At 45.1% G+C, this 72,089-nt stretch overlaps 3 protein-coding genes across 3 annotated transcripts in view; 2 read left to right on the forward strand and 1 right to left on the reverse strand.

Annotated features, from left to right (window-relative positions):
• Nucleotides 1-8,800, forward strand: part of LOC128727435 (germinal center kinase 1) — a 13,774-nt gene extending 4,974 nt beyond the window's left edge. Inside the window, exons 2-9 of the mRNA XM_053821350.1 lie at nucleotides 899-994; nucleotides 1,416-1,544; nucleotides 4,459-4,968; nucleotides 5,042-5,187; nucleotides 5,272-5,470; nucleotides 5,550-6,185; nucleotides 6,267-6,439; nucleotides 8,758-8,800. Coding sequence (XP_053677325.1) covers nucleotides 899-994; nucleotides 1,416-1,544; nucleotides 4,459-4,968; nucleotides 5,042-5,187; nucleotides 5,272-5,470; nucleotides 5,550-6,185; nucleotides 6,267-6,439; nucleotides 8,758-8,800 — 1,932 coding nt within the window. The remainder of the gene's footprint in view (nucleotides 1-898; nucleotides 995-1,415; nucleotides 1,545-4,458; nucleotides 4,969-5,041; nucleotides 5,188-5,271; nucleotides 5,471-5,549; nucleotides 6,186-6,266; nucleotides 6,440-8,757) is intronic.
• A 4,300-nt stretch (nucleotides 8,801-13,100) lies between these two features.
• LOC128727444 (uncharacterized) lies at nucleotides 13,101-15,040 on the reverse strand. Its single transcript, XM_053821360.1, has 6 exons — nucleotides 14,985-15,040; nucleotides 14,816-14,852; nucleotides 14,662-14,742; nucleotides 14,447-14,598; nucleotides 14,214-14,387; nucleotides 13,101-13,647 (listed from the first exon to the last, which is right to left on the reverse strand). Exons 1-6 carry the CDS (start codon nucleotides 15,038-15,040, stop codon nucleotides 13,104-13,106), a joined length of 1,044 nt encoding a protein of 347 aa, XP_053677335.1. The 3' UTR covers nucleotides 13,101-13,103.
• Nucleotides 15,041-20,256: 5,216 nt separating this feature from the next.
• On the forward strand, nucleotides 20,257-55,021 carry LOC128727442 (lachesin-like). The gene is made up of 10 exons (XM_053821357.1): nucleotides 20,257-20,395; nucleotides 44,339-44,445; nucleotides 48,307-48,523; nucleotides 51,645-51,803; nucleotides 51,945-52,076; nucleotides 52,237-52,387; nucleotides 52,729-52,871; nucleotides 54,495-54,620; nucleotides 54,695-54,802; nucleotides 54,945-55,021. The coding sequence occupies exons 1-10, from the start codon at nucleotides 20,257-20,259 to the stop codon at nucleotides 55,019-55,021; spliced, it is 1,359 nt and encodes a 452-aa protein (XP_053677332.1).
• Nucleotides 55,022-72,089: the final 17,068 nt, after the last annotated feature.

Below are 72,089 nucleotides of genomic sequence, written 5' to 3' on the forward strand. Positions count from 1 at the left end.
CTAACGTATCAGAAAGCGTAAGGTCGAACAAATGATAGCTCTTCGTTTTTTTTTAATCATTGACGCTGGTATAACAGTTGGAAGCATTTGCATTCTAAAACCTTTCTATCGGTTGAACGTTTAAGGATGGCACGAGTGTCAACGTCTATTATTCATATTTTAAACCTTTTGTTTCCAAGGGTTATGAATTTTTCTTAGTCTTAGTCTGATTGTCCAGTTGGTTGTTTTTGTTTATTTTCTATGAGTGAATCTTTTCTTTTTTACTGACACTATTTAGACAGTTCTGTTAATAAAATTTTACAAAAACCTTGTTTTGCGACATTGTATAGATATTAAAATAAAAGTAAAATCGCTTTGATATAACTTAAAGTATATGTGGTTTGTGACTATCGTTGGAATAATACAAGAAAATGCATGCTGCTGGATCTGTTCTACGTAAAGGTTATTTAATCAAATGCAGTGGAAAGCTAACACTACAGAAAAAGTTAACACTACAGCAAAGTTTTGTTTCCTTTTCCTTCCAATTGTTATACTTTTGTAACTATTGCAATAATAAAAGTGGCGCTAGGATTTCATGTATCGCTCTATATCGTGTTTCCTTCGTAACTCCTCTCGGTTAAACGAATCAATTTTAAATTGAAAAGTTTTTAATTAAATCACACACTACGGCTGGCACGCGACAAAGAATTTAATTTGTGCACCACTGCTAGTCCTTTCGCTGTTGTTTGCCCAAAGAGTTTAGCATTGATTCATGTAGTTACGTACGACAACGGTTCCACGCCCCAAACAGACGAGAGCCGTGTGGCTTTCCAAGTGGGTCAGTGACTAGTGAGGGAGCCTGAATCTGTTGACAGCGGGTCCTAATATCCTATTTCCGTTTTGCTCTTCTCACCCGCAGAAAGTCGACCCGGAGCTTATCTTCACAAAGCAGGAACGAATCGGTAAAGGATCCTTTGGTGAAGTATTTAAAGGTGTTGACAACCGAACACAGCAGGTAAGTGAAGAGGACACGTGAACTCTGTAAAACGGGATGAAGATTGGGGGTATCATCCTGTCGCTTTTCCGACACGTGGGCTGGCTTTCCATTTGTCTGGCGGAAGTTAGTTGGTGATAAATACCTTACCACCATTTATTTGCCTTTGTTTGCTGCACTCGGTGGAACTCGAATGCGACTCATTCGAAGCTCCCGGAGTCGTCGGATAAGGTGGGAAACAGTAAATTTATTTCAACTATCGCTCAGCGCGAAGAGTCTGACATTGTGCGCTTAGTTGGTGGGGTCAACTATAGCTCCAGGCTGATATTTTAACGACGTTGAAATCTTTGTTAGCTTTGGAAACGAAGCACAGTCTTGTCCCGACTGACATTTGCTAAATCGTCTCCGTTTTTGTATATGTTCTATTTTGTCCACTCAATAGGTGGTTGCAATTAAGATCATCGATCTCGAAGAAGCGGAAGATGAAATCGAGGATATTCAGCAGGAAATCATGGTGCTATCACAGTGTGATTCACCGTTTGTCACCAAGTACTTCGGTTCATACTTGAAGGTAAGTGTTATAAGTCTATTAAGCGTTTGTGCAAATGAGCATAAATTTTATAGTTAGTACTAAATTGTTTAAGTATCATGATTGCAAACAATTTCTTTCATCTTCTTACGGTTACACGGTGACTTATGTCAACATACGAATAACATATGTGTCATTCTACTCTCTGCCTGTCGTGGTTTTCGATCGCGCATTTGAATGACGTCAACGATGGGGTGATAGCGATCTAATCAGTTTCAAGATGTCATATATGAGCAAACCATCGCTTCGTCTTTCAAAACGAAGAAGCAACTTTAGCCTACCGGATCTCGTTGAAGACGACCGTACAAAATACTACGTTCCACGCTATTCCTGGTTAACCCGAGTGGTTGCTGTCCATCGGTAGACAAACAAATACCTCCGCATCTGGACATGGGAATTAGCATAGCAAACCCTCCGATAAGCACCCTCGTTATGGCTTGCATTCGCGGTTGTATTTGAAATTGCTAATTTGAAATGCTTTTCCGGCGTTGGGATGGTGCGATTGATTTGACATGTTGATTTTATTTGCTTTGCTCGCCTCTCCTTAGGGCCGTTTGACGGACTTCCTACACATGAGAGGAATTATACTTAGTTACTTAGATACTTGCTTATACGGCGTCATTGCGAATTGAGATTTGAATCGAACTGGAATTCGCATATTTGTTTATTTTAACTTCAACGTAACAATTGTTTATTGATATCATAGGCGGCTTAATCTATTTCTTGATATTTATTTGTGAATGGTAGGAAGTATGATAAACATAATTAATTAGGGATTATTAGCAGCAATTTATGCCTTTTTTATCTCACTATGAGAATAGTTGCCATAATTGTATGGGAATGGTATAGGAGTATAAAAAACCATTGGAAAATGTTTAGTATTTCTGGTGAAATTGACTGCCTTCTGTGGTTACATTTACGCATAATACCATGTTGTGTTGGGAGAGTGCATACAAACAGAGTTCAGAAATAGCAAAATAATTTGTATACCCTACTCACGTTTCTGTTAGAGTGCAGCTGATGGGAAATTTTAAAGCAACGCAAGACTTCGCTACTTTACCTCGTCCGATTTGTTTGATGTCCATTCAACCAGCGTAGCTGATTGTCGATGCAAACGGAGCAGAAAGCGTAGAACGTGAACTTGAAGTCCCAAACAACCCGTTTCTTTGGTCTTTTTTTTTTGTGCCCCAGAATGTGCTCTCTCTAATCCATCATCTCGACCCGACGGCGCCGCGAGATGAATGTCAATTAAAAATGTGCCCTCCTCTTGACACCGATGAGCTTTAGCAGCGATTCTGTATTCTCTCCATTCTAAGCGTTCTTCTCGTTGACTCAGCTTCAATTGCACATGGTAACGCTGGTGGATAATTAGTAGGAGGGCACACACAGAGAACGACTGTTGGGGGTTGATGTTGCCGATTTGAAAGGGGGCAATATTGCGTGTTTTGTGGTGTCAGCTTTAAGTGTCTTCATCCGCGTACTGAATCCCTCCCCATCGCGGAGTGAAATCGGCTTTTATCTAAATCAGTACTACCGGACAACGGGGAACCCTTAGTAGCGCGTCAGCGTGCAGTGCGTGTTTGTTTTAATAACGACCGCAAATCCGTACTTGTGGCCCATAAACAGGGTAGGGTGCTGTTGCTGCCAAACCATTCTGTGTCACCAATTCTCCACGATCACCCCGAGGGAAACGTTAGGAACGCTATGACTCATACATCGGCTTCAATATGCTACGCCTGTTGATTGCCTACGCCGCGTCCCAGTATGGCACCAATGGGGTCGACGCTAAACAACCGTCACGAGTGGTGCAGATTTTTCTTTTTTGATTAAATTTATTCACTTTGAGCCTTTTGCATGTGAGCTTCTATATGGGGAGGGCAGCGTGAAATCGCTTTGCGCGTACCACGCTGGTGTACACCATTGCGGTATTTTTTTTTTACTTTTGTGACACAAATTATTGTGGCATGGTGGTTTGAAAATTCGCATCGATATTCTGTCCGTTGGAAATGAAACATCTGGTTCTGGTAAGGAATGCAGTTTTTTTTTGTACTTAAATTTTTCCCATTTTCAATCAGAAGCCATGTCAAATTGATGTTTGAAATTAGTAATCGAGTATATTGCAATTTATCGTAAAATTGATACAGTTCTTTTGTACGGTCACCCAACAACACCCCACTCTTTGTATTAATTATGTTCCTTTGTGCTGGACTGGACCCGCTACGAGTATGCCCCCGAGATCCGCTTCGATGTACATCTTTTTGCTCATTCAAAACTCATTTTCTTCAATTGGTTTCTGCGATACGATAGCATTTGTTGCTTGTATCGATTGTATCGCTTTTTTTGATGTGTTTTTTTTTGCCACTTTCCCCTTTCATGGCAGATAGTGGAAGTTTCCGTTTCATTGCCAGCGAAAAGCGAAAGATATTTCTCTGCCTGCCTGGCTGTCTGTCTGTCTGTTGCCGACATACCGGCCTCCTCAATTGCATGCATATGCATATGGCTGGCGATCGGGGAACAATGAACTAAATTTTCCGCCTCACTGTGCAATATAGGATGCGAATAAGAAAGGGGGTTGCATCCGGTTGGAAGATACGGGCCACGGGCACGTATGCTCTATACGCAGGGAGAAAGGGTTTTTGATGCTGTTGCAAGTAGAATGCATTATGCATTGTGTACCGTCTATCGAACGGTTCCATTTGACTGGATCAGACGGATACTTTGCTCAAGAAATTCCTTCACAACGTGGCAGCTGAACATTTGGATGGAAAAAACCATTCAACACATTTTTTTAAATGAATTTTCGTTTTTTCTGATCACCCTAATCACTATGCTCTTATTATGTTTTTTTTTGAGAAACTACAGTTCAGCTAAAATGATTGCTTTTTATTTGTTGCAGGGCACTAAGCTATGGATCATCATGGAGTACCTCGGAGGCGGGTCCGCCCTAGACCTCATGAAAGCGGGCCTCTTCGAGGAGATGCACATCGCCATCATTTTGCGCGAGGTGCTCAAGGGTCTGGACTACCTGCACTCCGAGCGCAAGCTGCACCGAGACATCAAGGCGGCGAACGTGTTGCTGAGCGAGCTAGGTGACGTCAAGCTGGCCGATTTCGGTGTCGCAGGCCAGCTCACGAATACCACGAGCAAGCGGAACACATTCGTCGGAACACCGTTCTGGATGGCACCGGAAGTAATCAAGCAGTCCATGTACGACTCCAAAGCCGACATTTGGTCGTTAGGTATTACCGCAATCGAGCTGGCAAAGGGTGAACCGCCCAATTCCGAGCTGCACCCGATGCGGGTGCTGTTTCTCATTCCGAAGAACAATCCACCTCAGCTGACCGGTAGCTACACGAAGCCATTTAAAGATTTTGTCGAAGCGTGCCTAAACAAAGATCCTGAAAATGTAAGACCGCGTGGGCATGTCTGCCTGCAGCCAACACTGGCGTGTTATTCTAACGAGTTTCCTTATTCCACAGAGACCAACCGCGAAGGAGCTGCTTAAATTCCCGTTCATTAAGAAGGCGAAGAAAAATTCATACCTGATCGATTTGATCGATCGATACAAGAAATGGAAGTCTCAGAAGGGCGAAGAGAGCGAAACGGAGTCGGAAAATTCAGACTCGTAAGTTGAATCGAATCGATCGTCGGCATCAATCATGTATGGGAGCATTTCATAATTGAGCTCGTTTTGTCGTTTCCATTGCAGTGAGGATTCGAAGCAGGATAGTGATCTAGATGAACCGTGGATTATGACGGTGAAGGGAATGAATTTTAACAACTTTAATAAAAATGTGATGGAAGACCCGCTAGGATCGCCGGTGAAACACAACGGCACCAGCAACGTCGGTGGAGTCAGCTCGAACCGGGATAGGGATTACAATTTGAACCAACACAAAACGAGTCAGGTAAACATGGGTGCCCATGGCAAACCAGCAAGCGCGAGAGGCTGGATGATAGCAGCTAACCTGCTGTGTTTCGTTACAGCCACGAACGTCCTCATCGCCATCGCATCAGTCCTCGTCGACGCTGATTGCAGCCAACAATGCCACCAACAACAGCAACACCAGCCCAATGATAGTGGATTCGCGGAAGGAGCGCGACCTGCAAAATCAAATCTCCGCCATGCAGCTGCAAAAGGAAAAGGAAGCGAGCTTAGAACGGCAGCAGCGCGAGCACCGGCTGGAGCGTGAAGCGGAATGGGAAAAGGATCGCGAAAAGGAGCGAGAACGCGAGCGCGATCGCGAACGGGAACGAGACCGGGAGCGGGAACGCGATCGCGAACGAGAACGGGAACGGGAGCGGGATCGCGAAAGGGATCGAGATCACCGCGAACGGATAGAGCGTGACCACCGGGAAAAGGATCGTGATAACAAGGAGCGCAAAATTATCGCCTCCGACAGTTTGGGCGGATCGGGCAGCGAACACGAGAAACGCAGCAGCAGTTTGCGACGCGAACGGGACTCTCCGAGCCACAACAACACCAACGGCAACCCGCGTACCAACAGTATTACGAGTGTAAATAATAACTCCAGTAAAAGCTCGAGTCGATCCTCGTCGACGGTGGCAAGTACGGCGAGCAGCGGTTGTCTTAAGGCGATCATCTTCCCCCTGCTATCTGAGGTGAGAGATTGGTGCTGCAACTCAGCAGCGTGCTTTTACCGGTGGCAAATTCTAATGATTGTCCTTTTGTTTTTTTTTTAGATGCAGAGAAATTACAACAGCGGCTCAGACATGGGAGACCTGCGGCTAGCCTTCGAAAGCGCCGAACGGAGTAGTCCGGGTGTGAGTGATCTGTTCGTGAAGGAAATCATCCACAAGCTCGTCCCCGGTTTCTCCGAGACGCGAATCAATACGCTTATAGATAAAGTGACACGGTAGGTTCTGTTCCACTGCGCTCGCGGAGCACCACTATCCCTATCCGGACGTGCGCGATTGGTGTGGATACAATGGTGATGGAATAGTTTTCTAGTGCGAAATCGTTCGTTTGTTACTAGTATTTAAAATATTTTATTCTTATATATACACTGTACACAAACTCTAATCCGTACTTGTTTGTTCATAGATCGATTTCGCTCGATAAATTACTTTGTCAAACCACCCCCCCCCCCTATCTCCTCTTCTCTCTCACTCTCTCTCTCTATTTTGCCGACAACTTTTGGTTTCCGGTTCCGGTTTTATTTACCTGCACATCAACTCATAGTATTCTCCATAGTACAATACACTGATGGGATGATTAAAAGAGCTGTGCGATCCTTTTGAGTGTGGAGAGGGTTAACTGATACATTTACCACCGGCCACAGTTTGTTAGGCGAAAAGGTCACTAATTTAATGTTAATTTTGTTTTTGTCATCCCTAACCCCATCAAGTGGAATATGGTAAACAATTGAATGTGGAAAATGCATCAACCCATTCGGATTGCTCTAAACTACGGCAAAAGGATATGGCAGTGCATGTGTATAGTTCCAATTCCAATGAGTTTTCCCACTTTTTCGTCTCCTTTCAGTGAATCCCGAATTAAGCGATAGAGCAGTAAAAAGTGTTATCTTTTGTTTGTAGCAGATATAAAAAAAATGCCGCAAAGCCATGTTGCTCACAATCAGAATAGATCCGCCGTCAGTGTGGCTACAACACACAGTCATAGTTCTCGGTTTCAGCTCCCCTTTTTTTTTGGTTTTGAACGCCGAAACGCTAGACTCATACCAATCTGTCGATCAAGTTAATACATTTTGAATTAAGACGTCCCTAAGTATAACTAAATCTAGCCTCTCTGAAAAGGTGTTTATGTTCTTCACATGTTTTGTTGTTGAGTTATTTTTTTTTTCTTCGTTTTTGTTTGTTTCACGCAAAAGTAACAGCCACAACATTTCTACAGCAATGGGAGGTAAACATCAGTTGAACACGTATTGATAGATGCAATTTAGAATGTTGTTTTGAATTTCATTTGATGCAGATTTGGTGCGCTTCCTATTGATAGGGCAGCGGTAATTAAAATACCGAACACACTATACAATGATTGCAAAAAAGTACCATATACTGCAGTGGTGAAACGTTTAGCCTATTTAAGTGACAATTCTAAAACTATGTTATGGTATGCAAATAAAAACAAAACATAAATATATATACATATATACACACACACAATATGAAATATGTCAGTGCGCGGTTCACATTTCGTAGCTCGTTAATTTTCAGGACATTAACACGGTCGGTTCCAGGGGTGAACCGGAAGGATTGCAGAAGAGTAATCGTACCACGTAAAGCGAATGTTTGCTAACTCGTTGAACTGTACTGCTTCAACAACTGTGTGAAGTTTTATGACAATATTTACCACATATTTGCTAATTCAAACGAGAGACAGACAGAAAGACAGAGAGAGAGAGGGAGAAAAAAGCAAAAATAGATAGATGGAAGAATAAGAATTCCTACTAAGCAACTCTGTATTATGGAAAGAAATCCGTAGGAATGACTAACGCGAGCGATGTGTACTAAATTCTCACGATAAGGTGTAAGCAAATAACACACGCCAATAGTTTACGCATCCTCGTCTTAGTTCGGAGTCTGGATTTGTTGCGTTGTGTTTTCTAGTTACTGCGCCACTGAAACTGTAGTTTGGAAGATGTGAAATGAAACCTGTACATATATGTAAATGTTTTTTTTTGTTTTTGTAATTGAACTGTTATATTTTAAACAATTCCACCAACCCAAGTACGTGTACCTATCAGCGGTTTTGTGTATATTAATCCCTTTAGCTGGTGCTCCCATTTCCCATTGTTGCCCGTGTGCAGGTGACGTTCAGCAGCCTCTGATACAAATGAGATGAATACTAATACCTTTTGCAAGTTGTGTACATTTTTAGTTTGTGCATCTAACGAACATCTTGTTCCCGTGGCGGTGCATCTTGCTCAAAGGACACCTTTAAATTATTGGGTTTAAGTGACTTTTACCTTTATTCAAACGGAATTTTCTTTCTCTCTGTGGGTAGTATACTTGATCTGCAAAATCCTTACACCACATTACACCTTCCTTTAACTACACTCTAACGATCCGCACTGAACTATCGTAAGCAAAAGTGAACGAGATTTACAATTTCATTAGCATTAGCTGCTCCAATGAAGGTTGTTCAGATTTGTTATAAATCCCTATTTTTCGCCTCTTTACTCTTTTTCTCTCTCTCTCTCTCTCTCTTCCATAGCCGAGCTTCCGGTAACTCCTCCAAGATGACTGTCCTATACTAGTGCGCGTTTTGTTGGCTTTTCTGTGCCCCGGTGTTCTATGGTCGCTCTAATTTCTATGAAATCAAAATTCGATACACACAACATCCTCCCCATATTTCTCGCTCTTCTCGTTTGTTGCCCATATATTTTGTTTCGTTTTGTTCGCTAAAGTTCGGCATCTTCTTTGCCCGGAGAGGAAGAAAAAAAAGGATAATAATTAACTGCCTCCAATTGATGATTGATTTGCGGCGGCCTATGTTGACCCCGGTCTTTTCGCTGTCGTTTGTGTTGCCCCAAACTAGTCATCGACTGCGGTTGATGCAACCGGTGGGAGTTTTGTGTACTGTTTCCCCGTTAGTTCCTGTGTTTTTTTTTTGTTTTGCTTTCTTTATCAGCTGACGATCAGCCATACGGAATGGAAGGGTGCGCGTGAGCGAAGAGTTTCGCAGGAATGCAAAAAAAGCTGACGGAGCAGCAGCTAGATAGTAGCTAGGTAGAATGTAAGAATGAACACAAGTTCCACAACAGCGTTTTGTGTACTACGCATGCATGTAGGCAGTGTTTCCACGGGCAAAAGGATTCTTCCTCTGAATGAAGTCATTACGTAGTTGCGATCACTGAGAATAGCCTAACGGAAACAAAGCAAAAACAAAAGGGCTACTGTACGCCACATGCGAGACGTAGCTGCTAGTAAGCGCACGTTAGGAGGTAAATCATGAAAAGAAATGTGTTTGTATGTGCTCCAACCGAGGGTGGCATGCTAAAATTATTTTAAAACAATTAATCCCCCTCCAACCGCTCGCAACGTTCTCCATCGATCAGGCACTTCGATGATGGGGGCGTGTGTTTGTGTGTAATGGACTTAAAAAAAAAATAAACGAATAAATTCACGTATAAAATTACTGTGGCGCGTTGTGGTGGTTCCGTTTTGGGCCACCGGGATATGGGGCCTGTATACCAAAACAAGACAAAAAATTCTGATTCGACTGAAAGTGTTACACAAAACTCGCTCCAGCACACACTATAAACCCCAACAAGACACACTGAAAAAAAAACCACACACACGTAAATGGAGCCAATGTTGCCGCACTGAAGGACACCCGGGGGCGGTACACGTGCGTGGGGTGTGATAGCTTTATCAATTAAAACATCCGACTCCTTACAAATCACCTGCGCTTGCGAAGGAACCGGAAACGGAACACATAAAAGTTGTATAGATTGCAGGCCAGCAGTAGGTTTTTGGCGATCAGGAAGGAAAAATGCCGCTCCCCGGGGGCGGTTTGTTTAGACGACGGAGGAGAATGCTTGTGTTTGCACTCTGGTACTATCCTACTCCTTCAAATACCTACACCGAACTCATGTGCATGTTCTGTAGCGAGAGGAAGTGAGAGAGAGAGAGAGTAATTAAAAATTAGAAGGACATCAAAAATTTGGTTTAGGATTATGGAGCAAAAAGCCAGGCATTATTGTATGCTGCGTAAGCAAAACGTAAACGTAAACAAACAAAAAAAGAAACAACCAACCAACCAACAACAAATGAAAACAATAAATTCACATATTAAAAACAAATTCGAAATAAACAAAAAAAACCTTCCAGTGCGTTTCGTTGTTGTATTTTACCGGTGGGGTTTGATGTTTCATTTATTTGAATTCGCCATGATTTTTTTTTGGTAATATTTCCAGATCACACAGTTGTTGTAAGCATATGATTTAAAATATATTCACCAAATATTTTGTGTGCGTTGTTTGTTATTTGTTGAATATCAGTCCTTAAAAGCATTTACCATGGGTTTTTTGAAGTTATTTTATCTATTTATAGCTTCCATTGGTTAGATTATCCGAGCTATACGCTGTTTTACTGATCTTATCCTTGCCCATTTTTTCCCCTTTTTAGGAGGTCTTCTTTCACCACTTTAAAACGTTAATAAATACAACCTGCTCTTCTTCCTGTGCTGTGTTCTGTCCACCCATCAAAACCACCGTTTAATTCTTATTCCAACCCTTCGCAATAACCCTCATAATCATCCAGCACAAATCAATTCATAATCATTCCTTCCCTTCATAATAGATAAGCGTAAAATGCTGCACCTGGCATCCCACCAACATACTATTTTTTCACCTCTTTTCCGTTAACCTAATCTCATTAACATCAATTTCTTCCCACGATTACTTCACGCTATTTTACTCTCCTTCTTTCACTCTCGGTACCTACTAAACGTCTCATCAACGTAACGAGAACGAAAACAAATGTTCAAAACAGCACACCTGAGATGAGAAACAAATTGAAGAAGAGCAAGCAGGATAGCCCCATAGCCTTTTAACACCGAACGCGCATGCGTTCACTTTACAGCATGATCGCCTGGTAGTGTCATTGCCCGCGCGCGATCACAAAACCTTCACAAGTGCCCGCTAGCATATTTGTTGAGCGTGTTTCTTTAGTTTGTTTACACCAAAACACATCCCCGCTCGCGCTAGCACGTGGTCATCGTGGGTGACCTTGCGATGGAAGCAAGAGAGAAAGAAAGGAAGTGCTGTTTTTTCACACATTCTCGGACGAGCCACGCGATTGGTCCAATCGTTCAGCGGTCCGCACTATGGAGCTGTGTGTGGTTCAGCCGGACAATGGGGATTTTTTTTATTCATAGCCTTAGTTTCATCGCGTTTCGTGGAATAAACATACTCTATGGCATGGAGAATGGCTAAATATATCACAAAAATTTATCCCACACAGCTTGCTGGTTTGTTTTTGGCTCGAAATTAAGCTTGAATGTGCAGTTTATTAGTTTATTATCGCACGGTTTATGGCCACCGTGCTCCCATAGTGCGCTCAGAGCAAGCGATCGGGTGACAAGCGAGAAAGCATGCAAATCAGCACGCGCAGAAGCGAGCGGCTATATGGATTGAGCGCCGGTACAGGACGAGCATACCGCATATGCGTGCGAGCGAGACAACCGGTTGCGCAATGCTGCCAGCTGGTAGCAACCTCCTCGGCGCATGCACTCTCGGTAGCAAAAGCCGATATTTGGTGAGCAAAATGTGCCAGCTGCGCGCAGCCTACTCGATGCATGAGCGCCTGGTACAAAACCGGTCGTGTTAGCAAAATGTGCCGTCGCGGCGCGCCACAAGGTGGTTCGTTTCTTTTCCGTATGATGGGGTGAGAAAAATTACTTTTGCGTGTGAAATCAACCGAATGTACGATTTATTATGTTATTGAAGGATCGTGGGCTTGCTACCCGATTTTCTTTCGATCTTTTGAGGGTCCATTTTCCAAATTTCCACCCTAAAATTAGCAATAATGCCCCCTTTTGGAGAGTGATATTATTTTTGTTAATACATTACATTTTTAAATAAAAAAATAAATAACACGAACGAATACTCTTAATCATTTTCATATATATATATATATATATTTCATTCGCTAAATAGTATAAATTTTGCGCTCCGTACAACAGAGGCGCTAACAAATGCACAATTCATAGTTATTATTGTTCCACTAGTAAGATTCTTGTTCTTTTCGCGACGTATTTATGTTTTTTTTTGCTTTCGCATTCGCTCTTTCTCTGATCATCCCCTCTTTCATCAACAGCCTTTTAATAATAAACGGTAAAATAAACCTCTGTAACACGACAACGTACAACTATCGGAAAAAACTGGGAAGGACACTCTAGTTACCGCAGCAGACGTATTAGAAAAGATTAAAAACGAAGTTGGAAAATTGCATGCCTTATGCTCTTGTATAATTTGGTGTATATATATATAGATGTATGTGTATATATATATCTGTAAATCTATCCACGTTTGGTACCTAAATGGGGGGGAAAAGCGTACGAAAGAACCGGAACCACTACCCACCGGAAAAGGGGCAGCTGGAATAATGCATCTGCTTCATCCCCTTCGCCGCTGGGAAAATGCACAACGAGAAACTCGTAAAAATGGGAAATCGAACTGTCTAAATCTGCACTACGGGATTGAAATTACTACTCGCCGGTTTGTAATTCCGCGACTTCCGGCTACATAACGCAGTGGTAGCGGAAATATGCTGCTCGATTCGTATCGTTTGGTTAATCTTTTCTCTCATTTTCCGGCCCTTTGCTACACGGTTCACGCTGGTGCTAATACATTCATACAAACACGCAATAAGTACAGACACACTAAACGCTCTACACTTTGTATGATACAAGACCCTAGAAACAAGAAACGCTGCTCATCCCGTTTTCGTCCTTTCGTGTGTGCATTTTCAATGTCCTTCTTCCAACAGCTGCATTGTCTCGATCCCTGGCACTCACATCTCGTCCAAACACAAATCCCACCCATTGCCCTCCGATCAGCTGCTCGTCAGATCGTCGTCCTTCAGTGTGGCTCCGGTTTCGTTGAGCACGCGGTTCTTCAGCTGCTCGATTTCCAGCAGCAGCTCCTTCGTGTCGTAGTCCAGCGATTCGTTCTCCGACTTTAGCTGCCGGTCCTGATCGATGTCCCACTCGAGCGAACCTTCCGGGGTCGTTGATATGTGCGAAAGATCGGAAGATCCACCCAGGGCCATCCTGTCCACGCTGGTGAGGCTTGAGGCGTGCTGTTCGAACAGTGGCATCGTTCGGAGGCTCGGTGCTGGTCGAATGCATTCCAGCGAACCTGCTACATCGTCTTCCCCACCGGTTGATTTTGATGCCATTAATCGGGGACGACTACCGGACTGGCTACACTGGCTACGTTCGTGTTGCGGGTGATGATCGAGCTTCCGGAGCGCGTTGATACGATCCTTGCTGCGTTTGAGCGTCGACCATTCTTCTATCTTGAACACGGACTCTTGTACCGACGCCGGGAAGCTGTGCAGCTGTGTTGCTCCAACTTGGTCGTCTTCAGTTAATAGCCTGGAAAGGGGGGAAAATGAAGCGGAAAAAGTTATCAAAAGATGTCATTTGTCAGACGACTACCGGGAAATTTCGGTTAATTGTGATTTTATAATAGCTACCATGAAAACTAATGCTAATAAAAGCTATCATAAATGCTGACTGAAAGTTTGTAGCCTCCATGACTCTTAATAGCTCGAAAGAAAAATCTCTGTTTTGCCGATAAATCGCTCCTAAATAGCCATTCGCTGAAGGCAAAATAGAATTGTTTGCATCCCATTAGTCTTCCAAGTCATGGAAAAAGAAGTTTAAACCTTTGATATTTGAAATGCATCGAGCTAGGATCGAGCTCAAGATCGAACAATTTGGTGCATATTTGCTTAATGAATAAATCAACATCATCTACAAAAGATGATGAAAATTAATTGAATACACCCATAGACCTCCCAAGCAATGAAGAAAGAAATTTTATAACTTTAAATGAACGCAAGATCGACCATTTTGGTGCATCTTAATTAATAAACCATCATCACGGATGTTTCTACAAAAGATCATGCGCCTCCATCAACCCACCCAAATCCACTTACCACTGCCCGTGCTGGTAGCCGTAATCATTTTCCCACTCCAAATCGAGCGAACTCCCAGGCGTGGAGGTTTGGTCCGTTTGCAGATCGTTGTAACCGTTGTTCGATTTCCGATGGCCATCCTTCGACACGAGCAGCAAAGAATGTGCATCGAGGCACTGCAGTTGAATGTCCAATCTGCGAGAATGGCAAACAAACATTCCACGGAGTGTCCAATTGCAGAAAACAAAACTCACCCCAACTTTGGATGCTGATTATGTTTGCCTCCTGGGTTACTGCCACCGCTGCCGGTGGCCCGTTTCGAAAAATTATTGTGTTTTCCCTTGTTCAGTCTTGCGTAGTCCACGTTCGAGCTCGGCCAGAATTTGCTAAAAAAGTTTGATTTTCCCTGCAAAAAAAAACGATGACACCTTGGGGCAAATGGGGGAGAACTTTAGGTGGCGCTGCTTACGTTTGATTTGCTTTTTATTGCTCCTTGCGATTCCCGCTCGTCTGGTCTCCCGTCCGTGCATTGCATACCCTCGATCAGGATCTGCAAATGGGGTTTTTAATTAAATTGTGCTGTTTCTGCTCAACCGTGCTGTAGTCCAACCAATCGCGCTTACCTCGTACTGACTTTCGCTCGCGTTCATCCCCGTTCGGCTGCGTGTGAAGCGTTTCGACGTCACCCATTTATTCGCAGCAATAAACAAAAAAAGAAAAGCCCATCAAATACAATATCGAACAGACAAACAGCTCGCACAAGAAACAAGTTTTCTTTCGTCGTTCGCTTACCCTTTTCGCCCGCCATCGGTGTCGTCGGAAAGGCATCCTTTGAGGCAGTTTCCCATCTCGCGTCGAGTTGCTGGCTCGCAGGAGACGAACCAGCGGTAGATCGGGATGAGTTTTCCGCTTCCGTCGTCCTGCCAACGTCCTGCTGCTGGGGTGCTGGAAGTCCGCAATCATGTGACAAACGGCTGGCAAAGGCGGGTTTTGGTCCTTCACAGCCAACAGCTACTCCCTTCTATCCGGAAGGGGGCCAAAGGGCGCAACACACACTCCCGAGCTGGGAAGCGGCCGCCATCGGGCGAGTAGTGAGTCATCCTACTCGACGATGCATCGATGATATGTGTGTGGTCACAGGTATACTTTTCCCCAAAGTCCTGTTCGCTGTGAATCTCTCTCTCTGCGGATCACCTCGTCGGATGTGTCACACTAAACGGGTTTACCCATCGTGCCAGTGCTCGAAAACACCACCACAGCACAAAGAAATCGGTGTGCAACGAAACAAAAACAACCTCTTCATTCACTCAAAACATCCCTCACACGGGACACGAAACGTCAAACAAACAAACGCAAATGCGGAGCCTACTACGGTGTGATCAATAAATTCAACAACTCGCGCGGGTCACGAAAGAGACGCACTTGCTGTTCGTGCTCTCTCTCTCTCTCTCTCTCTCGCTCGCACCAGTAACGCACGCTCGTGACGTTAGAAAAGCCGAAAACTATCCCTTTCCCCAAAAAGGTCCTGGGCGTTCAAAAAGCGATGGCAGATGAGCGTACGGAACGTCTCGCTTACACACTGGTGAGTCACATGCAGGAAAACATGAGGACACACGAGGGAAAAGCAAAGGTGTGTGTGTGGGTGTGTGTATACGGGGAAACCCTGCTTGACAGCAAACAGCTGACTCGAGTTGGTGCCCTCGAGCGGTTTTAAAGGGCGCAAGCGCGGTTGCTTTGTTTACCGGTTTGTTGGAGGGGTAGCAAACCGGCCGGCCGGTAGGTGACCGGGTTCCTGTTGACAGGGGGGAAGGAAAATAAGATTCGCTTGAAACGGAAAATGGGCTGAGTAATTTTCCTGCCCCGGGGAAAATCAGCCGATGATGAACAGTGGGTGAAAATTGTGCACGAAATGGTGTGTTTTGCGGATGTGGGGATTTTACACATTTCATTTTAAGCATTAGCGAAACGATATGAATTATAGGGGCATTTAATCGTAAGTTAGTAATTGTTTTAATTTTGGATAACATACTTTTATGAAAATTAAAAACAATATCGCAACCACACCAATAGCATTCTCGAATTATTGGCAAACATCTTCATTTTCATACTTCACATAATTTACCCCACGAACGTCTAGATTACTGAACGAAAAATATGCGCATCAATTGTTGAATCTTTATGTATTTGATATGATTACTTTTCTTAATTCCACCGAGTGTGTTTAAAATTGTTAAGAATGCATTTAAGATGAGCTTCTTTACATCATAATCATCACCATCATGTGGGGAAACTATAAATTGAAATATTTTTAACAATTTTTTTAACCAGAGAGCATAAATTGTTGCAGTATGTAGCCCAAAGACCACCTGGATGGAAATAACAAAAGAAATAACAATTGATAATATACTAATTACCACATACTTTCTATGCTGTGCATGAATAAGTAACAAACCTTTCTCACCTTCCTATCTCTCGCTTCATTTTCCTTATGGGATAATGTATTATAAGCGATTCGGCGTGATGTAGCGATAATCTGTAAGTAAATAAACCAATGGAATAAAAGATAGATAGCAGAATAAATTGCGAACAATGTACAAGAAAAGGAAGTGTCATAAAGGATTATAGATGCGGGGTTTATTAATAAAAAAGAAGAATAAACAGTTACTGTGATAATGTTAGAACGTTTTAATTTTGATAATAAGAGGGAAAACTATCTGTTAGTATGTCGATGAGCGAATGGGAAAAGCGAGACGAGCGAGTTGAAGGACTAGAATATAGAGATAATTACTATAACTAGGTATAACCAATCGCTTCCACTAATCTTTACGTTATTAGAGCACTAAATGTGATTCAAGTTTGTTTCTCCTTAAAAACAAAAGAACGTGGAACAAATAAAACATGACTTTAAATTCGATCAAATATTATCAAGATGACATCATTCTTGCCAGCGATAACGGATCCATGTAAAACACACGAGCTAAGGTGATTCATGCATCAAATCTCATCGTAGTGGATTACTATCTGCATGGGGGAGTGATGCATTCCCTGCACTTGCTGTAAAACATGCGTCTACCATTTTACGCCAATTGCGTTCAACTACGAAATTGCTGTAGAACAACGTTTATTTATGCGCGCTGTTCGAATGACTCTTGTTTAATTTTTATTGTGCGGGGTGCACTATGACTTACACCGATTCGTTCCATCGCTGTGTAAATTAATCACTCAGCTTCCATTTGACCTCAAAGAGATCATGCAACTATGCCGAATGATCTACAAAGATCTTCGCAAAACTATGGGTTTTACCGTAGGAATATTTTAGCGGATTCGGTTTACTAAAAATTCCACTAAAGGTCTACGAGGCGCAATCTTTTACCAGCAACAAACCTCAGTACCTGGCTCGTCAATGGGTCGATTCACGAGGCCGCATTTTCATGTGATAAACGTACAAACCCACCCCAAGCATATCGGGTAGTACGGCCTTTCGACAACCATTCACGATTATCGCAGCTCCATTCGCCGGTTCTGAGACGTTCGATCCTTACGGCTCACATCCCACGCATCGATCGCCACCAAAAAAGCCTCCAACGGAACATCGTGAAACAGCTGTTTCGCAGCCAGAATTAAAGCATATCTCAGCTGTGCCGACGGTCCCGGGCACCGGCATCCGATTGCCGACGTAGATTAACCGTCTGAGAGGGCGTTGGCGCTACCCGACGGTATCATTAGTTGGGCTGGTTGGCTTGTAGCAAAAAAAAAACAAAGAAAAAAAACCGCTCACCGGAGCGAGTACGGGCACGTCCTTGGGGTCAATGTTACCATCGGTATCCGCCCCGTAACGCAGATAAGATATGGCGCCGGAACACCCAGGGAGGCCAGCGATGGGTTTAGACTGCATTCCATCTTGCCGCCGCCATCCGTCTGGTCGGGAAATGGGCGACACCAGGCGAAATGGGCAGCTTTCTTTTTGTTGCACTCGTCTTTATTTTCCTCTTTCGACTGACGGGTTTTTTTCGAAGGAAAGCATAAGCACGACCATTTCCCCAGCCAAACCCGAAGCTCGGCCACGAGCGGGATCCTGATTATGGTGGATTGTGGGGTGGAACAGAAAAGAAAGAAAGAAACACATGAACCATACCCGCTATGTAGGACATCGAAACACGACACCTCAAAAGGTAGCGAGCGAATCGAATCGAACCGAGCCACTGGGCACTGGCACTGAGAAATGCGCAGCTTCCAAGCAAGCATCCGGTGGACGACTGCGACGACGTGATGGAAAAGTACGGTAAGAAACGAACGGAATGAAGCAAAAACAAAAAAAAAACAAAGCTCGACCCAAGTTCACCATCGCAAAGTTTTGTGGCCGAAGAAAAGCTGCCCGAGAGCAACCGAAGGAGCGAATAGAGACCAGCGAATTTTCCAGCTTCCAACCGCCACGTCCTGGCGTGCATGCGACAGAGTGCGAGGGAGAGTGAAAGCCTGCGAATGCGCGAGAGAAAGCATGAAAGGAGGAAAATGTGCTGGAAAGAGACACGCACAAATGCGCGATTTGAAGACGCGCTTTTGGAAAGGATTCCTCCTTCGGTTTGGGCTGTCGTGCGCGCGTGTAAAGATTGGAAGACGACGACTCCTCACGAGCCTTTGCAGGACGAGCCGCCGCTAGGGTCGGGTGGCACAGGGTGGTTTTAGGTCGGAAAATGGGCACACAGCAATCGAACGCATCTGATTGGTTCTCTCGTGGCCGTTGTGTGCGAGCGAACGAGACGGCTAGAGGCGCGTGGGAATGAAACGGCACGCAAACAAAGCAAGGACTTTCTGTGAGCACTTTTCTTGGTGGCCAAAAAGAGATAGCACATACGAGGCGGTGTGCAGGGAAAAACACAACAACGAAGCGTCACTTCCAGAGTTAACGTTTTTTTTGCCCCGGAAATAACCCGAGCTCGAGTTCGCGGCTGGGGAAAAACACACTCGCCACTCGGTTTATGGTCTCGTGTTTTACTACTGGCCTGTGACGCGTGCGCAGTCCGGCCCGTTTGTGGGGGAAAACTCACTCGAATTTTCCGACACCACCAGGGGAAACTCCGATCCGGACGAGTTGCTTTGATCGTTCCGTAAGGAATGTAAACAAACATCAGCTTCACCGAGAGAGCGAACGAAGCTGGGCGCCTCCTTGGATGCTGCGACAGCACTGCTCTCTCTCGCTCTCGCTCTCGCTCTCACACATGACGGCTCGTGCTCGTGGTTTGACGTTTCGAAAGGTAAACACAGAGAGCGTGGAATGTCTGCCGCGTGTCAAACGGCGAGATCGAGCGCTGACGATGACGCCGACGCCGACGCTGCTGATGATGGCCACTGACGGCGGCGTTGATGATGGTTGATGAGGCCACGCTCCGGATACATGTGCGGTTGTTCAGCGCCAGTGCGCTCGGACGGATGCGGCACACGGAATGCGTTTTCAGTGTTGTCTCGGATGCAGCGTCGTGCGGAAGCAAATTTCTCCCGCGGTCCGTTCACGGTGGCGCGTTCGGTTTTGTGAGCTAATTTTGGCAAGCGCTGGGATGTTGGCGGTGTTCGCGAGTTCGATTGCGATTACGCGATAACGATAAAATACAGCTGCAAGCGCTTGGAAACCCACCATCGAAATTTCCATTTCGCTTCTCGTACTTAGGGACACGTGCCGTTTTTTTTTTGGAATACAATTGCAATAAAAATTTAAATTGCTGTGAAATTGTGTGTGTGATTGCGTGAGTGAAAAAAAAACGCCACGAATCGTGCGTGTAATGCTGCAAAAGTGATCAGCTCCAGCTCCAAGAAAGAGCGCATGGGAAATTCACCATTGACCCTTGCAATCGGTGCCACAATCCAATCGTGTGCTATTGCTTAACTTCTGATAAGACAAACAAACGAGCCAGCAGTGTCATTATCCTCTAAAACAGTGCCCCAGAAACACGGCTTCTATTACGTGACCTAGCTCACGTTGAGTGCATCGATCGCGTGATCGCGAGGAAGGACTTTTTCCACCGCGAGTCGGTACATTGCGTACGGGGATTCATTCATCACCTCAAGGATGGCCCCCTTCGACGGTACGGGGGCCTTCCTGATGATGGGCGCCCTGCTGCCGGTGAAGTTGCTGCTGATCGCACTGATGGTTAACGAAGGCCTGGGTGGACCTGCGCCTTCGTCCAACACAGGGATGGTTGCGAATGGTGAGTAGAAGATCCTTCCGATGAAAAAGATCTCGTACCAAATTCGATTTATCAATGCACCGCAAGGTTCCTTCTTTCGGCACGTTTCGTCTGCGGTTTTCGTTGAGTTTGTGCAAAAAAGTTTCTTATCCCCTCCTTTTACGGTGAGGTTTTCTCGCTTTTGTCAGCAGCCTGCCCAACAACTGCCACCAGGATTCGGTTTGGCAGATTTGCACGGTTACACTTGTTTATTTATATAATTAAACCAACGCTCCGGGGGGCGGGAAACTTAACCTCCATCTAGGGCACCTTCTCGACGACGATCACGCGAAACTTCCCCCAACAGAACCGGAAAAAAAAGAAAGAAAGAGAGTGTTTAGTAGCGAAAAAAGCGAAAGACAACGCGCGCGAGAGAGAGAGAGAAAAAGGGATGCGACGTCTCCGAGAAATCTCTCGATTTGTGCCGCCTTATCAACCCGAACCCGAAGGCGGCAACTGGCCCAGATCCTGAACCTGGCCAGCGCGAGTCCTTTCATCCTTCCGACGCACACTCACACCAGCCCATAACAATCGACCGGCGAGGGCTCAAGTACCAACCAAGGAGGAGGACCACCACGGGATAAGCTATTTTGTTTGACTTTTCCGTTCTTCGTGGTGCTTCAGCTCGAGTTTCCCAACCCAATCCGGTTCGGTGGGCGGAAGTCATCCTCCGGCGACGCCAACGCGCGTGAAACGCTTACACTAACCCACGCTGCCAGGGGAAAATGCTGCCGGATCCGGTGGATGCCGGATTGTGGCACATTGTTTTCCCGTGACTTCGTTAGCATTGATGAAATGTTTACATTCGGTGTCTATTTGCCGAGCGACGACGACGTCGTTCTTACGTCGTTGGTTTGGGCTTCCTCTTTTTCTTTTGCTTTGCTTTCTTCTTCCTTCACTCCCACTATGCCGTCCAGGACGTGCTGGGGGGGGAAAAAGAACGAGACAATGGGCGAACGACTCAAGGAGCGCTCTTGAGAACCAATTTCCAAAGCGAAGGATGGCGGCATCGATTTTACAGCGTAGCACCTTCGAGCCAAGTGCCAGGTGCTCGATCGATTGCTAATAAATGATCACTATTTAAAAGGCGATTAAGCGGGAGCTCCTAGCCCCCTTGCGGGAGGTGGACTGCAAATTGAATAATGCACAACAACGTTGACCTGATTTTGGTGTGTCACTAACGAAGCAACTCGCAAGCTCTAGCTGCTCGAAAAGCCTGAAAGTCGGTCTCATCGAGTCGGAGCGTCTGCAAGACGTGAGAAATTTTCTTTCTCATCTAATCAACCAACCGTGCAGCCAGCCATTCGCCTATCCAAAGGCGCCTGTTTGGGGCACTGAGGGCACATTTCGTGAGCACCACCATTTTCGGAACAGCATCAGGTTCTCTGATCCGATGCACGGCACAAAGCTCACATTATCAATAAATCGAAATTCATTAGACGTGCGGCACCAAGGCATGGCAATTAATCGGGCCTGGATTAGTTCGTTCGCACGACACCGACGCCCGGAAAGGATTTGAAGTCTGAAGTGTGTGTTTGCTTTGGGACATGCAAAATGGTCCTCATCGAGCCATAACAATATCCTGAATCGGGATGTATCGTTCCACCTAATCACCTTCATCGTCTTCAGGATCGTTATCGTCCTGCGTCCTCTGGCTGCCTGCACACCGGGGCTGTTGTCGCGTGCGATCGGCATCGTAATCAGCACGCCCAGGGGGCCAGCATTTCGTTGTGGCGCTATCGGACGAATCTTCAGCAATTGATTTGCTGATTTCAGCGAAAGGCTCACGTACCTCGGGGCCACGCGGGGTTTGTGTTGATCTTGTTTCGTCGCGCAAGAATTTAATCGAATCCAAACGCTTAACGCAATTCAGACGCAACAGCCAGTGCTAGCATTCGTTTTTGGCCTCCCAACATTTAGCCCTAGAGCGCCGAGGCGTCATTTCGGTCATTTAGCATTCATCAGGCCCCATCTCGGGGTGTGCTTTGGTGAGGTAAATAAACCCCGCGAGAAAGCGAGAAAAGAAACCGCTAAACGCAAAGGGCGAGAGAAGGAAAGCAAAGCAAAAAGAAAGAAGAAAAGGACGAAACAGCAGCCAAGATAACTTTTGCATCCGTGGAAAAGCACGCCAAATCGAATGGCACAACGAAGGGGGCGAAAGCAAGAACAACCAACGTCCTACCGCACTTTACATAACGACTTTCGAGTACATTCGCGCAGCACGATAAAAAGCTGATCTGTATGCATTCGCTGGTGCGCCCAGGTCTCGAATGTTTATTTTGCAAATTTAACGTGAAAAGTTAAAGCGTTAATCGCCCAAAGGCCAACAAACCACCCTCTCTGTTCCTCACGCCAGCCAGGTGTGTGTGTGAGTGGAGTATTTTCTTCTTGCTTCGTAATTTCATTCCTGCCCGTAAGAAACATCCCTCTTCCCGTGACTCGACCCAGATGGTGGCAGATGTTTCCCAAACCCAGCGCCATTCCCGTGCGGGGATTCGGAGGGAAAATTCTACACCCTCACGGGCGGTCGGGAAAATTCGCAGCCCAGTCGGGGGGGAATGGACACTGGCGCCTGAAGGTAGGCAAGCAACGCGTGCAAAGTCGTGTCCTTCGGACGGAGTGACCATTACATAGTCGGAGCATCCATCCAATTCACTTCGCCGGCGGCATCGCCATTTTGCAGGGCTGAAGACACTCGAGGAGTATTTTTAAAATTTGCCTCAGTCTGCAGGATAACCACGCTGGTTCTGATTTCTTTTCATTTACTGAACACCCAGACAACTTTCCCAAGGCCCCATCCGCTGGAAGGGAAAATGAGCCCCTAAGCATCCCGGCCTTTGGTCAGGTTGTTGTGACTGTGTGTGTGTTTTTTTGTTGCTTCCTCAAACTCCAGCCACCTGGCAGGACGAGACCCGGATAATCTGTACAGTTCATTAAGTCAGATTTCTTCTGGCGAGAGTGCTGTGACAGGAATCGACGAAGCCCGAACCCCAGGTGGCTCTTGGTGGATAAAGAAGCTCGATCCGGTGGGTGGTGTTGTTTTGTTTATGACGTGCTCATATCCTGCAGCAAGGATTCCGAAGGACTCACCGGGGAAAGATTAACGCGTTACCGACCAGTGGCACGTAACCAGGGCGTGTTGTGATTTGATTATCATTTTACACCACCCAGAAACGGATTTCCTTTCAAAATAGCGCGTGTTGGTTTTAATTTACAACATTGACCGGGTGGAACCTACCATTCGGAGGCAACTGTCATGCTTTGTTTGGCGATTTGACGTACGTGTTGAGGAAAATGTTGCCGTTTTTCCAGTGATCATATTTTGTCCCTCAAAAGTCATCGCATGTTTTTTTAGCCCCACCCAGGCGTATGTCATCCACGCCTACTTGGGTAGATCAACCAGCAAAGATTCGTTGCGATTTGATTCGAGAAATCCAAAAAGTCGCATATTGCGAAACACAATCCTCGGGATTAGGGCACGTTTCCGGGCCTTGGGTACTGGCGTTTTCCCGGTAATGGTTCTTCGCTTTCCAACTCCATCAGCACCATCGACAGCATGATCGACGCAGTCACGTAAGATTCTGACAGCTTGGCCAAAAAAAAGGGGCTTCACTGAGCGGGTTTGGTGGCTGCTTTTGGCGAAAGTCGTAATGTGGTAATGGAGATGGCATTAAAAGTGAAAGGCACCGTCACAGGAATGGGGGGTCACAGGAATGATGCCACCATTTTTGGCGACCCTTTTTTTTCGCCCCTTGATTTTCGTTCTTGCTGCTTGGCGTATGGCACGCAAAAGGACGTGCGTCGGTAGGCGCGTAAAACATTCGCTGGTGGCATCCGCTTTTCCTGGGTAGCGTCGTGCGCCCTTTAGCCGCCTTTAGCGGACAGTTCGCTTGACTTTTGGTGAGACGGGGACGCCTCACCCCCTATTAACCATTATTAGGTGTGAAGTGAGGAGATTGGAAAATTAAATTGAAATTCGTGAAATTTTCTGCATAATTTAATCGAACGAATAGCCCACCCCGTTCCGGTCCCGCTCGCCTCGCCGCTCCACGGCCGTACGTGTTGCGTGTTCTTAAAGCCGCAAGCCGCGAACCGAAGCGTACCTTTCGTTTTTATTTGTTGCAATCCTTTTTTTTTCACCCGGCCCGGCTGCTGGGTGCCCGATAAGTTTACGCATCGTCGAAAAGTCAACCGTTCGTTTTGTTTGCTGGGGATCTTAGCATAATGCGCGGCACCGGGGTTGATGGTTTCGTGCGAACGCGCGGTGCTGAAGATTGGTGAAAAATGATATTGCACGAACTTTCCGCACGGCGGAATTTTCCCGCCTGTGAGCCAGCTTGGGGAGCCTTTGCTGGTGAGGAGCGAAAATTTAAGTCTTTAAACACACACACACAAATAAATGGCACGCTCCATCACCGGGCAAGGGGCCGGAAAAGAGATTAGACATTGTTCCGCCAGAGCCGAAAGCGTGCCTATCGTTGTGTTTTGGTTTATAATTCAATAGCATTTTGAGAAGCAGCAAAAGGGTTTTAGAGAGGCAAGTGAAGCACTGGACTAGCTGTGGTGAGTGAAGATTTTCGAGTGATTGTATCAGGTTGCAAATATTGGGAAGAGTCAATTGGTGTTGGAGCTTTTTCGACGTTTAACACCTTGCGTGCCAAGCGTTTTTTTAGAAAAGTGCACAAAATGCCACGATTCAAGCGATTCTTGCTCATACGTCAGAGCCTCGGTTGCACCGGCTCTAATTCTTAACGTTCTACGTTTGTGATGAATTTTTGGCTTTCTTTGCGTTCATTCGTATTTACGTTTGGTCATAAATGTGATAAGTGGGAATAATAGCTGTTCTAAATGTGCGAAAATTGTATTTTAAAATGAAGCGTTATAGTTCGTAAACCCAAAAATGGGTGACGTGGCATTCCAGCAAATTTTCCGTCAGTCATTTTTTGACTGACATGGCATCCAAGGGGTTAACGGACTTCTAATAAGCCATCTAATGAGGATATTTTTGGGTTAAATTCATGCATATCCTTTGTATGTAAAAAACTGGTTACTTTGTTGTCCCAGTCCACTAATTTTCTATTGCAAACACACAAAGTAGGCCAACCACAGGCTGGCCGGCTAAAAACCAAAACGGACATAAATGGAAGCCGATTTCTAAATCATTACCCACACCGCACGATAATCGGTCACGATAATCGCTCATCAGCCAGCCAACAGCGTGCGTGTAAACTGTCAGCGTATTACGTATTGCGATCGAAGGTCGCCTTCCATCCATCCTGGCTTCGAGCACCCGCACCATCTGTGATCATTTAACACCGTCGAAAATTAATAGCTACACGCTAACATTAAAAACTGCCACACAACCGCACCGTGTCGCAGCCGCGCTTGGAAAAATGGAAAATCTCTCCCATCTCTCGTTCCCGCCCAACGCCTGCCATCCACCACCATCTCTCTCTCTCTCTCTCTCTCTCTCTCTCGGCCGCTAATTGCGATCTGGATGAAGCCCGTCGAGGCCGCGCGAGGGTGCGGTTTTATTGGACTGGGTTTTCGTTTTTAAAAATGCAACCGACGGAATAAATAACGATCGTTCAAAAATAGCGCACACTCAACATCTCTCTCGCTCTCTCTCTCTCTCTCTGATGTGTTTTTTTTTTCGTCACTTTCGGACGCCCGATAGTGGAGGTTTTCCGTTTCTTTTTGTGAAAAACAGACTGCCACCTTCCAGGGTTGAGCGAACGAGAAAATGGGAGTGAAAAATTCTTACGACTCGTGGCCGGAATTCAGATTTCAATTCAACTCGCCGTTCGCGAAAGCCGCACCAAAGGCGTCTCATTTCCGTTTCGCCTTCGGGTGACATTTCATGTCCGGGGAAAAAAACCCCGGGGCTGGGCCACCACCGGAGGAGTTTCTGGAGTTTCCCACACACACATACACGCCCTGCTGCACGCGGGCACAAATGCACACCAAAGTTGCACGAATAAATGTCAATAGTTTTCCAATTTCCCGTGCGAAAAAGTGAAGCGAAAGAAAAAAAAAACTGGAACCGAACCTCAAGACGGCCACCGGGCAACGAGAGCTACTTTTGTTTCGCAAGTGCAACGGTGGCAGTGTGCATTTTAATTTCACTACCACCCAAAATGCACCCGAGTTTTCCGATACCGTTGGACAAATTTTTCCCGATCCCGATCCAGAGGCCACCGATTATATTTTCCTTTTTTTTTTGATTGCTTCCGGGTGACATCGGAAAGGAAAGTAGATTTCCGATTACCGACTCTCGGAGCGCCATCGCATTCGACTTCGGAGCGGCGACGGTTCCAGAATTCATCAAACGCCAGTTATTGGATAAATTTTTAATGCCATTCCATGCACGGGCGCATAAAGCGGGTCCGATTTTGTATTTCCTCCTACCGTTAGTCCTTTGTGGTGGCGCGATGGCGCGTCCCGGTAATGGTTACACAAAGAGCAGTTATTACCGATCGCCCGAAACTCGATCAGTGGGGCCTGTGTTTCGAGGCGACTTGCAACCCTTCTGGTGGTGCTTGGTGGTTTGATTTTACGACTAGCTGGAACTGCGCGTCGGGTTCGAGCAGATGGTAGGATGAGCAATCAAACATCGTTTGGAGTTTCAAATTGCTTCAGTGTGTTTTTTGGAGCTGCTCGAGAAAAGATCTTTCAGCTATTTTTACCGTATCCTAGATCTATATAAAAATCCACATGAAATTTTCTACTTAACATACAAAAGCATAAAAAGGACATTCGATATTGGTTTATTCGCTATGCTATCCATTCCCTCGCAAAAAAACCTTTATACATTAAAAGTGCGACAAAAATCGCCTCAGTCCGGCACGATAGCCTTTCCGACGAATCTCGTTTTCCACTTAAGATAAACATCACATCGCCAAATTCGCCCAATGTAAATAATAACCCCGCTGCATGCCCAGAACGACATCGTCAGCAGTGGCAGCAACAACAGCAGGGTTAAGCTGCCAATCAGCCCCGTATCATAGTGGAACAAACAGCTTGCATCGTTTCGCTGTGTGTGTGTGTGTGTGTGGTCCTCTTGCCGTGCCAGCGGTAATTGGCAGGGACAAAACGTCATCTTGCTTGGGTTTCTTTTCCGGTCGGCCACCGTAGCGCGTGAAACGCCCTGCACACCTTACCCTTTGCAGAAACGCAAACCAGCATCCTTCCGATACATAATACATTAGGGCAACAATGGCGTAATTTCGTTTCGCCAAAAACCATCTGCTTCATTCTGGGCATTCTCTCTCTCTCTCTCATTTTTTTTTGGTTTGGTTTGGTTTGTTTTGGTGCGGCTTCCCAACTGCACATTGAGGGTACCTATTTCGGGAGGACCTTTGCGCAATGCTGCTTGCGGCATATTTCATCGCATCCTTTCTGGCCTTTTCCCCTGTGGTAGGTGTGTGGCAGCATCGCACGAGGGTGCGAAAAGAGAAAGATGAAGGCTTAGGGGTCTCTTCGAAATAGCGTCCTTTTAATGCCGTACGTAGGTGTAAAGTGGATTGCCGGTCGGGTCGCGTTCGAATAAAGCAAAAATAAATCGCATAAAACAATGGTTCGTTTGATGGAAAAGCGAGCAATACGTGGTAGAAAAATATACAAATTGATGAGCCGAAATTAATTCAAACATAATTATTTACAAGGATAACATTCAAACAGTTGTTTCTTTGTTATATTATGCTTTTTGCGGTTATAAAGAGACTTTTGTGGCTAATTGATATCAAATAAACAATTTTCCGTGAAATTTTTGGTAGACCTGTGATTGTTTTGAATCATAAAATGTATCAAAATAATTAAAAATTGTACAAAAAGAATGCAATGATAAATTGCCATTCGTAAGATTTGTAACAGGTTTGTATGCTGTGTAAGCTCGATGGATAAAATAGCGTTTTTTTCTGTTTTTTTATTTTATTTTGAAGGCTACATTAATCCCCGGGCTAAAGCAAAGCGTTCCGCAATAACTCCTACTTGCCAACCGGATACTACAGGTTTTTACTTTATTACTTCGAATGCCATGTATAAAACAAAGGTTATGGCATGAAGCTCAATGAAATTAAGGCTTGCTCATTTACTAACCAAACCATCATCTGTATAATTCCACATTCGCATTATTCTGATAATAAATATGCAATACCGTGTTCTGGCGAAACTTGGTCGTTTCCGAATCGAAATCCAAAGCATTCTACAGAGCATCGAACCCACCCTGCTTATTTGGCTTCATTTTACAATACTTCCGCGAATACATCCACCCAAAACGGTGCTGCTTCGTTGGCGGTTACTGATAATCTGCGGAAACCCACTCACTTGGAACGGCAAAAAACCCGTCCCACGGGGTCTTTTCCGCTTTTCTCTTCCCATCCTCCCAGCGACCTTCACCGCGTCCCGAGGTGACGATCGAATTTAAATTTAGCTAATTTACAACTCTCTCTCAGTCCCAAGCAGCCCGAGCTAAAGACCCGCGTGCTTGTTGCCGTGGGGACAACGCCACCGTAATGTTAAGCCGGCACACGTTTAGGGTCCCACAGACGTCTTGGCGTGTCGAGTCTCACATTGTAGCGATCCCACTGCCAGATGGATGACAAACCACCATCTTTTAAAAGGTGCTGCAGCCATCAACGGAGATGATCGCGATGCACCGTCATTGCACCGATGCCGAGACCGTGACAGAGGCCTGAGCCTCGAGTCGATGCATCGTGATTAAGAAGACGAGGTAGCTCGCCCTCGTCGAGGAGCAAACAAACACCGGAGCTAGCCGGAGTTCATTAAAATCATAATGTTTTGGGCATGGAGAGAAGAGCGCGTAAAGTTGGCATCGCATTCCCGTTCCGGTGCCGGGGTTTTTATGTGCGGCTTTTTCGAGACGTGCGAGCCCCCGTGTCTCCGTCGTTTCTCACACGAGAAAAGCGAACCCGTCGGCTCGAAGGGGCGGAGAATAAAACACCACGCTCGTTTAGCTAAACGGTGGTAAAAATAGCGCACCCGTTATTTATGTATCAGGCATCGCGCGAACATTGGCTGCAACGCACGGGGCAGAAATGAAACCGAACCACCGGAGTGTCACTAGACTTTGCGGCTGCACAAAACTCTCCGAGGGCCGGAGACTCGCGGGTTTTGAGTGCCACCGAAATGTTCCGCGGCCACTTGGTGTATTAAGCGACGTTTCTTGACCGACTCGCGTTCTGCGTGTTCGATTTTTCGCTGGAAATTTTGCCATTTTCCACCACAAAAACGATCGATAAAATATGCCTCACGACACGCCACGCCACGCGGCTCGTTTGGTGTTGTTTCGCAAGGATAAGAGAAGCAAAAGGGACGATCCAACGTACCGCAATCACACCTACTTTGCCACGTGTCGACGTGTTGGGATGAGGGCATCTACTTAGCGAAAGAATGGGCAAGGATTACGCCACGGAAGCCCTGGCTGTCGGCGGGCGCAGCCGGCGATCCTAAACCGGGCGATTTGCTGACTTGGAAAGGTTGAAAAATTACTGCAGTGATAACGGAAGATACGCCCAGTCGGACCTGGGCTGGAAATTCGACGGGGGATTTTTTTTTTCGGCTAAAATCGTTCCGGGGAAATGTGTATGTGCGGCATTTTTTTGTATGGTTTCCACGAGATGAAGAAAAGAACAATCGTAGGCAGATGAACAAACGTGGCACCGGAACAACGTACACGTGGCCCAGGTGGGATGGTTATGGCTTCGGTGGGAAAAGATTTGTTGTGATAAGTCACCCATTCGTGGCCACACCGAAAGTCACGTCAGTCACGCGAAACTTGGGATAGATTGTAAAACTTTTCCCTCGCATCATGAGATGGTGGATTGACGAGAGGGACAAGGAACGAAACACATTTTGTTGAGATTTCCCGATCAAACCGTTTTGTTTGGGTGTGGTGGCGTTTGTTTAAGAACAGCCCAGATGCTGCTGAATGTTAACGACGTATGTTTTCTGAACAATGCTGGCTTTAAATGGCTGAGCGGGAAGTGCATTTTTAAATCTACTTGAAAAAAAAGTATAGGTATGAAAAAAAATAATGTCTTCAATATTTCCCCAGTATCATTCATTAACTATTTCAGTAAAGAATCCAATCAAAATAAGGATTCTGTAGACCTTACAAAATATGTCACTTGTTAGTTAACGGATTTTTGATCAAAAATTCATATTATGGAATTCCTTCGAACCGCTGATTAACTTCAGGCTGACGTCATTTTTCCCACGTTATGTCTGCAAACGCTTACATTCCGTTCCGAGAAGAAACACCTTACGCATTTGAGTAGAAGGAAAACATTGTGTTTTTTTTCTGTATTCAACCGTTCAAATGAACAGCGTTCAGCGTGAAAAGAGTGTGCTAAGAAACATGATTGGAATGGCAATATGGCACTCCTTTCGTATCGTACTCGCAGCAGCCCCATGGCAGCTCCAATTTCCCAACTCAACCTCTAATTGCGATGCCGGGTCCGGGCTCTTACGAGAAATCATCGCATCATCGCTCAGTGCAACGAGCCTGCCTCGATCGGGATGAGTAAACACACCCCGACGCGATCCCAGTTGGCCATGGTTTGCATTTCCGTTGATGCTTCCTGTCGTCAGTTCCTTCTCAACCAGCTCGCTCAACCCAGAGCAGGCTGTAGGTCAAGTAAAGGTAAACAATTGAGGTGAGCGCGTTTGCATTCAACCTTTTGGAGCATTGTTAACGATGGTGAAGGGAAAATAATTTGCCCCACTTTCAGCCTTCGCATCAGTTTTCTGCAAACGGTCCGTCATCCGGCCCAAGAACCATTAACTCGATCTGAAGTGAACGAGCAGCCGTGTTGGAGGTGGTTGTTAAGGTAAAAAAAAATGGTACATAAGTAACGTAAGGTGTGCGATGAGGAATCATTGAAATTGTTACTTAAATGTGATCCATTTTTAAATATCAAAATGATCTTAGGGAAAAAAAAGGACGAATCTTGATAAACGATTCAAATTGGTTCGGCGTTTGAATAAACTAGTGGAAATGACTTCAATACAAGGCTGTGTGGCAAAGAAGCACAATGATTTGAAACTTGCAATTTAATTGCAAATTTTTGGAACCGAAAATAAGTATTTATTCTTTTAATTAAAAACGGTATATTTGGAGATATCATGCAATTTTCGTTTGTTAAATGTACGGTACGTTCATTCGTAAGCTTAAGCCGTAGTAAATGCTATAGGAATCGTAAAAAAATTCCACAAACATGTTATTAATGGAAAAGAACAACAAGAAATAATGAAAAAAACTTAGCAAAAAGAAAATATAGCATTGATATCTATAAATTATCAAATCAGAAACAGATATAATTCGTTTGCTAAAACAGCGTTTGGTTTATGAAAATAATCATCTCTCGCTAAAAAACTGAAATATTTATTAAATATAGTAATAATCAAGAAGTTCATTCAATTAGCTCTTTATCAGAACAATGATTTAACAGCTGCTCAATTGGCTTTGGCAAAACACGTTAATTTTGTGTTTAAAATGTACAATTTCATGTAAGTGTCCTGTAAAACGAAAACGGTTTAACGGCGTACCGAGTTGCAATCAACCTTAACATTACGAGCAGCCGCATGGCATTTGGTAAATGTTCCAGAGAAAAAAAAAAGGTACCTCGCAACCGCCGGGACCGGGGTTAGTTTGATTTTTGGCATGCATTTCTTTCCGCGACATTTCCTTTCGCCACGAGTCCACCATCCACCGCTCAAGGCGGAAGAGCACCGACCGGGGCTGATATTGACATTTAACGAGCTATTTTCATGCGCTTATTAATAAAATCCAGGCAACTCTCGGGCGCAGGCCACGATCTCGGACGCGAAACTGCGTGCTAACTTTCGACATTCGGCAGCAACTGTCAAGCGTTCGTCATATATTAATTTAACACCTTCTGCAACCATGCCTCTCGGATGGGGTGATACTACAGTGATAGTGAGTGACATGGGAAAAGTAAAGGGAGCGATCAACAGAAAAAAAAACACAAATGCTCAACCCTTTAGTAAGCTGGGAGTTTGCTCTTCATGGTTCTCGCTCTTGAAAAATCATGCAATTTTACGTTTTCCGAGTGGTATGTTTTACATTTCCCGGAAAATATTGGCGAGTAAATTCGAACAAGAGATTTTTTAAAAAACGAAGCAACGAAGGCTTTTTTTTATCGCTACGTAGGCCATTCGATGCAATTCGATCCTATTCGTTAGCCGTAAATCACCCCCCAGACGGGGCTGGGGATTTGTGTTTCGTTTTTGAAAAAATATTAATATCACCACACGCACGAAAGCAACCTTCGCAGGTAGGAAAGCCCACTCCCTCCACCCTCGTGTGGGATGAAAATTCCAGCCAAATTCCTGCCGGCTGCCGGCGTATCCGATGACAAACATAATGTGTCGCAGCAACAAGTCTCTCAACCCGTTCCGTGCCGGCGAGCTGTTGCGCCCACGCACCCACCAAGCGAGCATCGCCGGATATCATTTAACAATTTTCATAATTTCCATAAATTATCCCGCCCCCTGAATCCGCCTGAATCCACTCGAGTGTGGTGTGGGTTGATTGGAGCGCCATCGTCACCGACGGTTCATCGACAACGATTAGCACTCGAACGAACGAAGCGGACGAAGGCGGGCGTGTGAAAAGCGATTTTCCCCCCTCGTCAAGGGGCAACACACGGCTCACAGCGGAAATGCGGAAAAACAAACGCAACAATAACGCGACGCACGCACACACCACACCGAAGAAAAAAAAAGGGATCGACGATGGCGCAGAAAAAGGGAGAAAGTCCCTACGTGGTGTGTCCGTCCGCCCGGCAACAGAAACAGCCTCGGGGTCGAAAGGGTTTCCGCCTAAACGGTCGGAAAATGCTCGAACCCCACCGTTCCGGAGGCGGCGCGCATCAGAATGTTTACACATTCATGAGCGATCCACCCATCTTCGCTGCTGCTGCTCCTCGTGCGGAAGCCGATTTCGGCAACCCTTCGGTCCTTCGGTATGCCTCGCCTCATCCATCTTGTTGCCTCCTCCGGAGCCATTGGAGGAAGGTACAATAAATAATAGAAACATCGGCGAGTCGGTGTCGTACAAATGCGACAACGCGGCTCGATTCATTTCGATTGAAGCGAACCACCGGCGGTTGGAATTTGGGCCACGTGGGTGTTGCATTCAATTCCGTCCATATCGTCGGCGTAAGATGGAACCGGCTAATGTGGCTGCGAAAAAAGGAACGAAAAGCAGCTTTGGAGGAAAATCGCAACCTAAAGGGTACCCTTTCGGTTTGCCAGTTAGACGGCGGTTCGCTGGGTGTGTGGAATTTCGTGGGTGGAATCAAATGTGGGATGGAAATGAAGTGCTGCAAATGCTGAACGTTAGAAACACTGGATTAAATTTCAGAACGTTCCGTTTGGACGTATTATATTGAAGGTGATTTGATTATTTATTTAAAAATAAATATATTAAAAAAACCCCGTACATAAGAACGCGTCTCAAATTGAAGTTCATGCAAAAAGTAATATCTAAATTTGGGATTACTAAAGCAGTTTGTAATATTCTTTTTAGCTCGATGCCTTTGGGATGATCACATTCGTTAATACTGCTGGAATTTTCTTTATACTGCAGATCAAAGCCATCGACACACCTCGGAAATGACAGATTTCCCGTATCTTATTTAGTATAATATTTAGTAAACCTTAAATGACACGCTTTTGAGCTATAGAACTAATGAAATATAATTTGAAAGGTTGAAAAAACAGTTTATCGCACATAAACATTACAAATTGCAGAAAAAAGGCATATTGTTTATTTAATAAATGATAAATAAAATACTCTGCTACATTATGTATATGTATATTGTAATATACAAAAATGTCCTTCAAAACTTCGCATTATGCACTATAATTTCCATTAGCAATGGTATACGTGTAATAATACATTTATTAGCAAACATAAACACATAAAACCGTGCCAAAGTACACGCTATTTCCATCATTTCCTTTCCATCATCAAAATGCCTGCCTCCAAAGTGGTTCGTTTCGTTTTTCCCGTTTCGTTACACAACCAACGGAAACTTCCACGTATCCTTCAATTTGTATCTCACCACCGCCAGCGTGACGGCAACCGAGCGATCGCAAGTTCCTCAGAACGGCGCGAAAAGCAAGAAAAGCGGACCCAACCCGACCCGCACTCGGTCGGGCTTTATTATTGGAAAAAAAAGTGTTCACGCTGAGAGCACGATCGACGGCTGCTCGCGTCCCATGAGCTAAGGCAACAACTTTAATTAAGAAGCTAACACAATGTGGCATGTTTGCCCGAGGCCCTGAGTGGCCATCCGGATGCGTCGCTCCCTTCGATCGGAACCCTTTTCTCCGCCAGCACGCGCTTGATGTGTCACACGTGGACGGCGTTTGGAGCAGCAGAAGAAAAAAAAAACACAAGAATATCTGCCGCGATTAGCCGTGGCGACGCTGCTTCCGTCGGGAAAAACTACCGACCAACCAAATCCAGTGGGTTGGATGGAAAGCACAGTTGTAAACCATCAGCTAACGGCGCGCTGATGGTCTCAGGGAGCCGGAGAGAGAGATGCTAGAAGGGCCACAGGGCAACAGGCCGCCCGTCGCCGTAAACAAGTGTGCGAAGTAAACAGTTTTCGCTCGCGAGGAAACATTCTTCCGATCCATCGGTTTGGGGGCGCGCGCGCGCACGTGATCGATTGCATATTGTGGCAGCTGAAAGTGTCGAACCTTGTGTGGTGTTGAACCACCGGGGGGAAAAACGAACACGAGAGAGAGAAAAAAAAAACAACAATACAACAACGAAAAAAGGGAAAGGTTCAAAAAGGAAAATGGAAAATCTATGCCGTGCACAAAAGCATAGATCTCCCTTTCGGAACACGCGTGGCGACCCGCCGCGGACGGATGTTTTCATTTCGGCTAATGATATCATCGGTCGTTTAGGACGCCGCGTCTATTGTTTATTGTTACAATCGCAGACAAATCCACCACGATCGTCGCCATACTGCTGGGGTATGTTGGAGGTTTCCAAAAGCAAATCATTAACCCTTGCAGTTGCAGCAGCTGCGATGAAGACGGCACCACGCCAGCCGGCTATTGGGACAATTGTCTGTTGTGCGTGTGGGGATGAATAACGTTCAACATCGATCGGTGATTGAGTAAATAAATACGCAACAGGTTTTACATCTCAAACTACTCATTGATCAAGAGCCGCTCGAAAAGCGTACGGTAAAGGGTGTTTATGTCTCCGTTTCTTGATTGTTTATTTTTCCGATACTTCTTTAGAAAGGGGTTTTTGATTTACTTTTTCATATTTTGAATCAAATTTAATCTCTCGCTCTGATCTTCAAATACAAAAATTCTATTTTAAAAGTGTCTAAAATGGTTAATATTTTCTGAAGCATGTTTCTTAAATGCAATTTATGATATAAACCTAATGCTATTTATTACAACAAAACAAAATGAAATATAGCGAAATATATGATCAATATATATGTTTATTGCTATCATTTGCATCGATTTCTCTTCTAAGTACCCTGTAATTCGTCGTATTCATCCACTTAGCTGCCCTAATCGTCCCTCGCCGACGGTTGCTCGAAAAGAATTGTGAGACAGATTAATTCAAATAATTACCCAACCTCACTAGCGCCGGGACGAAAAGACAATAAACATTGAGCACGCCGTTTAGCTTAATATGTTTTTCCAAAGACAAAATTGCACTGCAACGCGCTCATTTCACCCCTCGGCAACATCGCCGGGGGTGGGGAAAGTTATTATTTATGTGCCTCGCAGCTGCTGCAGCACGCAGTCGATTGAAGCGCATCGTCCTTCGACTGCTGGCAATTAGAAATTCTAAGCATTCCCCATTACACATCGGCGAATGTTCGAATTCATCTCCTTCGCGTGCCATCGTATTGATTCATCCGGAGAAGCAGCAGCAGCAGCAGGCTTTTGGTGAAAGAATGCTCTCGTCCTACGACAACAACTGGCGTCACGCGCCGACACACCACTTCGACACAAAACCCGCACGCACGCAGCACAAAACGCCGAACCGAAAAACCACTATCAATTTATTACATTTTAACGCAACATGTGCTGTAGGATTAATTTTGATTTCGCCCGCAACGAATGGCGAAACGACGAAGCGCGTCTTATCTGTTGTGCCGAGCGTACACGTGCACGGTGACGCGCTTTTCGCGCTGCTTGCGAAGGAAAAAACACCCCCAGGAAAATCCCCTCGAAGAACCCCTCGCACCATTCGGCATTGTATCGGAAAGGCTGCTATCGGCGCTCTGCGCGGTATCCGAAAATCTCAAGCTGTTATCCGCGCCCAAATTGAGCCCTAGCTTTTTCGTGATCGTGTGCCAACATAATTCACGCAAGTGTTTCCCAAACCCCCAGTCCGTCGGTGGTCGGCCGGCGAATGTGGCTGAATGTCTGATTTTTCCGGCCATCGAAACCCGCGTGCCGGTTGTTAGCGCTAAGGGCTCCATTCTCGGGCGAACGAGGCGGCCTGGGCAGCAGATGGGACAAGGCAGATAGAGACGATCGGGTCACATAAGGAAAATGAGTTTCCTGTCCCGCCAACCGGAGCGAAAAGCGGATTGTTGGCTTCCTTTTTTTACTTGACGTTTCGTCGGCACTTTCCCGCGTGTAGCGCTCCCGCAGCAATTTCCCGGACCCTCTACCGAGGTCGAGGCCAAGGGTGGAAAATCGCACCCATCTTCGATGGTTTCGGTGAGTGGGTGGGGGAAATTGTCGATTTGAATTTAGTGAAATTATTCGACTGTCGTGCGAGGTTTTCCCTCCGAGCTTTAGGGGATATGTCGCAGACAATCTTTTTCCTGATCCTTTTTTTTGCGAACAAAACGTTGAGAAGGAGGGAAAAAAAGAAAAAGAAAATGCTTTCACCGTTTGCAGTTGTTGCGGTTTTGAATTTTCCACCCATGGACGGGAGGGAAGTTCATGGATGGGAGTACTACCGCAAAGTGAATGCCTGGCACGCTTGGCAGCTTGTGCAAGTGTCCGTATGTACGTGTGTCTGTGAATGTAAAGGGGGGAGGGGAAAATTCTACATCCGTGAAAAGGAATCCGCAAGTAACCGGGCGTGTTTGTTTTGCTCCTTTTCATTACATTTTCCACTGGTGGTGGCTGTTTTGTTCCGGTAAAAGTAATAAACCAGAAGGGATTGTTTCCATCCACCTCAGCTAGTTCGCTGCTCCATTCCGTGCTTGCTTAGCACCGTACCGTACTGTTGTGGTGGATAATTTGTGCAAGAATATGTCCGGGTGAATATGACACACACGATGTTTTTTTTTTCTGGTTGCGTCCTCGAAAGTAGTTTGCATGCCTTCGCATCACAGCACAGCTCGCACACCCTTTTGCATTCCAGTTTCGGTTTCCTCGGGGCGCAATGAGCCACCTCGGAGACCAAATGGACTGGAAATATACACCCAGAACCGTGTGTTACACGCATGAAGGCACCATTAATAATGCAAAAGGTGGTTTGATTTATTCAGCTCAAATCTGAAACAAAGCGCGTCGACATTCGCAACAAGGGAATTATTCGCTGCTCCAGCGTGAGTCGGGAAATTGTGGGAAAAATTAAGAGTTGCTACGAGTCACCCACTCTCTCTGTGTGTTTTTGCGAGCATATTAAATTGAGCTTCGGTTGCTAGAAATGAGCCAAGAGACGAAAACACCACGCCGGATATCGGTCGATGTGGGTCGATCCGGAGCACAACGAAGAACCACTTCTACTGTGAGACAAGTAGTTATTAAATCAGACTTTATAGACTCATAATTCGGTCGTAAATCTGGCGAGGCCGTTTTGCCGGTTCTACTTGCCTCGGGGTAGGGCGCTGATTACACGCCAATAGCGCCCTGTTGTGTAACGGGCAAGACACGCGCCCCGAGGCAAGCAAATGACGACAGATGTCGCGGGCGGGAAATGTGGAAAACCTGTCCCACTTTATGGGCCAGGTTAGGGTAGAGAGCCGTTCCGTGGCGCCAGAATACCGCCGATCGTTTAGCGTTTCCGTCTCACTGACGAACCTCGCAGTCAGCTGATGACGCTTGGAACGTGCGTAAACGTCGAAAGGGGACGTAGAGTTTTTTTTCCATCCGTTCGATGGTGTGAAGGATGCTCATTAGAAAATTCACCTCATTTCACAGCCTCCCCCCGCCGTGTTGGTGAGGTTACTGCCAGCGAAAGGGGTTATTTCCAAGCGCACCGAAACTAATCACCGGTGACAAGTGACAACATTTCGGTGTGGGGTGCGATAACTTCGAGCTGGCCCCGGGAAAGAATGCGGGAAATATGTAAGCAGATGGAAATAGATCAAATAAGTGGATAAGGACGCGCGGAGTGTGGAAAATGTTCCGCCCACACGCTCGGTTTGGGGTGGTGAAATGTGCGGTCAGTTAGGGCCGATGGATTCACCGCGACCGGAATTCACCATCTGACATTTCGGGTGGACGACGTTTGGGGCGATTTTTCCCCGTGTACTTTGGTTTTTGGGGGCTTTTCGGCTTGCTGATGTGTTGCCGGGGTGATAGATGGAAGATGGTCGGAAAAAACATGATTGATTTTAGTGTTTACCGTTCTATTTCGGCAGCTATCACGCCACGACACGACAGCGATTCGATAAACAACATTCGATCGTGCGTTTGAGCCGTAAGTGGGGTATTTTCTTTGTTTTGCTCACCTCGCAGCCGATCGTGAGCACATTTGAAGCTGGTTTCATCAACTGAAGCCACCATCCAAGTGTGCCAGGATTTCTTTTCTTGCCTGGCACAATAAGGCGTCCTTCTTTTAGGCATTCCTAGCGAGTGTTGAATGCTTTCAAATGTCGCATTCACATGGCTTTCGCGCATTATTCTCGCCAAAAAATTGCTTTCACTTTCAACCATCGACGACGGGGGCGATTGTGCACGCGAGCCATTAATCAAATTACGCCGACGCAAGCCTGTTCAATGCGTTTGTTTGGCTATTATGCAGTGACGGCGTGAGCGCCAAAAAAAAAAAAAAGAAACAGCCCGTTCACCACCAGCCGAGGATCCTTTTAACAAAATCAATCAATATATCCTTTTATGCCACCGGTGGTGAAGTCTGGCCTGCTTCCTACATGCGATTGTTGTTCACCATCATGGAGTCTCCCACCACAAGGACCTTGTCTGACGACGGTTTTTTGGGGAACATTCCTCCCATAGCTGCTCTAGCGCTCCCCCGTTGTATGCACCGGCACGCTTGCTTCCTTAGCGGAAACATACTTTTGACATCGTTTGACAGCAGGAAATCGAAATATGGAAATGGCGAGTACGTAAAAATCGTAACACACGGCAGCAGCCGCACGCCCGATCCTCGGCCAACAAAACCCTTCGTCCTTTTTTTTTTTTTTGCTCCTCCTTTTCTACTCCGGCTGCTTGTCATTGGCCGGGGCCGGGTTGTGAAGGGTGGCTTGCCTTTCGTTCGCTCCCGAAAGTGTCTATTTGATTTGGTTTTTCGAAGGGTGAGGGAATTTTCCCCGATGCGAGCGCCATTTGTGTTTGGTTTCGGCTTTTTGGGAGCAGGATTTTTCAATCTACTTGCAAACTTGCGTTCCCCCTTTTTTCGTTCACTTTTGTGGCTTGCGGTGGGAACGGACGTCCGCATAAATCTTCCGTTCCAACTCGATCCTGTGCCGTTTGAAGGAGTGGGTTTTGGGAGCCATATGTGGGCTTGCGAAAGACAAGCATGACCCGACGGGTAAAGGTAAAGTTCTGTGGAAGGTTCTAGGTGTGTTCCCGTTCGCATCGAGCCGGGAGTGCGAACCATGTTACGAACCATGAAAAACCAAGCAAATAGGCGGAAAATGAATAAATGTAAATACGCGCTGAGCTTGAGCGAGTGGAATTAATGCATGAAAAAGAGTGCTTTAAGATTATAGGATGGATCACAACGCTAAATAACGACATGGAATAATAGACGACATATAGAAAAGGATATTTTCCTTTTTATTCCTTACGAGCCACTTCGCGATTCAACTAGTGGAAAAGTTACGAAAAAAGAAAATATCCCACCCACAAAGCCAGCAGAGCATTCTCAAGGGTTTCACTTCCTTTCAACGAGAGCATCTCGATGTCACCGCAAGTGCGCACTTTCGTCGTAATCAGCGGTAGATAATCTCATCAAACAGTTGCACCCCCGGGTTAGTGGTTAGCTCCTTTATCCTTAAGCAATTGAAGCTTTACTTACCAACTTTACGGCCAACAAAAACTCCCACAATCGTCACTCAATCCCCCGGCGACACGGCGTTTAGTTAGCGGTGGTTTTCTCTCGCATCACTCGCGCACCTTCCACACGCTAGAGATGGCATCAACAAGGACGCCAAACAAACGGTGCCCTCTGACAACGCTCGAGAAAAGCTTCGGCGATCGTCGCTTCTTCCTGTGCAACGCACTTGACACAATCGCAGTAGCCGTGTCTTGGAGCGATTTCATCCCACCGAGAAGCGGTACGAAATTTGATCCTTGAAGCAGGAGCGAAACGGAGCCAAACGTCCACAACCACCGAACAGCAGCAAGCGTGGTGACGTGTGTACTTGGATCGAGCTCTAAAGTGCAAAGTTTTTCACAGCATTCTTTTCTGTGTGTGCGTGTTTTCTTTTTTTCATTGTCCCCCAAACGTACTGCTCACCGTCTTCTGCACACGGCTTTTCTGGCCCTTTTTTTGTGTGCGCTATTTTTGTCACAAATGTGGTTACTGTTTTGCACCGTACTTTCGTTTCTATATTCTCCTGCATCCGGTTTTTCGTGCCCACTGTGTGTGTGCCAGAACAAAAACTTTATGTTTATTGGAAAAGCTTGGAGTAAATCGCACGGGGGCGAAAGCATTTCATGCGTGCTTAATTTAGAAAAATATGCTTCTCTTCCTGCTGCAGTGCTGGATGCTGGCCCGCTCCTGGGCCGGATGTTTTCGAGGATGTTTCGGGTGTGTCATCGGGCACCGTGTGTGAAGGTGGGTGTTTGATCGAAAACAGCAAACCACGAGGGCACACATAAATTTGGATGCCACCCGACAACACCCGGAAGCTGGCAGTGTGCATTTGTTGCAGTGGAACTGGGAACTGGCTGAGTGCAACCGAAATTTGTTCGCTTAACATGTTACCTAAGTGCTTGTAGTGGTGCATGGTTACAATCTATGTAATAAACTTTTCGTACTGAAGAAGGTGAACGGCATTGGAATTTGAATGTTTATGAAGTAATTGTTCAATTATCTCAACAGTTTTGTAGTATTTAAAATCTCAAACTTGTTAATTTCGTTGTTATAATTGTGTGTCAAGCATAAATTATTTTATCCAAATATATCAAACATAAATAGATCAAAAAATAAGGATCTAAACATTGGCAAATAATAAAGGCTAAAAGAAAAGAAAATATTGGAAAATTTTTCAACATTATTTTGGGCATGAGTAACCATTTTTCCCAAAACACAACTATTGAAATTATGTTGTAAGAACTGAAACATAAAACACAATTATTGTAATCGGGTTTGAATACATAAAATCAATATGTTCAATATGTCGATATAACACAACTATTATGATTTGTTTTCGTTGCTAGTGTGCGCTTTAAAATAACAACTCACTCTAAAAAGCCTTCGAAAACCTAGACTGTGCTTAAAAATAGCATTATCTCCTGGCTTAACTGTCTCCAACCGTGGTCAGTGATTAAAGTCTCAACACAAATTAAGCACCTGCTTTGTGTGGCCGCACCATGCTCCGTCTTATCGTTATCGGTCTCTATTGGCCGAGACTCTTCCTTCGATTCAATTTTTACTCACGTCCGAAAACAATCAATGAAAATCGAGCATTTGCGATAAAAATTTTAATCACGGCACTAATGCCACAGGACACAGGCTCGGAAAACGTCCTACGCTCGCGCGCCGAGCCACCGAGCGATGGGGAAAAGTTTTCGAATGGGTCCGTTCTACGGTTGAATTCAATGCTCGTTAAAACAATCTTGAACTCATCGACTTCATTAGACTCCCACAACCCATCCTCATCAGTTCCGACCGCCCGGAAGCAGAGCGTTCTCGAGGATAATGGGTGGTGTGAGTGTGAGGCGTTGTCCTTCCGTCCAACGTTGCCCATCCGGTAGACCGGAATAGACGTCGAAGTAGACTGCGACGCAGAAGGATCGGCCCCAGTAGCAACAGCTCGCCGGGACTGTGTAGCCTTTAATTTTATTTACTTCGGCTGTCGACATTTCCGGAATATTAAAAGAATATACGTAACCCAACCCCTTATCGGGTGGTGTGCGATGTCGACTGGTTTCGCATTCAGTCGGGCTTTGGGTGGTTCCGGAGATAAATATCCTTCTCGACCGTCCCACCGTGACGGTGTCCTGGCAGCGTTGTTCTTCGCGTTTGGGGAGAATGCACCGTTTCCACAAGGATCCGTTCCGTATGTTGCCGCGTGTACATAGCTGATCCTTCCCCAAGCCGACTGACCGTCCGGCGCCGGTAAAGAACACACGGAAGAAACGAAATTAGGTTGAATCACCATTTCAGTATCAACCTTAATTGAATTACAATTGTATCCTTTCATTCGCCGTTCGCCATCCATACGATTACGTGCCACGGATTGTGTCCTGATCGCCGATCGCGAGCGCGCGCGCGCGCGTTCAGGATTCGTCTTCGCTACGGTCCACCGGTCACGGGGACCCATTTTGCGAGCTACATTATCGGATGCGATTGAAAGTGAACTTTTCTCGCCCTTTAGCACCGGGCGCAGGGAAGCGTTGCGGAAAATTGTCGTTCGGGAAGGTGGGAGTGGGACCTGATTTGATGGATTAGTATTCTTGGCTGGTAGTCGGTGTTAGGGCCGCCAAATTAAAGATGTGCTCGATGTGAATCGGGGTGGTTTGGGAAACAACTTCAATGCTTAATAATCTTCCGAGAAGAACGTTCCGTAATTTTGCAACCATTTTCTGTACAAGGTTCGACCATAAGTTTTAGAATACAGTCGTAGTTTAAGATAGATTAACATTTTCCTCTTCATCTACCTGTAACCTGCTCAAAATAGTGAATTGAATAACTTTTCATCAAACATACCAGTAATTAAAATAAAGTCCAACTTACCCGTGATTGCTGAATGCTCTGGAATATATGAAAGCAAAACTTTACCCATTCATGGCTCAAACATTGGACACCGGGTGTGTTTGAACTGTGCGGCTTTAGCTTGTACAGGTCTTTTTTCTAATACAACAAAAGTAATTACTTTTGATACCACAACATGTTTTTACGTGGATAACTCATGAATCAAATGCATTTCAAATAAAATATGGGTTGTTGAAACAAGACTCCAGACTTTCCTTTGGCAGTCGAATTCCTAAAACTGGTGGTCAGCACAATACAATAAATTGAGATAACGAAGAATAACTCGACACTCGAGATGATATTATCGAATATGTTCTTTCAGCGTTAACATAAACGCACGAGTTTCCCACGTACACACCATGTAACATAGTTAACAAAAAGGCCCAAGGCGTTTCTAGGTAACGAGTCGCCTTTCAAAAGCTGTCCATTTGATCATTCAATCGAAATCGAAGTTGGCTGAGTTCAATGTGCTTGGCTGTCAAACACCATGTCAGATCCGACCACTGAATGCTGTCAATCATAATGAGGTCAAAGTACCCCACCAAGTGATCCCGCTCGTGAACCTGAGTACGATATATGCCTCCGGAAGTGCCTGCTCTTCGACAGATACGTCAAACTTCTGGTGGCCTTTGTACCGCTCCCATGCCAATTCACGTTTCAACACGTTCCACACCTTCGGATGTGCTGCCGGGACGTGAAGCCGTTGTGTAATTTTTAGTAGCAGACTTTAACCATGTCTTTTTTTTTACGTTCCTTTCTAGCGGTGCTGGAGGATCCGGAGTTTACGGATGTGATAGAGAACATAACTGTCCCGGCGGGCAGAAACGTTAAGCTGGCGTGCTCGGTGAAGAACCTCGGATCGTACAAGGTGAGTGTATTTTTTTGCATCTGTTGAATGAATTTAATTAAAACTGTTGCGTGTTTTAAAAAATCATATGAAAACCAGCTGTTTTCATGTGTATTTGGTGGAATATTGTGTATTGCGTGCACACATGTTGGTCAGTTCCTTCGTTTTGATTTAAATGCTAAAACCACAATTTTTCCAAGGTAACCGATCGCTTCTATTTTTCACGCGAACTTCGAACACACATCCTTTCTCCTGAGCACAGGCGTGTCATTTTCGCACATTCACCTGGCCGGTGCCAGTGGTGACCTTTATTCTGCTCTCAGTTCCCACAACCATCCCAAAATTTTCAGTCCGTTTGCATTACGTCGTCTCACACGACCGAACCGTAACCCACCCAAAAACGTAACGCCCGGGAAATCGGGATCGCCGTCTGTGTTCCCCAATTGTCCTGATTTCACGGTTTCCCGAGCAAATTCCTCCGGCTCCTCAACAATGCCACCCATCAGCTGCCGGCACGATTTATAGGTTTGTTTACGAAATTTTTGCAGCACACTTTTCGGCTAGACTGATGTAATGGATTTTCCACCCTGAGCGCTGGTACGCGTCGCCGCAATGGTCGAGGCGGGCAGGGAACAAGGCTGAACTTGTTTCAAAAACCACCAGCTCGCTCGCGCTCCGAGTTTAACTTCTTCGGCCAGTTTGGGGGTTTTACTTTTGCTGAATGGGAGGAATTTGCTTCCGTGTTCGATTCGCCGGGACGACTGACTCGCCAGGACACCAGGTCGGGGGAATAGGACGCCGCCTTGCGACTCCTTGCCGCCATTCGGCACTGGGAGATTAGTAGATAAGGAAGTTGCCGAATGGAGCGAGGGCTAAAGATTTTTACACTATCGCAGACGACCATCGACCTCGACGGAGCCTGTGTTGGTTCGCGTCCTGCTGCTCGGATTGCCCGTTACCGGTGAATGGTTCGGTCAGAAGGGCATCGGACATGAATTATGTATGGCCGAGCGATCGAACCCACTGATTTCGTTCGACTTTCGGTTGAGCTCGAACGTGCATACGTACGTGCGTTTTCGCGCCGAGACTGATTTTCTGATTCGCTTGTGCTTTCTCTTCCGAATTGGGCGAGACATTTAATTTGCTCTCAGGGTTGTCAAATCGAATGAGGTTTTTTTGTTTCACTTTAAAAAAAATACTTGTTCTGTAAATGTTTTACGCTGTTGTAAATAATTGATTGGTAAATTATTTGCAAAGTAATATGTGACTAATTGATTGAAAATAAAACAAAAAGTTGAAGAAAATTAAATGACTTACAAACCAGCTACACTTAAACGTTGCTGTTTTATGAACTATACATGCATGTCTATTTAAATACTGAGCATGTTACATTGGCAATGGAGTTATTTTCCCGAGCAGTCAGTAAGCCGTCATTCTCCTAGATATGGATCGATGCAAATTACTGCTCCATCGAATCAGTATTAAGATTCTCTCCCGATCGCTGGGGCAAAAATATAATTCATCAATTGTACTATCAGGGCCGCTTCTCACCTTGAATATCATCCAGCGTTCTGGGGGAAAACCATCGCTATTCATCCAACGCCGGAGCAACGTAATCGGAAAAAATGGCAAAAAGACGAATCGATGAAAATTGGGCGCAAAGTCGCGTTGAGATTGGAACTTGACTCAACAGCGATAAGGCATGTATCTCACTACCGTCTATAACGGGAAGGCCCTGGCAGTGAAGCACCCAGGACAACCAGAAAATGGGCTTTGGTTTTGGTCATGAGCAAGCAAAAGCGGTGTACCAACGTTAATTTCACCAAAATGTTGTTGATCGATAAATTTAACCTCAAAAATGTTGTAAAAAATCCCATTTCGATTATCGAATTCATTAGCCGTTAGCGGACCCGGGGAGCGGTTTTTTGATCACCGATTTTCCCACTGTCCACTGTACGCGGGGGTGGTACTTTCGATGGCGCCAACCCACGCTAAACGTTTGATGCAGTGCGCCAGCTTCACGATTAGAAAGGGCTCGCCAGGAGAGATGGCAATGTAAAGAGGCAGGAGAGAGAGAAAAAAAACGAAGCAGATGAAAACCACTGCCTAGCGTTTCCCGCCTAAAAGGACACCCTTGTTGATGGCGGTTTCTGGCGGCACATAAACGAAGCATAACACCCCACCTTCGTCCACCCATTAGGGTGGACTTCGTCCCCAACGTGCGCCCTCCTGCTCAGGCGATGTAAACAATAAAGGGCGACAAAAGCGATAATGGGAGGAAAATGACGTGGCCCGTTTTGTTGACTCAGTTCGAAATTAGTTTAATTTTAAAGCTCCCCATATTAATTATGGTGGCGAGAGAGAGAGAGAGAGAGAGAGAGAGAGAGAGAGAGCTGGCGCTGGCTGGGAAAGAGAGAAAGAGAGAGAGAGCTCTCGTAGGGTGAGGAGAATTTTAAAGCGTCAAAACCCATTTCATCACTGTTTGAGGTTCGTGCTAGAGGTGAACAAAATCGTTATGCAGGACGGTGGATGATACCTGGTTTGCGCATAATCTTTATGAGCCAGCTGGGGCGGCAAAAAAAAAGTTCTTATGCGAACTCACGATTCGTTTCATGCCTGTAAAAGTGCACTAAAATGACCACATGAAGGTGTAGGATTACCCGATTTACATCACGCGCGTTTAATCGAGCCATCTCGCGTTTTCCGCCGCTCAAAATCAATTTCCCAAACATCGTGGTAAGGGCCTGTAGCATATTTGTGAGTTGCACATGCTGGCACAATATTTGCGATAATTAAAATGAGTTCATTAGCTCACAAACTACTACCCTTAGTTCATGGACTTCCGCTTCTAACAAGCCTAATGAAAGTTTGTTCCGAAGCAAGGCCTACTGCAACGAACAATTTTCCCTTCCATTGACCCAACAGCAGATTGGCTTCGCTGGTGCGAGAAAAAAAAGTCCTCAAAAAGGACGTTTTGCTTTGCCCAACGGAGGTTTTCCACGGAGCTTGCACGAAGATGCCGCAATAACGAGAAAAACTTCAACTGAAAGCCTCACGAGCATCGGCTTGGCGCGATCCCAGCACCCTAGAATGGGTCGTAAATGTTTGTTTTATTTAAATTACACCGATTCCCGTCCAATTTCACCCCAAGTGGGCTGCAACTGACCAGACCTGGCCAAGACTAGCATATGTTAGCACACGTTGAAGTCATCTCTCCTCAGTTGGAGCCACGGATCACATACACACATTAACACGGTATTCAATTAAAAGGACATTTCCCGACCCGGCTTACGGTCGCCTCCGGAAAGAGCCAATTTCGCCATGACGACGGGTCTGGCCGGATTCTGCAGTGGTCTTTTATCGCTCCGTGTCGGCGAGACGTTCGGACGCTTGCTTGAATGGGCCCCGAGGGGCAATCAGGATCCTGCACGGCTATAAAACGGGCTCGAGGAATTCACCCTTTTCATGCCGCATGCCGAATCATTATGACCGTTTTGCACACGATCAATTTGGGACGCGCGGACCGACTCTCGAGAAAGGACAAAACACATGCGCCCGAAGGGACGAAGCCCCAGGAGCGGCATGATTTACGCGAAACCGTGCGATCGGGGTCTTCTTTTGGCCGGTTTCGGGCGGAATGCGAGTGAAACACGCACGATTTATGTTTGCAGTGATCATTGTTTACGATGAATATCGGACAACAAACAAAACCAGCCCGGTCCCGGGGTGGGTGCTTATACTTGATTAGCGAGCATTCCCGAGTGGCTTAAACGTGGCCGTTTTGGGGTTGTTACTCGATGGAAACAGGATGAATTCATTTGTCGACCATTAGCCGACCGTTTTAATCGTTTTAATATCACCGTTCTGGTTCACATTTCACAGGTCGCATGGATGCACTTCGAGCAATCGGCCATACTGACGGTGCACAACCACGTCATCACAAGGAATCCGCGCATCAGCGTCACTCACGACAAGCACGATAAGCACAAAACGTGGTTCCTGCACATCACCAACGTGCAGGAGGAGGACAAGGGCCGCTACATGTGTCAAATCAACACGGTCACCGCAAAAACGCAGTTCGGCTATCTACACGTCGTGGGTAATGTTTCATGCTTTTCGTCCTTTGGGGAGGATTCATTCTACGTGATAATGGGGGCTTTAAATTAAATTATTTTACGGTGTTTCACGTGCTTACAGGGTTTTTTTTTGTTCGTTTCGCTACAACGGTGCAAATTTTTAATTATAATTGTAGCTCATAAAAAAGAAAAAAATATACTCACTGGTGCTCGCTTACTGACAGAGAGTTTACGGCAAAAAAGTTGCTTAAACACGCTGAACGGCCAAACCGAGAGACGCGAGATAATATACCTCATCACACACGAAGCGCGGGAAATAATGAGCAGCACCATTGGCCATTAGAATGAATCAAATCTCAAAAACCCGAACCCATTTAATCACCAGAGCTCCGGTGGATGAAGCTTTTCCGACAGCGCCGGATGCGGTTTTTCGGCAGCTGTGTGGCGTAATTACAAAACGAAGCCCATTTCCAGTCACTTGTCGCATGTGTAAATCGATCACACACCACGCTTGGCCGGGTTGGTGCTTCAAAACCGAGCACCAAAACCTTTACGGTAGTCCCGCTTCCGGAAGGACCTTAATTGCCTACCGGCGACACATCCTCTCTATGTGCGTCGGTCGTCATATTTGCGCCCATTTTCCGTTTCCGCCTGTTGCATATTGTTGCGCGTCCTGGCTTCGCGGCATGGATTGTGGAGGTTGTGTAACGCAAAGGCCACCAACCATTAGCGAACCGAACGGGTTGGGAGTGGTTGATCGAAATATTACCGATGCGTTTCGCATTCGGTTGCGTTGGTGATGGAGATGATTTAATAGTCGCCGGTCGGTACAAAGCCCGGAAAACTGGCGGTCGCTTTTCACAGTCGCACACAGCCGCTCTCGGCTATCATATTCGTCATTTACTGTCGATTTATCGGGACGTTAATTCAATCAGGGACACCACAGAGCACCGTCCCGGCGAGTCAATCGTGAAGCGACAGTGATTAAGCTGACGTGCGAGTGACTCAAACCGCCTTAATGACATTTCCATTTTCCGCTGCTGATGTGTTGAAGGTGATTTCATCAGTTCCTCGTCGGAGATCGTCGAAAAATCCGGCCGCTCGAGGACGACACGATGGGTGTGTGTGTGGTTTATTTCCTTTTTGCCGGAAATCGTTCTCGCACTTGGCAGATTGGCAGTAAATGCCAGCTATCACTAATTTGCAAATTCGAATAGAATGCAGCTCGTGTAGCTTGAAATCTGTTTCGATCAACTGCTCGGCGTTATTAAATTGCAATGCCATACTTGTGCCTTCCGCGTGGAGTGCATTTCTCGTGTTTTTTGCGAGGAATGCGAGAACAAAGTGTACATTCTCCTGTTGATTTTCTTATTTAAAGTAGCTGCGGATCTGGCATGAAGTTGTGAACAAGTGCCACTAGTAGCTAGCTTTAACTAAAGCGCTCGGTTTGCTTCACATTCAAATGCTCCTTTTCACAATTCATGACAAATGTGCATTCCGTGAATAAAACGACGGCAAACAGCGAGAGTTTTGGCACGATAAAGCTCACCGCTGGTTGGGTTGTTTTTAATCAATAACCGCCACATTTGCTCGAGCGGCATCTGGGGTTGTACCAGGAGTTTAAGCGAAATGTAACTAAGAAAGTTACCTGAGTGAGTGCATTTTTGAGCTTCAAGATTTTATGCATTTTCCCGAACAATTCTTGTACAATTTTAGGATGAGGTTTTTTTTTTGCATCTTGTTAATGTAAAAAAGTGAACTGTTCAATGGGTCTGAAATATTTTGTAACTTTTTAAATTTATAAATGTGTCTTTAAAAAAAGGAAAATCGAATGTTATTATCGATTTTTTAAAAATATCATGTAAGCAGTACCCTATAACAAAAACCTTCAATTAAAACCTATTTTATCTCTTATGTATATTCCATTTCTCGTGAGTTTTTCCTTTATAATGTGCACAACAAAATACTTGGCAAAGGGATGCGCTTTCACGATCCAATCCAGTCGTACATTTGCATCACTATGCCGTCCCAAGTTCCAGTTACTCGTTCAGCGAAAAAGCCGTTGTTTAAAGTCACAAACGTGTAGGCTCTGGCTGGACACCATCCACGCTCGAAAGAAAATGTACACCATTTCCGCTCTATCCTCGATCGTACGCAAGACGAAACCCGCGAAGACCAAACGCGACCGAAACGAAAACTTGAAAAATAAGCAGCGTCAAAAGTTTTCGCCGCGCCTTTAGTGAAGTGAGAAATTGCGGATTTTTCTTTTTTTTTTTGCTCGACAAATTAAATGTCATATCCACAAAAATCACACTCGCAATTTGAATAACCATAATGCACTCGCCGGAAACGGTCGACTTTGTGGCGTCACGACCCCAAGGGAGGAGAAAAGGTGCGTCTTGTGGTAGAAAAAAAATGTGTGCCGATGACTGAACGACGGCTCGCTCTTTCTCTCTTTCCACTTTCTTTTTTTCGCCAACTTTCCATTTTGTCTCTCACTCACACCCGTAACCCGCGGGTGGCGTGGGGTTCAGCTTTTTTTTTTCTCTCCTAACAAACGAATTTTTCCGATTATCAGCGTTCCCCGAAGTCAGGGGGTGGTTCATGTTGTGGTTGCGGGCGGAAAAACTGATTTGAGATCATTTGCATTATTTATGAGTTCGGGGCGTTGGCGGCGACATGGTTCGTGTGATTTTTACTCCATTCAAGTCCGCGCGACCCGTGCTGAAGTTAGATTTCTGCGAAGAATCTGCGTATGGCGCGTCCTTACGAGATGCTCACTCCGGTCAAGTTCCGAAGGGTGAAGCGCGACTGAATTAACCGAAACGGCTAGAGTCACCATCACCGTCCGGGGAGATTTGGAATGTAATTGAAGAACGGTTTAACAGGCTTCATGTCCGTCAAAACTTGCACTTCTCATTCAATACCGAAAAGCGCCTTATTTACTCCGGCTGGTCCCGGTGCTGGTCAAGAAATCGAACCAACATCGAGCCGGGTGGTTGGAAAGTTTTTAATTTGAAACCACCCACAAAAGCGTACTCCCGCTTTTGATCGGACAACTTTCCACCATGACCGTCCGTGTGTTACGGGTTTTTCTTTTTCGGTTTTGCTTCTTCTTAATTCGTTTCTCTACCATCGTTTCAGTGCCACCGAACATCGACGATTCGGTATCGTCTAGTGACGTGATCGTGCGCGAAGGTGCCAACATGACGCTGCGCTGTAAAGCCACCGGAAGTCCTCCACCATCGATCAAGTGGAAACGCGACGACAACACAAAAATTGCCATCAACCGCAACAACAGTGGTACGTTTCGTGCTGGGGCAAAGTTTTGGCAACCGCTCCTGATTTGCGGGCGGAGGCCAGTTTTGACGGCGCTTGTTTGCTGAATGATTAGCTTTCTTCTTGTATCGCATTATCGCTCACGCTCTGCTGCACCTTTTTCAGTAGTCCTCGAATGGGAAGGTGACGTCCTGACGCTGACACGCGTGTCCCGGTACGATATGGGAGCGTACCTCTGCATAGCAACCAACGGAGTGCCACCGAGCGTTTCGAAGCGCATTAAAGTCAGTGTTGATTGTGAGTATACGGCCGGCTGGTGGCATTACGAGCAATCCGGCTGCGCAGTAGAAGATTGACGACGTTTTGGAGCGATTTGAAATATTGGAAGTGCTTGAGCGAATGAACGGAATGCTGATAGTTTTTCTTTTCTTTTTCAACATTTTGTACCTCTTCTCAGTCCCACCGAGCCTGTGGTTACCTCATCAACTGGTCGGCATTCCGGAGGGTTACAACGTAACGCTAGAATGTAATATAGAAGCTCATCCTACCTCACTCAACTACTGGACGCACGAGAACGATCAGATGATTCACGATTCGCCAAAGTTTAAGTAAGTAGGACTAATCCGATAACGTAAATTCAATGATAATAGGTGTTTGTTGTTTGTTGTTTTGTAGCATGAAACAATACCTAGAACCACTACCTAATCATCAGATAAATAAAAATTACATTTTTCTCATTGAAAATATTTGTTTTAAATTTTGCATGTTAAAAAGTGCATCCGTTTAGCACCTAAATAAGATGTCAGAAAGTTGAAAATAATATTTTTCTCATTGGAAATTTCTGTTTTTCCCATTGTAAAATGTTCATCCATTTAGCCCCTAAATAAAATGTGTTTGGTGCTAAACAATGCGATAAAATTAAACCGAATGCAATTTCCACTCATTCCAGAACGGAAACGATCCCTTTATCTCCTTCCTACAAGTCAGTGATGCGATTGCACATAAGCAACATACGCGAGGACGATTTTGGCGTGTATAAATGCATTGCTAAAAATCCACGCGGCGAAACGGACGGCAGCATCCGGTTGTACTGTAAGTCGTGTTTTGTTTTCGTACACAACTCTTTTTCCAACCCCAAACGATGAAAAGATGACAATGAGAGTCAAGAAAGTTCGCAGCTAAACTAAGCCATTTTTTACGCGGTCACGCTGTGCGTGCGTTTTGTTGGGCTGCAAACGTTGCAAAGATGCAGAAGCAAACATATCAGAAAAATATCATGCCGGACAGCACATGTCCCCGGATTACACTTTCCAGTTCAACCTGTTGCGCTAGCTGGTTGCGGCACTAGCCCGTGAAGAACGTATCCCGTTCGGTTTCCCCAGGACGTCCGAGTGTTATTGTTCTGCTCACAACAAGCTCACACATCATCATACGGTGCATGCATGTGTGTATACTTTCGGAGTGTGTAATTTGCCACATGTGTGCCAGCTACTCCACTACCAGGACCTTTCGAGCGGTTGCCGAAGCAACTCGCAAGCTCCCAGTGTCGCAATGAAGTGCTCACAAGCAACGAACAGAAGACCCTGCTGACTCGTATACGTATAGGACAACCGTATGCACGTTGCCTAACGAATGTCGTAGCTCCTTGCGGATTGGCGGATCCCGTGCTCGAGCAATGAGTAGCTTTCCCCGGTCTGGGATAGATTTCATTTGCACGTCTTGCTTCGTCCTTGTCGCTTGGAGGTTGACGCCAGTCGAACAAATATTGCTGCTGAGCTGCACCACTCTCCGGGACGTGCTCGTTGATGACGATCTGTTTGCAATCCGTGACAAGGTTCCTGGGGGCAATATTATTTTTTCGATATTTTATTTGTGACAAGCGTTGCATAATTTTCACCAAACTGTTTCATGACGCGAAGCTATGTGTTTGAGAACACAACTATTTAAAGGATGGATAAGAGAACACTTTTGGGTTTCATGCACTCAACATTCTTCGTTGAATGTCATCGATTTTCCAGCTGCTGCTGTGGTAACATACCCCAATAGTAGCCCCAATAACGCAAGCTAACATCCGTTAAGAAGACCAAGCAAACATAGCTTTAATTTCGTATATCAACTGGCTTGTTCTTGGAACGATTCCTCCGTTCACGCACAAATGGCCAGACAATTATGGGACATAAATGTGTCTGCAAATTTCCCAGCACGCTTTATGGCATCAATCACGTAACGAAATAAAACTTATCAACACGTATCTTTGCGCAATGGTGAGCTTATCGAGGGACGGTCCGTGAGTTGAGCCCAAGATGTGCTCGAGACGAACCATTTGAGGACCATCCTTAACTGGCCGAACTAGATTGAGCTTATCGGCAGTGGATCGGGTGGATTAAAATGATGGACGATAAAACGGTCTCGTCGAGCTAGTATTTTATGTTGTCTCCGGTGGACCATGCAGTCGGTGTTGTTCTGCTGTACGATCCTCCGGCAGTTTAGCCCAAGATTATCTGTTATAATTAAACGATTCCTGTGAATAGAAGCAGCGCTAAACTGTCCCGATTTGGACGGAGTATTTTGCAGTGATTCTCCGAGATAATTCATTAAAATGTGTTTCAAAAAATATCCTCTTTCTGATCGACATTAAAGTTTAGAAATAGAGTAAAAAAACCCCAAACCATGATTCATCAACCTTTTTTGGTGAATTTGTTCTTTTAACAATAGCATCGAGTCCACCGACCACGATAGCGCCGTCAACTACGGAAACCATCACAACAACTTTATCGTCGACGCGAGCCTACGAGCTTGCATTCGGGTTGTCCACGATGACGATAAACCATTTAGATAAAGGCAGGTTTAGTGCAGTGTGCTTCTCCACATTTCCGCGGCTTAATTTGCTTTGTTTCGTCTCTCGCACACGCCAGGGATCCGCTACCAGTCGGACTACAATCAGGTGGACCGTTCCGAGCATAAGGCCAGCGACTCGAGGTCAAACCGGGACAGATCAGTAGACGACTCTCCGGAAGCAAACGGTAAGCATTTTTAGCAGACCTCAACAAGCGTGTTTGTGGTTCATATTTCTGGATTGGAGAAAACTATCATTACCTTTTAAAGTTTGGCATTTAATCGTTTCTTCCATTCCATTTTTCTGCCCTTATTTAACCCCTACCACAGGTGCTACAATCGCATTCGTTCGATGGACGACAGTGTTTGCGCTAATTTTGCATTTGCTTCTTCCACTGTCTCAGTGACGGTGACTTCCGTCGTTCAGATCCGCCGCCTCTCAGCCCCTCAGAGGGCGTTGAGGGTGGTCCTTGTTGAAAATAATTGTTTATGTTTGTGCCGGTAGGGAGGCTCATCATAGGGAATTCGCGTTTATCATGGACTCATTCGCGTGCGGGCGTACAACGCGCCCACTAGAAGAGCGAAGCCAGTAGCCAGTAATGTATCTTGGTGCAATTTTTTTTATTATGTATACACACACACACTCCCACACATCAGTCCGTTCAGTTGTTGTTTTATGAGATATTTTCTACTCCAGCGTGGTTAAGTTTGAACTGAAGGCAAGGAAGCGAACAAACAAAAAAGTAAATGAATAAATAAAATTACGTTCGTCATTGGTTGTGCGTTTCGTGCGAGGAGGTAAAACAGTGCAGAGCGTGAAAAAAAGGGGGAAGAATTAGCGAGTGAGCTGGTTTAAAACGCCTATCGTACGCAAGAAAGTAAGAACACCTTCGACGGGAGTGCTGCAGCGGACGCTGTATCGATGCGAGAGCCATCTGCAGGCAGCATGCTGCACTACCCATGCACGCGTACTAGGCGCAGGATCGCGTAAAAACAGCACATCGTTGGATAGTATGTACATTTCATATGCCTTAATCTGGACGGGGAAAGAAAAGGACGAGCTCAACGCCATGCAGGTGGATCTACGAATGCAGCTGCTGAAGCACAGAACAATCTGTACGTATTGTAAATTTTGACAACCAAAACCAAAAACAAAAAAACAAAAAACGGTCCCGAATAATAATTCCCGCAGCGCCCAAACGAGCGTGAAATCGGTAGCACTGGAAAACGGATGCATTGCGCTTGTTTTCTCTCGTGCTCGTAACATCATCATTATCATCATATAGACGGGCCCAAAACCCGGCTGCACGTTAACTGCCGCTTTTATGAATGCCTCCCACGAGAGGAAGAAAGAGCAACCCTCGACCCGTGGTGTGCCGCCGGCCAGGAGAGCAAATTTACCGGTCGTCAAACGAAATTGTGTTTTTATCTCTCGATCTCACACGGCTACTCCCTGTGGTTGTGTTTCCGTTTGCTGGAAAATGACCATGGTGGGGGTGTTTCGCGTGGGAGGGAGGTAGAACGCATCCTTTTGGGCCATCATTTCGGGCCCAGCCATCGAATTTACGCAACTCAAGAGCCGTTCCGAGAGGTGTTTGTTCTTTTGCGCCGGTTTCTGAGCAAGACCTGCCGGAGGTTGAAGGTGTTTTTGGAACAGTGCGTTGGTGTTTGGTTTTGTGAATTGTTGCGCACCTAGCTTATTGGTGTGTTGGTTAGAATCACACACACACACACATCATGCAGGACTCGTGGTTTCGCGCTCTGACAACCGGAGGGTATGAAGTGGTCATAAATCAATCAAGCTAACCCATAAGCTATTTGTGGTAATATGCGAGTGACGAGAAAACAAGCACCAGTCGTGTGCACAGGGCCGAATAATGAAGGGGTGTTAATCAAAGTCGAAGGGTATTGTTTAATTATAATCGGTCAAAGATTTGGCTGAAGAAAAACAAATCCCACAAACAGGGCATAAATACGACTTTAAGAATGAACGCGGAAAGAAAAATCATGCAATAGATATACGCAGGATGAGAAAAGTTTATCAGCAGCTAAACAGAAGAAGAAAAAACCCCGTCAAACATAGGCGAATAGTCGCTTGGTTCCCTCGCGCTCCGTAGGGAGCCGCAAGGCGAAGCTAAACACGATATAATATGAGCAATTTAACAAAGCGAAAGCAAACATGCCAAATAAAAAAAAAACAAAACTAAATCAAACCATTGCAGTCTCATAAACTCAACTCAGCCGCAGCCGAGCTATGCAACGAAGTTTAAACAAGCGTACACAAATATAAAGTTTCCACTGGTGCACTGGTTACCAAGCTGTATCGTAAGCCAGCATATAGTTTCATACTAGATCAAAACATAAGTGAAACAAACAAAAGAAGCAAAAAAAAAGATAAAGATAAACACGCACCACCCCAGCAGAGGGTGGGGGTGCGCGAGATCGCATATACTAAAGTAACATGAATACAAATTACTCGTACTCGTAATCCGTAGGCGCATGGTGTTAGAGAGTGTTGGAAGAAGACATAATTTAGGCAAACCAAAAACTAAATCAAACAAACACACACACACACGTACACACACACAGAATGAAAGAAAGTCGAAGAAAATGGTAGAAGTGCATTGAAAAGCTAGTAAAATTACTGCAGGCAAGAAAAATATTGTTTCATAGCTAGAAGAAAATTGGGTGCGCTCCAGACGGAACACAATGTTATCAAGGAACTGGGAAATGGAAAATTTGAAACAAACACTCACTGTGGCCGCGTGTACAGAGGAGCGTGAGCAGGGAAAAGCCAAACCAAACTCGACACTGAACCGTAACAGAACTGAAATATATATATTTTGCTTTACAAAAGCGGCACACGCGTCGTGTTCGATTTTTTCTTCTTTTCCGTGTGATGATGTGAGAAATGGAACAATATGAACCGGGCATACGGTAAGTTTAGCTTTGATATTATGTTATGTTTGGTTTAATAAATGGTTATTTGCTTAAATTTTGAGTGATATTTACACTGAAAAGTAGCCATTGCTTTAATTTCGTTTCTGTGAGTTTCCAACACCCACCTGTCATTGCACAGTAAAGAAATTGTCATGGCATCTAATCGGGTTGCAATTAGAATGTAGTGGGATTTAAAACAAGCTAGGCCATGACATAGGTTGACTCGACCTTTTTTATATGCGATGCGTTCAACCACAAAACGTCGCTGTTGCACCGATTCCTTTCAGAATGCAGGCAAAGCAGGCCGCGAAATTCAATTCAGCAACTCATTGCTTGTCCATAATCGCTCCCACCCACAAAGCCCAATAACCGGAGCGGTAAGCGCGGTTCTATAGGTGCGACCGCGCTTAACTGCTGGTGAAAAGCGAAACAAAAAACAAAAAATGAAGGAAAGAAAGAAAGATCCTCGTTAAAAATTTTGCAACACTCATTTGCTTGCAGCTGCGAGGTTTGAAAGTCACCGTAATCTCATTTTTCCCGGCATAAAGACACTCCTAGAGGCACCACTTCATTACACGATTTTAAGGCTTGATGGATGGGAACCGGCATGTTCGTGCCGCGTCCTGAATCTGCCCATTCAGGCAGCCAGGGGATGTCCTGGTGTCCGGGTTCGGGTGAAAAACTCCCGTCCGTCGTCGATCCGGGGCGGGCCGATGGGGCAATTCAATGAAATGTGGCATAAGAAAAACATTCACCCAGCGCCGAATGCCAGTCGGCGTGCATTGAACGTGACTCAAGGTACTCGTGATAGCTCGTCTGGCCCAGTGGCACAGGGACGAGCGAAAGGACGCTGAACATGATGGAAAAACTACCCTGAGCGAGCGCATTACTGGGCGGCACCAGTGGTGGCTTTTCAATGGCACGAAAAAAGTCGTCACTCTTCAGCCACCACTCGAGCGATTGCGACGAGTGAAGGTTTTCCTAATTAATTTTCACCATAATGCAACGATGTTGCGCCTGAATGGCGGCAATGCAGGTGTCCTTTGGTATGGCGAACGAACAGACGCTTATCCTGGCTAGCGCACGGAAGTTCCCTTTGCTCCCGCGGTGTAGTGAGAGCTCACTTTAGCCTTGTAACTTGCCAAACACACACACACACACACACACACACGCACACAGAAAGTGTTTTCAGTCATGAATGTGATATGTTTTAGAATTCGTAGTACGTAGCACGTCGGACATTTTTCGTTATTAATCATGCTCGGCTTTTTTGCGCAATTTTGCTACTTATGAACTGCGCTCAGTTGGAACTGTCTGCTTCTGAAACGGATGCAATTGAGACTGGATAGTTTTGTACATTCCAACAAGCGAGAAACAACGCTAAAACTTAGCTTTTCAATCTACATTTCCCTGCTTTCACATAGTCAAATACCTTCATTGGTTTTCGAAATCAACCAGTGCAGTGTTTTGCAAAATGCTTTCAGAAAATTTAAAATAATGCTTTTGTGTGCGCAATAATTAACTTTTCTATTTCATTATTTCATCAATCGTAAATCCATTTAGATACGTTTTTTTAAACTGATGTTCCATCATTGAAAAAATGGTTGAAAAAGAGGATGAGCAAACCAACCATTTCCCATTTTCCACAACCGAATATGCGTCCGTTTCAATAACTGGTTTGACACTGGAGAATATAAAATCGCACCCCAGTCATGGATTAATGGATCGAGTTACAAGCCATCCGTACCTCGAAACAATCCGCACCAGATGGAAACGAATTTAGGGATGAAGGGTATAATTTTCACTCAACAATGGTTGGGGGAAAAAAAACAAAACAAAACATACAACATACACGCAACTCCGCGTTAACCGATTCCTCGCAGATTCCCGGGGCACAGGTTGTTCCGGGCAAATTTGATGCTTCAATTTGAATCAATGTCACAGATTATCGATTACAGGCTGGGACTCTCGCTTCCGGAGGCGCGAAATCCGTTCGCAAAATCTCAACACCGGAATCTCCCAAAAGGATCAACGGCTAGGTCGAGTGCGCAACCGTCCGCGGCTGGTTCGGTTCGGGTGCCGATCGTTCCGGCTCGTAAATGATAAAACACGCTGGCAGCGTAATAGATCCGCTTCCCAGTAGACCCGAAAAAGGGACGTCCTCCCGATGGAACGGACAAGCGGGAAAAAGCCCGCGAAATCCGATACGGTTGGGCGTCGCCATCGAAAAACGTTGCGATGAGACCACGCTCCGGCGGACCTTCACGATGGCGGCGCGCTTCAGGTTGTCATTCCGTGCCGGGGGAAAAATGCTGACCAGTCCCACGCCGACCAAACGCTGACCGGAAAAAAGGGCAGAACCCGCCCGGTGCTAATGATTGTGCTCTAAAATTCATGCGCTTCCGCTTTCCGCCTGTTGGCGTTTGGCCGTTTGCGAGCAAAAGGCGATGCATAATAAATGGAAAACGGTGGTACGCGGATGCAAAATTTGTGACCCGCACACGGGGCGGGTTTTTCCTTTTGTATTACGATTGCGGGCGGAAAATGGCCTAACGAGAGCAACGGAAAAAAAATACTCATGGACGCCTCCTTTTAAGCGAAGCCGATTGTTTTGGCTGCCCTTTTTAATGGGCCAACTGTTTCAATGCTGCGGCGTTTAGTGCACAAAAGACCAGGTGAAACATCGACATTAAGAAAGCAAGTGGGGAGAGATGTGCACTCTTTTTTACGCTAGATTGATGATTAATTAAGGCAAATTATTACAATCATCATAGAAGTACTCTGTAAAAGCGATTGAATTGCAGCGTTTATGATGGAGGGTTTAAACGAGATTTACGCCACTAATCAAAAACCGAAAAATACTATTCTTTTGTGAAAGTTTTACTTTTAACTTACGCAAGCATGAGTTGCAAATTGTGGAAAGGAAAATCATTCCATTTCTCTATAGGAACGATGGCGATTTTTTTTAACAAAATTCCTTGTGATAAATGTGTACCGGGTTATGACGAAGTGAACCACGTATCCGGACGAAAAAAAAAGGACCACAAACCAGAACACTTCCGCATCCGAATGCAGCTCACGTAAAGGAGTCGATTTTTTTGTTGCTACTGCCGACGCTGGTATAGTCATAAAAGAAGCGATTTGAATCTAAACCAACGCAAACAGTGAGCCCGGCTCATCTCACCTGGCGAGAGACAATGGCGAGCACAAAAGAGTCACCCAGGGCCGCAATGCAATGGGTCGCGGGGCGTCGAGTTTCGGCGACTGGTTCACTTTCACCATTTGCGAGATCGTGCCTGAAATATGCATCAGAAGGACCTGCAGTCGGCCAACCAGACGGCCCAGAATGCTAGCCAGACGGAATTAGCGGCAGACAGACAGACGGACGGTAAACTAAGTTAATTGACGGAAGTTCCGGAAGCACCCATATCGTGGGAGGTAAGCTGCATTCGATGACTTTACGCGCCCCAGCTGGGATTGTGGTGAATGTGTCCAGCCGGAAAGCGATCGTGTCGATATGGAGGCAATTGTTTTACGCTTCCGGGTCGTGTTCGCTTTCGTCGGAATCGGGCGGAATGAAGCACGGAGGGCAACATAATAAATTGTCTCAGGTTGCACCCTTGAAAAACGAATCACGATTCATGAGCCACTCCGCAGGCGAAGACAATGCTTAAAGTAGAAAATAATCGTTGTTTGAAACATTTCAATGTATGTAGTACTTTTGCATATTCAACGAATGCCGATATTTGAAAATCAATACGCATTTACAAAAATGTTCCAAAAACTGCTTGAACAGACTAATGCATCGTGAGTTTCTTTATATGTTTAAAATGAAATTATTCCTTCTGGGGATGTTTTCAATACCTAATTTAAAGTTATGCAATCAATAAATAAGTATGTAAATAGATCTCCACTTCCATTCCTCATTTTTTCAAACATTTTTCCCTTTAAAGAGGTTTGCAAATGTGTCTCAAAGTATTTACATCAAAAACGCTGCTGGCCAAATTTACATTAAACGGTCGAACTATTTTAAAATGAGCTTTTAATTTGAAACCATTTAAAAACGCAATGGAATCCCCATAGGTGTCCATTTACGAGCGTTGTTTTCCTCAAACGCAATTCCCATTATTCATGTTTGTTAATGCATTAACTCCAGTTAATTATGTCGTTTCCATACCGCAAGCACGCATAATAACCCACCATCGAAAGCTGTTCGTCCGTACATGGCAGGACTCATCTCACCTACGTTAATCATCGTCAAATGTGTTCCGAGGCCTGTTTGCTGGTAAACACAGGTTAAACATACACACTGCAACGTGTGCAACATTTCACCGACACCGTTGGTCTGATAGTGAGGCCAAGGTGAACAGCATCTTCGTCGAGGACACCGTCAAGACGCAACCCACGTCTCCATCGATCAAGAAACTTAGCCAACCGGTGTCATGGTTCCAGATAAGAGCCTCGGTCGGTCGATGGCAAAAAGTGTTACCGGCGTTTATAATTCATTTTAAATCTAATAACAATCATAATTCCTCCAAAGGTGCCACACCAACACAACAACGGATTAGAACGCAAGAACGTCTGCCGGCCGGGTGTGTAGAAGCGTGAGTTGGAGCTGCGGGAACTTAATTTGATTTGAACTTAATTGAAATATGCAACCTTGCCGTAGCCTTGCCTAATGAATATTCATTCGGTTCGATATCGATAGGTCTTGTTTTTCTCGCAACCAAGTCGAAGCCGTACCATATTCCTGTTTGTGTGTGTGTGCGTGTGTGTGTGAGCCACACCACATCCGTCTATGCGTTCGCGCAGCACAATAGAACTACCTCACGGTGGAGTGAAGCGATGAATCCTAGCCCATCGACCGATATCGCCTCGCAAGGATACGTCAATCGCAAGACGACCACCGTACCGGTATCGTAGTAGGCGGTGAGCCATCGCATCCATCAGCGCATCGGGCAAGATTATTATCCCTTCGCCGGTCTTTCCAGGGGCGTCAGGTTGTTCGGTTTTGTCCGGTTTTACATTAGAGCCACCCGAATGCACCCGGGAACGAGGTGCATTCTGATTGTTTACTTGCAACACTCGAATCGAATGCATCGATCGCCGGAGTTGTTAACGATTTGCATCGCCCAGGTTCTGCTCCAGAGTTGGCTGAAGCGTGCGTGTTTGGTAGCAAAACGTCTGCCAACTGGCTCAGGTGGCATCAAAAAGACGCTTAACCGTGAAATCGTACACCGGCAGTTGCACCCCTTTTGCTCAGCCAACCCGTGATCAAAGCAAATTTCGGAACAATGGCGGAATTGACACTTTAAGCGCTCCACGTCAAGGTCAGATGCATCCTCGCAACCATCCCGGGATGTGATGCGATTGAGATATTCGACAAGAAACTGTACAACTGCAACATATTCGACACAATTTGCGTTTGGCCAACAGCCGGACAATCGCAGTAACGCAGGTTTGCCGGGTTTGAACAACGAAGCAGGCCATGCGGCTTTTTATGGTGGCGCCGGATTCGGGCGCCGGGTTTACAGTGTGGTGTTCTGCAGTTGAATCATCTCGCTTCCCTCTTTGCACACGCCTCATTGCACATTTCGTTATGATGTAAACGCAGCCGGTCGAACTGCTGCTGCTGCTGTTGCTGCTGCCGGGGATGCAAGCAGGATCAAGCCATCACCCGTCCCGTCTCCCTTCTCCGACATCCAACCAAGCCATCAACCCGAGCCCCATTTGTCAGTGCACTTTCCCGATGCACGCATCCGCAAGCGACTCCACCAGATGCATTATGCTACCGTACGATGGAGGTGCATTCGGAAAGGATGTTGGTTTTTGTGCATCATTGAATCGCAAACACACACACATACTCGAAATTACCCCACCCACCGACGTCAATGAAGCAAACCGACGAAATCATTCGTACGGTAGCCCACGAAATCGAGTCGAAACAATAGCCGGACGGGGGCTTTCCGAGCCAAAAATTACAATGCAACAGTATCTGTCACGGGCAGGTTTTTGCGGTTGGGCAAGTGATTGTGGGGTTTTACGCTCGGTGCATAGTGGTGCAGCATTACGGAGCATTACGGGGGTACATATCGAAGCTGTACACGCGCGCGATCCACTCCCAGGCTCTATTTCGGTGTGCAAATTTCACCACACCGAGTGCAGATTTGAAAAAATGCGGCAGGGACAAGCTAAAGAAGCAGTTTAAACTCGCGCGCGCGCGCGCTGCTTGCTTTGTTAATTATTAATGCAAAATAGAAAAATATTTCGAGCAAAATAAACCCTCATTACCGCTGGCTGCGACGTTGCTGACCCACATATTACGACGTAACATCCCTCGGGGGTAAATATGACAACAGATGTGCTTTAAAATTAGCGCTCCAGTCGACGCGCGCGCGCGTGTGTTTTTTCGTGCGATAATTTTCCAGCCACCGATAATATTACGGTAGCATTTAAATTGCAAAAACGTCACGCCGGTTCAGCACGGGGAACAGAGTTTCGCGTTGCAACAAATGTTAATAGCCGATAATGACAACAAAGCTGCTGCGGCGAAACCAGCGAAATCATTTAAGCAGCAATATTATTCATCTTACATTTGTTTGGATTCGTCAATGAGTGAAATGAGCGCAGGCAGGATATTTTGCGGGAAAATCGGACCCCCCAACCGACGATTGTGATAAATTTAGCAGAATGGGGTTAAACTTTAAAGAGTTTTTGAAGCAGATACAACGTACGGAGTTTGGCTTTAAAAATAATATGTAAAATGATTTACTACGGTTTGTTGGTAACATTTTTGTATGGAAGCTGATTAACTTTTGGTATTTCCTTCATTATGAGTTGATTAAAACTAAATTTTGCTTCTCAAATTACTAAAAAAGTCACCAAAAAGGAACAGATATTGTTTTATTTTATTTTATGAAGAGAAGATGAAAAGAACGTATAAAAATAAAACGATTTATTCAAAAAAAGATAGTAAAGAAATTTGATTCAGTTTATTATGAACTCCGTTTAGAAGAACTACTAAAACTTGATAAAAAAAACAATAAAAGACAAAAGTAATAGTCAAATATCACAAATTTCTTCCAAGATCGCAAAACTCGTCGTCTAGAATGCCCAGAACTTGAAAGAACCAAGAATTAGGTCGTCCGAGACCTACCCAGCCAAACTTTTGCTCGACACATGCAAAACGCCACAGCATACGACGACGATCCAGAATGACGACGCAGGGCCTTTGTTGTGTTATCTTTTGATAATGGAAATGGAGTTTAATCGATGTAAAATAAACGTTCATTATTTCACGATTCGATAAGCACGATGCAATTACCGCTTTGTTCGTGCATGCGAGAGACCGAAAACCGATTTTCCGACGTATCACTGCCCGGATCAGGCGCTGCGGCTTCGGTGGAAACGTGCGCCGGTTCCGGTGCGTGCTATATATGTTTCCGCGTTTTGGGAGCAATTTGTGCGAGAGTTCACGCTTACGCCGTGGTCCCACTAACTCCATAAGCATTCCAACGGGAGCCCTCGGCTGGGGATTGTGAATCTCGTTAAAATAATTAGTATAGACTGTTAATGCAATTTACCCAGTAGCGGCGAGTTAAATAATGAGCACATGTTGCGGAAATGATTTCCCGGATATAATTAGACGAAGCATGCATTTCCCGGACGGATGAGTTATTTATGGGAAGTCTCGGTTTTTTTTTCGGCCCGTAAATGAGTATCGTTTTGAAAAATGCAATACTTCGAATTGATGCATACGTTTTTCACAGAATGACGATTGCCCGCAGGCCAAAAACTCAATTCGATACACTTTGCGGTACGATGAAATAATCTTCTATTGATACATTTCTAATGAAGAAAACTATGCATTTCTATGAAAAATATGACAAAACTGCTCATTTAGTACCGAGTATTTGAAAGTCAACGTGGGCTGCTGTTCGGGGAGAATAATCATCCGTACGTCGCACCGAAAAAGAGAACAACTGCGATTGACCGTTGAACTGACGAAAAGCCACGTAAATGCAGTACTTTGTCGCTCCCTCTCTTATGGACCGTTTTTCAAAAAGGGCAAATAATTTCCTCCCCCATCGCTACCAAAAAAAAAGGCACAGCAAAACTCTTCACCCGTCGCAGTTTGTCAGTGTCTTCTTCCTTCAGGCCGCTGGTCGGCGGCAAAACTGATGTCTCGTGGAGTCTTCCTTCTTGCCGGTGGGAATATTGTATGGAAATTATAATGAGATACTTGAGGAAATTCGCTGAGACTTCTCAAGAGACTGTAGTTCGTTCAACGCACCGGACCGTGAACGAAGTTCGAATGCTGTCTGACCACCAGAGCCTCCTAGAACTGGCCAGCCACGCGAGCCGGAGAGACTTCCACAGACGTTCACCGTCCGCTGGCCACAAACCAATCGCACCAAACGCGTTCTTCACCGTTCGGATGTACACATTTCGAGTCGATGGATGTGCATCCGTGATTGTGTTGTTGCGCTGCAGCGACGAAAGCATCTTCGACAATCTGGGCGCCCCTGGTTCTGACGATGGCCGGTCTCCGGAGCATTCGGCCGAAAAAGGGCAATCGTTCGGGGGAATCAAAACTCTGAGTGGTTCCAGCACTGCCATAATTGGATGCCCGCACTGGTTTTGAAGTGTGCTGCTGCTTCTTGTGGTGTGTAAAAGTTCCTCCGTTTTTTTTTTGCATTTACTCACTTTCAACTATGCGTCACTCGGAACGTGGATCGGTTTTGCTAATAATGTTATTGAGCCCAAGTCAGCTGATGCTTCGTCAAGTCGTAAGGCACAAAGTATACTTGATGAACAACGCCAGATAAAAAAAAATTAGGCTTGTTGTATATTTTCAAACTACGAATGCAACCATATTCAAACTCGGGATGATGAAAAAGGCAAATAAATATCAATCGGAATGAAAATGATTTTATAACATAACATAACATAGCTGTTTCAGCACCGTTTAAATTTAACTGTTGCCTCTAGGATGATATTTTTGCTAAACTTATTAACATAAGTAAGTATGATGCACTAAGCATTTGTACTCAGAATTTTGTAAAACATTGTTAACAATTAACCAAATATTGCACAAGTTCAATGAAATTTCTAGACGTCAACTCTTATCCCGTTATGTCTATTTGTATACAAGCCACAACACTTTTAAGAAGGTCTCATTTAAAAAACATCACAAAACTAATTGAACGACACATTTTTAAAAACGTTAATAATAACTAAATTTCTCAAAAATAAAAAAAATCGACATGTGGATGATGAATGAATGATTTTCAATAGTTTTCGTAAGATTTCTATAAAAACCCAGGCCTTTTACTTGCACTCGGTGAAAAAAACGTTTATAAACACGATACGCGATAAATAGAGTAATTAAAGAAAATATAATTTGTGATAATAATGGCAATATAGTTTCGATGTTGATATGTACATTCGAAATGAAATCATCATCATATAGTCCAAATAAAAAGTACATATTATTTCCTTGACAAGATAAAAATACAATCACCATCATTTTATTGTTTTTTTTTTGGATCAGTTGCATTAGTAATCAAATTGAGCTCTAAATCATAAAGTTATATTTTATCTAGCTCAAATTTTTATGACAATCAAAACACCTCCAACTCAACAAGTAATATTTCACGTTCAAAAACAATTCTGTGATAAATATGTCAGCAAAAGTTTCCAGCTAGTTTCGGTTGGAGCTAGAGCCAGAAAAAGTTGCCAACATAAAAACCGACTTCAAAGCATCAAGCCCATAAACTGATGCGAAAAATAAAACGGGCGAAAACAGGTGCACTCAAATTAAATGATTTTCAATAGTTCTAAATAATTCCTCGTACGGTTCAACGCGAAAGCAAAAACCACCGAAGGGCAACTGGGTTGAGGCAACCAGCGGTACTTTACCTTGGAAAAGTGGTTTGCAATTCTGATCGCACCATAAATCGATCATCGTTCCTTTGCGGTTTCGAGTGCTCCGATAATTTATTATATCAATTTCTTTAATTAACCTACCACCTCGCCGGTGTTCATTGAGCTGCCGGAACTGATCGAATGGATATGTAACGATGTGAGTCAATATTGGGGTGCAAATATGCAAATATTGACTTTGCGGGACTATTGACGACAATTGTTTGCTTTCCAACACGCAACCGTCCGGGTACATCCTTCTCACTTCATTTTATATCTCTTTCATTCTTTCTGTCTCTCTCTCTCTCCCTCTTTTTATCTGTTTTTTCCCTCACCTAGAGTTTTGTAATTTTTGAATTATTTTTTTGTTTTGGAAAATGATTTCTGCACCGCTCATGAAGTATAAGTTTGCTTCTATTATGATAAATTCAACTGCAAAACGAGCACCATAAACCGTCCTCCATGACGTATGGTGATAGTTGAAAGCCAATCATATCAAACATGTTATTTCTAGCTCACATTTTTTTTTTGCTTTCTATAATTTTCAACGTGTCCTCGCATTGCCAATCGACAACTAACGACAGCGAAGTTTTACGAGTAATTTATCACACCGGTCGTAGGAACCACACTAGAGGATTCTCCGCATACATGGTATATAAATGGTTTAATCGATCGATTTATGAAGAGAAAATAGCATTAATTTTCAACTGCTATCGATTGTGGTTGTATAAAACGATGAGCAAACTTTATTTCATTTAGAAAATTGAAGGATCATCTATCCCCGAACAGACGAGTCAGTTTGGAGTATATTGTACCACTTCAAAACATTAGCAACAACGCTTTATTTTAGCAGAATAACACACATTTATAACGAATTAAAGCTACTTTCTTCTAGCCAACCGCGTGTGAGTTAATTTTGTTTGCTAGCAAACATAATGTATTCAAATTTTACAGCCACAATTTAATACATTAATTTCCGTTTCAATATTATTTGCATTTGAATTCATCTATTACACTAGTTATTTGGCGACAAATTCTTTAAAAAATAATCATTATTCTACTATTCTGATTGATCAACAGTTGTTATAAAAATAATATATGTCATATCTTATCAATTTATTATTTTTTAATTAATTTACTATGCAAACATACATCAAAACTAGGTAGAGCATTTGGCTTTCACGCATCTTTCACGAAACAAACAGAGATAATGTTAATTTTATTGCAATACTAAGCTAAGCCAAGATAGCTTCCTGCGAAGAGATTACCCTAGAAACAAGCAGTAAGTCGTACCACAACTGCAGATGAACAAATGTAACAACTTTATTTCCAATCCAAGGGTTTTCTTTCAAAGGCATTACTGCGACAAACGTTTCGCAAAAGCAAAGAGGGGAACATTCGAGAAAGTGTCAGTTGTCCTTTCGCTCTTCTCCATCGGTAGTGCGGAAATAATATCATTTCAATCGAAGGAAACAGACAAAAAATGGGGGAAAAAATGACTGGTTTGTTCCGCAATTTTAGCCACGTTTGGGTACTTTGGTAGCGGTTTTTCCCGATAACCCTCTCCCGAGCGCCTTGAGCGAACGAATCGAATCCCAAGCCGAAGAATCCTTAAGCCCAAGGCCCCGAGAGTGAATCGTACAACGCGACGGGCGTGATCGGGGATGTAGCAAAAGAAATCGAAAAAGGGCAGCACCTTGGTTGGGTTACTTGCATGATCGCCGGAGCCACCGAAAAACCGAAAACGAGCCCTGAATATTATTTGCCATCAAAGAATCATAACAGTTAAAAAGTGAAAAGTCATTCACCGCATATGGCATTTTTTCGTGGGTTCGCTGCTGCTTCGCGCCTTCTGGCATTCGTTCGTTGCGTCCTGAGGCGTCTTAAACGACACACCGTCCAGATCCTAACCGACCTTTCGGTTTTATTTCCTCTGCGGCAGCGTCACAGTCGGGGCGGACAAGTCAGAACTTCTTTGGGCGAATGGTGTTGCGTCAGGATGAGAAGGCATATCTCCGGCCAAGCCAGCCAGCTAACCAATCGCCTTTGGAGACAGTTTTGTTTTTGCTTATTCCGAGCACATACCGTCGATAAGAAGCACGGTGGTAATATTCATACAGGCCCCCATTTTGCTCGGCAACGCAGGATAATAGTACGCAGTAGTGGAGTTTTTCTTTCTCTCGACTGACTCTCGCTCAACAGTTTGTCCGCAGTGTTATGATCCCCAGCGATCCTGTGGTGCCAGCCATTCAGTGGTCACTGTGGCAATTCTGGAGTTCAGGAGTGTATTTTAACATTTTTTTTATATTAGCAAAGACATCATTTTGATTAATATCGCAGGATGTTTTTAGCCTGTCGATTCGTAATTGAAGTCTAGGATTTTTTGTCGCATTTTAACAATGTAATTGGACGAATTTTCACTTTATATTAGTAGCGATAATTAAATAAAAAAACCTTCAAATCCTTTGATCTATGTACAAAACATGGGATTATTAAGCAAATAACTGTGGACAAACAAATTCATTATGCGAGTGTAGAAGACTTCAGGCACTGTTTTGTATAATATGTGGCATTATGTTATTCGCATTCATCATTACATCAAAAGTATTCATTTCAATTCGCATGTGAGACGCATTGAAATACTACCTTCGAGCAGCGTAATTTGTTGTTACTCGCGACTCCATGCAGCCTAGCCTCTGTTCAACGCCCCAGATAGCTAAACAGAGGACAACGGGTGCCGTGTCTCGCGCAATTAGTGCGCCAATAACCTTATCCGATTACACTAACACCCATCGAACGGTCATCACTGCAACTGGTTCGAAACGCTTGAAAGCCTCCCAACGATGCGTCTAACTAATCTCACACACCTCACACGCATTATCCACAGTTTCGATCCTAATTTTAAACATTGTTGCGTTGCGCGAATGAAACATGACGCCTCGCGTCGCTGGAATGGTGACATAAATTTAATTACGATAGTATTTCAGCTGTGTGCTTATCTGTCCCCGCTGCCACGGTGGGAGTAGAGCAGTACAGGAGCATGTACGATTTTCGACAGCTATGACGGTCAGCGCGAAAACATCATTTCCGGTTGCCAATCACAGGTGTAATGGTCATTGACAACACCCACCCACACACACACACGCACAAACACCTTTCGCAGGACGCGAGAAAAACGCACGAGTTCCGCTTTGGAAATGGCCATTCAAACTGTTCGAGCTCGCATACACCGACCGGAGGATGTGGCACCAAAAAAAAGCGACACTATCGCTCCTCCGATCGGTCGTTATCCTGAGGGGTTCACTTCCGGTGTGTTCCCCGTGTGTGGGTGTGAGGAAATGAGGAAAAAAAAGCTCACTCACGCCCCGAACGCTCCGGTAACGCCTTCGGAAGTGGTTTTGGGAATATTTTTCCAGATTATCCTGCCCCTTCTAGCAGTGAACATGCGAAAAAAACCCGGCACAGGAAAAGCACCGGTCGTCTCCGGTGAGCGAAGTCGGTGGTGGTTCGCCGAAAGCCAAAAAAACAGGGCGCCAATCTTGGGCACCACCTTCCACGAAGCCGCGAAACCCGGGCCCTAACGGTGGCTTTTGACAGTAAACAACTTGACACATTGTACGAAAATTCCGTCCACTATTAGTCTCAACTATATTCTCGTTTGGCGTTTCCATTGACCAGGCGAATGAATAATGGCCTTCCGATAGGGGACATAAATCTTGCCCGGGCATGCCGAATGCTGCTCAACTCGTCGAAGCTGCACTGACAGCAACCGGAACTCGGATAGGGTGCCGGTGGCCACTGCAAGGATGCAGGCGGAACTCAATTTTCGGATAACTTAAAGAAGATTTCGCAGCCCTTCGAGAGCTTTCCCGCCGGATGATTGAAGTGTTTTCCGCTTGCATTAACATGTCCATGACGCCGGCGAAGGCTCTCACGGTGGTAATGGTGTTCGGTTCGACTACGCGAAAGGCCTGAGGGTTGTTCCAGCCATAGTGGGTGTATCCTTTCCAGTGGCCACCAGCAGTGAATGTGGCGCGGATTGATAAACGAGCGGTCGTTAGTCATGGCGCATAATCAGTGGCGCTTAATTGAGGAATATTAGGACGGGATAAGCAATTTGGAGATAATCATTCAATTTTTTGTAATTTATTAAGGTCGAGCATTCACTCTTTTAACGCCGTTAATGCGTTGGTTTTGAGAAACGAAAGCTTGCCGGTTGTGAAGAAATGTACCTCCTCAAGGATAAACGGAGAATTATGCATGTTTGTTGGATATTAATTTAATCATTGGTGGGCATTTAATGTATGTTACCCTTGTGAATAATTGGCGATGTTACAAAAATTAATTATAATATATCCTTGGATGTATATAAGCAGCAATGCCATGAGTATAATACGTTCAATTAACTGAACCCTTAATACACAACATAGTATCAAAGCTTTCCTTTTTTAAAACTCCCTCTTTAAATCACATGATTATCACGAGTTACAACCCTTGTTTCCTTAAACCCTTATTTCTCTTCCTTAACAATGCATTCTCCTTATGATTGATTGTGCTCCTAGAACCATGCATGGGCGGTCCTTTCGCTCGACGAACTGCACATTCCAGTGA

The sequence above is a fragment of the Anopheles nili genome, chromosome 3, assembly GCF_943737925.1.
Source record: "Anopheles nili chromosome 3, idAnoNiliSN_F5_01, whole genome shotgun sequence".
NCBI classification, from domain to species: domain Eukaryota; kingdom Metazoa; phylum Arthropoda; class Insecta; order Diptera; family Culicidae; genus Anopheles; species Anopheles nili.

Coding starts and splice junctions, on each gene's coding strand:
- LOC128727444 (XM_053821360.1), bottom strand. CDS start 15,040: ATGGGAAACTGCCTCAAAGGATGCCTTTCCGACGACACCGATGGCGGG. Junction 14,853..14,984: donor ACCGATGGCGGGCGAAAAGG/GTAAGCGAACGA, acceptor CTTCACACGCAG/CCGAACGGGGATGAACGCGA. Junction 14,599..14,661: donor CAATAAAAAGCAAATCAAAC/GTAAGCAGCGCC, acceptor TTTTTTTTGCAG/GGAAAATCAAACTTTTTTAG.
- LOC128727442 (XM_053821357.1), top strand. CDS start 20,257: ATGGCCCCCTTCGACGGTACGGGGGCCTTCCTGATGATGGGCGCCCTG. Junction 20,396..44,338: donor CACAGGGATGGTTGCGAATG/GTGAGTAGAAGA, acceptor GTTCCTTTCTAG/CGGTGCTGGAGGATCCGGAG. Junction 54,621..54,694: donor GATAAACCATTTAGATAAAG/GCAGGTTTAGTG, acceptor CGCACACGCCAG/GGATCCGCTACCAGTCGGAC.